The sequence below is a fragment of the Solanum verrucosum genome, unplaced genomic scaffold (genome assembly GCF_900185275.1).
Source record: "Solanum verrucosum unplaced genomic scaffold, falcon-dt-bn FXZP01000112.1, whole genome shotgun sequence".
Lineage (NCBI taxonomy): Eukaryota > Viridiplantae > Streptophyta > Magnoliopsida > Solanales > Solanaceae > Solanum > Solanum verrucosum.
In genome coordinates, this window is record NW_026020441.1 from 2,828,621 (window position 1) to 2,900,709 (window position 72,089).

The window sequence follows — 72,089 nt, forward strand, 5'->3', positions numbered from 1 at the left end:
AGTTCATTAAAAAATACATGATAAGAAATTGATTTTCATTCAAATATTGAGAAACTTCTGGATTTTTCCATTTGAAAATACCAGTATTTTCTTTTCTAATTGGTACTTTAATCAAAATATCTATGAATAACAAATAAACATGAAAGAGAAAATAATAACTATTTAGTAGTGATCAAAAGCAAACAATATGTACCGTGAATTTATATTGTGACATATTTCTTTTTCTTTTTTAATTTTTAAAAAAAAACAGGGAGTAGGGAAGGAAAAATGGGGGAGGAGATTACAAAATATGAATTTCTTCATCGACGAGTTGAAAGTTCAAATAATCAACCAACTAAGTTACTAAGATTAATCTCCAAATTTATATCGTGACAAATTGGTTGCTTTAAGTTCAATACTTATCCTGATCGAATAGGCCTTTTTCTTTTTCAGATAAAGCTTAGAAGTAAGGGAATTTATCTTAATATCATAGTTGACGTCCACATCATTTGAGCTCAAAAGATATTTTTGTCATTTCTATTGACGGTGAAATATGAAATATATCTCTTCGGTTTTGGAATTGCCAAATATTCCAACTTTTAAGCATTTTTGAGCTTGGAGATTACTCTAGCATTTTGGATGGAGGGAGTAAGTGATTTGGTTTTGGTAAGCGAGGATATAACTCTTCTTTTTAAGATAATGGTTCGAGTTATTACCCTTTAATTGACTTAATATTAATCTCACCCACCCAATTTATCCTCCATATCACACACATATATATGGAGAGACTAATGCATGCATAGAATCAAAATAACAAAGTGTTATGCGGAAGCTAATAAAGAAAATTTTAAAAGATAATAAAATAAAAATATATCAAAAAAGATATAATAATTTAATGTGGTTCTGTCAATAGATGACCTATCAACATCCACAAACGAAGATGGATAGTGAAAAAGCGTATAAATATTGAAAAAAATAACCTAACCATTTCACTCAATAAAAATGAGATTACACAAGTGATAAAGTAACACATGTATCTAACAAATTTAGAGATGACAATAGAATGGAATGAAATGGGACAGGGCGAGTGAAGCCTTGCCCTACCACTGATTCAACCTGCCTTGCCCTGCCCTGCTATGTCCCACCCTATTAAGCCCCGCTTTGCGCTGTTTAGCTCATTTCTTTTAAAAACTAATATACATATTTGTAGCTAAATCTGGTTTGGTAAGAAAAGAAGACAACCAAATATCCAAAGAAAACCTTGCTAAAGAAACATAAACATTTATCAAAACTATGTATTTGATAAAAGGTTTAGAGGAATGATTGATTTACCATTAATACCATAGTAAGTTGGAAGAGGAAAAACATAAGGAGCACAATTATTATGTATAGGACAAGAAAGAAAAAAAAATCAAATTCAAACATCATTCCAAAGATCATAGTGAGAGTAAAAGAAAAACATACAGTTGTAGCTAAAATTTACCCCGAATTATTTTTCTCTAAAAATATATTTTGACCCGCCCTATTCTATCCTACCCCGTTTAACTGTTGCTCTATCCTAGTCCGTTAAGAGTTCGCCCTACCCTATTCCACAAACATACACAACAAACAAGACTCCCAAAAATTTTACGGCTATGTTATGAAAACTACCAAGCGGGAGGAAGGAGTCTCAAAGTTATAGGAGCCCAAATCTTTTTATTCTGAGGAATATTTCAATTCCAATTTTGACAATTTCAAATAAAGTAATTTTTTTTTTAATCTTCATGTCCAACTTTAACTTGGCCAACTTTGCAAATTTCAAATAGGAAAAAATTGTACTCTCTTTTAGGAAAATGAAAGCTCAATCATGCTAAAACACCATACACAAACACCAACAATGCCTTTTCTTGACATAAATTTTCAAATAAAATAAATTTGTCTCACCTTCTTTATATAATCTTCAACAAGTCAATCTCCATCTCTTCCAGAGAAAATATTCAAATCTCCCAACTAAATTTTTGTCTTCACATTGAGTAACTCCAATAAAATTTCTCACACAGAGAACAGTTTTAACCATCAGATAAGCTATGGTTAGAACTTAACCCACCCTGAACATGTCAAAGAACATTTTTAACCATCAGATAAGCTATGGCTAGAACTAAACCCGCCCTGAACATGTCTTGAACCTTGCTCTATGTCACAATTTGAGTCTACATTTTGGATGTGGACGACATTCATTACCATTGTTGATTCCAAGTGAATCTTTGGTCTGACCTACTACTAACTAAATACTTCGAACTATGCAGAAGCTTTTAAAAGATGAGCATGCAATAACTTAGAAAAAACAAACTCAATAAACATACTAAAGAAAAGTTATCGGGAAAAGACCCTAAGCTAACTAAATATTATACTATAATATATATACAAACAATAAATACTCTCTAGATGAAACCAAAGCCTTCTAAAAGCAATAAGGTCTCACCAAAGATGAATGAAAGTGATTCTAATGATATGTTCACAGTTGTGAGTACCTAAGACTTCATCATAAATGCACTGGTGGGAGTGCTTCTCCCTTAACCAGAGGTTTCGGGTTCAAGTCCTGGGTATGGAGAAAATTTTGTTGGGAGCGCTACCCCGAATGGGCCCTGCAGTGCGTGATCCAAATTTAGTCGAGGCTCCAATGTGCACTCCGGACACCGAGTGGGAAACCAAAAAAAACAAATACTTTGTATCATAAAACGATGCAGCATCAAATGATGCCAATACATGAAATATACGATATGTAAAATATCTGAATGAATTAATTGATTAAAACTAAACATATTGAGCTGAATGAATAACTTTGAAGAAGGATTGAAATAAAGTCAACTGAGTAGTAATGCATGAATGTGTGCTTTAACAACAAAACTTTAAAATTGAATATATGGAATAATAGTAAATGATGAAAACAATGTGACTTTAATTTTCTTGGAGAGTTTCAGTAACCGACAACCATAACGCGAGCCTCATGATGATACAAGTCATCCAACACCTTGCCAGGTTAAAGGACAAAATGAGGTAATGGATCTGATCTCTGAGCCTTATTAGGGGCTTTTTGAGGAGTCGCCCGAATCAACAACACGATCATATCCTATGCTAGCGACGTAGTTCAAAATTTGGATTATTTGAACCTTTATCGAATTTGGTGCTCAATACTACTCCCAAAACATGCATTGTTTCCCAAGATGTCCCCCTTTGGGGGGGGGGGGGGGGACTAAAAATCTGACACTTTGAGTCTATGCCCCATAATGCTTCTTTAGAACTGAACTGAACTTTACTTTGAAAAAGCTTGACTATGCTTTTCTAAAATCAGATAATGCTTTCTTTTAAACTGGACATGCCTTATTTTAAAAATTGTCCATACTTTCTTTTTGAAAATATGCATTTTGATGTAAAATATACATTCTTGAAACTCTTCTAAAGTAATGTACTTGAAGCAAAATATACTTTCTTCAAATCCTTTTAAATTAGTGCACTTAAAACAAAATATACTTTCATAAAATACTTCTTAAAAACCTTGAAACTTACTTTTCTCATGAAAACAATATATTTGAAATACTACGACAAGGTTAATTTTCAAATAGCTTTAGCTAGAAAGGAATTCATGTGGTATAATTAATAAGCATGAACCACAAAACAAATATCATTAATGATATGAAATATCATAATTTTGATAATAGAATCAAGAATCAACGATTAGAGGTAGAGGGAATTCAAAACCATACACTTTGGAGTAAAAATCCTTTATATACAAATGATATACATGATATATGAGACATATACGTGACGTACATTGATACCACGAGTCGAGGTCTGACTCGTGGTTTCCTAGGTTGAATTTTGGGACTCTCTGAAGTTTTCTATGAGTCAAATCACAGACCATACTCTCAAAGTACGAGTCGTATTGATGACCCGTAGTACCTGAACTGAAATTTTAGATTGGAGCGTCTCTTATAAAACGGTCATAATTTTTTACTCTTTTTTCCAGATTCACAAATGGTCGGTGATGTTGAAAAAAAGATTCAGAGATTTTTAATTTCGTGTGTAATGAGACGCATAACTATTTATATTCTAGGAGATATGTTCGTTTAATTTGTAGTTGATCCTTGAGTTAAATTCTTGCTTATGCATGTTGTCTACAACTTGCCCCAAAATGTGATTCAAGGCATAAGTCTAGATCTGGCTTTGCTTTGAAAATGAACCTAGACCCTCTTTGAAAATGAATTTATGCATTTTGTTGAGAAATTTGAGTCTTTCAAAAGTCCCCCGGAATTTTATCCCTCTATATTCCAATTAATGATTGTATTAATCATGAATAACATTTTTTGTTGAGGCATTGCTTAAGGATACATTTATTTTTTCCCTTGTGAGAAGTTTAGAGAAATACTTTTGTTGTATGACTGCTCATATCAGGTTATGTATATAACCATGAAGTACTGGAAGCAAAAGTCTTTTTTATATGTAGAATTGTAGGAAATATAGAAGGAGAATACTTTCTTTAAGGCCACTTGAGATGATTACAATCATCAACTACATCACTATTTATACTATTCAAAATAGAAAATAAAAAGTCTTGCACAATTAACTAGATAAAGTATCACAATTTATTAGATACATGTATTACAAACTCCTAAAAGACTTCTTGAAAAACTAAAAGAGAATATTGGAAGACTAAACATCAAGGTGTGAATGCATTAATTCCAGCACTCTCCCTTAATGCATTTGCTTGACAACTCCAATGCCTTCTCGAAGATGGCAAAACTTTTCACTTGAAAGTGTTGTGGTGAAGATGTCAGCAAGTTATTCTCCTGTCTGACAATAATTGCAACTGAATTTCGTCTTTCTCTTGTGCTTTTGAATATCTCCTTCTTGATTGACTTTGGTTTTGTAAATCCACTTTAGACTTACAACTTCTCTTTCTTTGGGTATACTCACACACTCCCAAGTATTATTTTTCTCAATCTTCCAAATTTTTTCTGTCAAGACTTTTTTCCAAACATCATGCTTTATTGCCTCCTCATAATTTTCTTTCTCAACACTGGCAAAGTTGCATCTTTGATAAATGTCACTCAACATTTTTGTTCCTCTTGGAGGTGGTTCTTCATCATGTGAATCTACGATTTCTCCCCCTTGAGGGATATCTTCCTCTTTCTCATCCTCTTCTTGATTTGACACATCTAAAGATATGATAGAAGTATTCTCTACCTTAATCTCAGTATATATCAGGAGTTGCACCATGTCTTTTTGCTTGAGAAGCTTCAAATCATGAAAATTCAAGTGACAAAATCGTTTGTGCCAAAGACATGAATCATCTATAACTTCATTTTGAATGCATTGTACTGAACTTGTAAAGGAAATTTTCTTTTTGTCATCACTACTTCAACGATGACTTGATTTGGCTCAATTTTATCATAAATCTTGCAATAATTATCTCTAAACACAAGAGAATAACCATTTTCCATGAATTGACCAATACTAAGCAAAAGAATTTCCAAGTTAGGAACATAAAGCACATCATGAATTTGCTTACCACTCCCTTTTATGTTGATCGAAATTGTACCTTTACCTTTTGCATCAACTAAGGCTCCATTCCCCATTCTTTCTTTAGTAGTGATGCTACTATTAATTGAAAGAAAACCTTTTTCATCTCTAGTCATGTGATTGCTACAACCACCATCAATATACCATTCATTTCTTTTTGCTGAAACATCACATTGAGAAGCAAAGAAAAGATTTTCTTCCATTTCTTCCTCTTGTTCTTCACAAAAATTTGTTTGCTCCTGTTGCTTGTGCCAACAATCATTCTCAATGTGGCAATTTTTTTTACAAAAGTTACATTGGGGCTTGCCTTTGTGCCAACATTTTTCTGCATTGTGATTAGTTCTTTTGCAAATTTTACAAAAAAGACTAGTACTTTTCTCACATTTTTCTTCAACCTTCATAGAAGAATCATCATGATCCTGCTGTTTTTTTTTTGGATTGTAATTCTTTTTTTGTTGATTTTTTGAGAAAATTTTGAGAATTCTCATTTGTTTTGGACTGGAAAGACATCTCTTTGGGTTGATCTTCACGAAAAAATCTTCATTTCTCGTGTGCACAAAATGATGCAACTAGCTCTTTGATAGAAAGCTTAGAAAGATCTTTCGTCTCCTCAGTAATACCAACAATGTACTCATACTTTTCTGTGACACTAATTAAAATCTTTTCCACAACTTGTTGGTCAGAAATTGCATCACCGTGATTTCTCTTTTCATTAACAATATTCATGAATCTTATGCAATATTCATCTATTTTTTTAGATTTTATCATCTTCTAGTTTTGAAACTCTCTTCTAAGAGTTTGAAGATTTATAGTGCATACCTTTTCGTCACCATACACCTCTGTTTCTAGAGACTCCCAAGCTTCCTTTGCAGTCGCACAAGTAGCAATTTTTGCAAAATATGCTCTTGAGACTCCCATTTAAAATTTGCTCAAGGCTTTTGCATCTTGACGATACTTAGCCTTAAGATTTTTCATCTCTGCTACTGAAAGTTCACTATCGTTTTTTGGCTCTTCATAGCCATTTACAACAATAGTCCACAAACCTTCAGCTTTTAAATGTGTTCTCATTCTATCTTTCAGTATTCAAAATCAGTTCCATCAAAAAATGGAGTAAGAACAATTGAAGAATCGGCACCTTCATTTGTTTTGGATGTCATATTTTTTGTAAGAAATATAGAAGGAAAATACTTTCTTTAGAGAATGCTAAAGTTTTATATAGGCTACTTAAGGCCACTTGAGATGGTTACAATCATCAACTACATCACTATTTATACTACTCAAAATAGAAAACAAAAAGTCTTGCACAATTAACTAGATACATGTATCACAATTTATTAGATACATGTATTATAAACTCCTAAAAGACTTCTTGAAAAACTAAAAGAGAATATTGGAAGACTAAACATCAAGGTGTGAATACATTAATTCCAACAAGAATTACATTCCTCATACTCATCATCTTTATCTTCTTCTTCTTTAATATTGTTTCCATCGTTACTACTTTCTCCCACAATATCATTGAGATTTTCTTGTTTGAATTTGTGAAGATTGTAAGTGAAATATATCTTCAGATGTTAATGCAGGAGTATTAGATCTATGGTTAGCATAGCTACATATGTAGTCGAACGGCTAAACTAATGGCCTGTTGTTTCGTTGCCTTCTCCATAATTCAGAGTCAGAGACTTCTTCAAAGTAACATTGTCTTCAACAGCCACATTTAGAAGCATTGAATTATTTGAAAGAGAATTTTGATTGACAGAGATTTATGAGACATTTGCACAATACTAGCTGAACGTACGAGAGAAATTATTTGTCCTGAGCTGAGACACTGAAGTATCTTGATGACCACATGCATCGAGAGATTGGAGGGAGTTGGGATAAGCAGGAGCATTTGAAATAGAATATTCTTATATTTTGTTAGCGTGCTAAAATTCAATATGATTGTGTGGAGGCTAGCTTGGATAGAAGTAGCATGTGACACTATATATATAAACCTTGCATTAAAATGTTCTATCACATTTCTTTCTCCTTCATCATGAGAGTTTTTTCTGAGAATCAATATTGACAACAGTGTTTGAGTTTACAAGTTGTTTGAGTTGTTCCTGTTTCTCTATTGTGGGTTGGGAGTTTTAGCTCTTCATTGTATAACCTTCTGTTTAACGAGCTTGGATTTAACACTATTTTGTATATTGTTAATTCCTTTTCTTATCAGGAGCACGTCTTGAGAGACCAACATTAATGTTTGGTGACGGGCCAACATAATTGACAACTCTGAAACAACTGTGGCCTGAGATCGTTCTGATCTTTTCGTATCATAGCATTATATATATACCCCAGATTTTGGTATTTGTGCACTATGAGCATTCGTTTGTGGTCTAACAGAGTTCTTGTTGATGTTAAGTATATTGATACCATCAATATGATTCTGGGTAAGGTCCCTAGTTTGTACATGATCCAATTTAATCATTTTAATTTGAGGGCATGTTTGTCGCCTTTAAAAGATGTCATACAATTATATTCAGAATGTCCATGATATTAACATTTGAAGCAATAATTAGTAAAATATCATATTCAATAGGCTAATAAAACCCCCACATTTGTCCCCTTCTTCATTTCTAATACCAACCCTCATAGAATCTCTCTTCTGTTTAGTGTGGTCAATTTCAACAAGAACTTTAGTAAAATTTGATCTGATTTGAACTCGGTTGCTTTATCAATCTTCAAAAGAGTTGCTAAAAAAGAGGTAATAAAAGCCAGAGCGTCTCAATTGTAATTAGGCATAATACATAAATGTGTCCTTTAACTTTGCCTCATTCTACGTTTATGTCCTCCAATTTTGGATATGCACAAGTAGACACTTAAACTTGTAAAGTAGAACAAGTAAACACACGAGTCCTATATGACACAATACACGTAGTACACCACGTAGGACAAAAAATGACATGTAGGACAAGTGCGTCTGTTCAATTTTATACATGTTTAAGTGACTACTTGTGCACACCCAAAATTGAAGGGCATAAATGTAATTTAAAGTCAATTAGCCTTGTAATAATGTCCGGGAGGTGAATCCAAACATGAGTTAAAGGGAGTTTCTTCTTCTAGATTAAAATCAATAGTCCAAGTCTTCTTCTTTGGGCCCGAATGAACTTTTATTCCTTTTTATTCAATAAATTAGCCTTCTTCCAGCTCTTTAAATAAATAATTGTATAATAAAAAAAGAGAAAACAAACCGTCTTTAACTATTTAATATTTACATATTAATGTAATATTTTAATATTTAAAAATATATTTAGATTCGACCATGAAATGTTAGTCGCTTGTCCCAATTTACGTAACGCATTTCGTATTTCAAGAGTCAAATAATTTAAATTTGACTGAAAATTTGATCACAGAATCTTCACATCTTTTTAAAATGAAATTTATATATTTGTAAACTACGTAAAAAAATATGTTCTATAAGTAATAATAATTGGCAATTCAAAATATCTAAAAGATATATGAAAAACAATAAAAAATAGACTTGTTTGAATCTCAAAATTCAAAATGTGTTAGATAAATTGAGAAGAGAGCAGTATTTTAAAAGGAGGGGGAGTGAGGCGGGGCGTTTTACTTAGTATAAAGCGTGGTGTAAGCCCCCTATAGATCTTTAAATTTTTAATTTATAATATAGTGTAATAATATAGTAACACAAAATTATAAAAACACATTAATAGTTTGAAATAATTACAAACATGATTAAAGAAATAGTAACGTTCATATATAGCAAACATAAAAATTATAATTGTATGTTATAGCTATAGTTTGCATAATTGTGCTCCATAGCAAACATAAATATGTATATTTCACTATACATATACAAAAGAAAGCAATTGTATAATTTGTTTCTGTATACATATACAAAAGATCAATTATATAATCTGTGTTTGTATAAAGCAAGAAAGAGAGAAAGACAAAAGAAAACTGGGCAGGGGAAGATCGTATTTGTATAATCATAAGTGTATAGGACGAAAATATATGCATCTGTATTTGTATATACAATTTTCTCTCGCTTTATACAAACACAAATGCAATGTATACATTTGTATTTGTATAAAGTGAGAAAGGCGAGTGAGAGTGGCGAGCGAGATCTGGAAGAGGGGAGAGAGGGGAACGAAAATATATGTATATATACAATTTGCTCTCACTTTATACAAATACAAACACACTTTATACATTTGTGTTTGTATAAAAACGAGAGAGGCGAGGGAGACTGTCTAGCGAGAACGAGAGTGACGAGCGAGATTCACTAGGAGAGAGGCGAAATAGCAACAGTTTGCTATGTGGTACAATTAAATCAAACTATGATTATATCATTTAATTGAATTAATGATTTGCTATTATATACAATTTTCCCTTAAAGAAACTCATAGAAAATAAAACTTCTAACATGATTATTCAAGTATAAATTACCTAATATCTTAACTTTATAATAATAAATGAATCATTATTTCTAAAAAAAGTTATTTTTATCATATTATACAATTTACTCCCTAAAAGAAAATAATCAATAAAACTTACTAGAATTATAATAAAAACATCACTCCATCAAGAATATAAATAAAATTACTTTCAAATAGCTAAATAAAATATGATAATTTTGAGACATATGACAAAACCATAAAAACCAATCACAAGTGAAAAAATAAAATTTCACTACGTATTTTTAAAAGAAATGTGACGTAACGCATAATCACCTTCACAGTGTTATGAAATAGTAAATATGTGATACTACAACTTGTTATTTGAGTTACTCTCAATCTTCTTATCTCTATAGATTAAAAAATTATTAAGTTCCATTCATTTATTCAAAAATGATGAGGGTCAACAATGATACTTAAGGAATTTATTATACATAATTCGTGCAAGATCTGTTAGGCGGGCCCCGAGCGTTGGGCGTGGCGTGCAGTCGAGCACCTGGAACGTAAGTTTAATTGAACTAAGTCCCACACTTAAGTCTCTGGGAGTTTTGCTAGAGTTCCATCCCAGAGCGAGTCCCAACGGAGTCTTTTAAAACACCGGAAGAGAGAGTAATACACAGATATTCAAATGTGATTGAGACATCTACTAGAATTGTTGATTTCTATTGAACAAAACATATCAAGAAATTGAAATGTGAAAATAAAAGCAAAATTCATGAACTGGAAATGGATATATATATATATACAAATATTTCACCAATAAAATTTTCTTATTTCATTCACCAAATCAAATAGTACACTAAGCTACATACTAAAAATGAAAGCTCTATTATATTTAGCAACAACTATGGAAGGTCCAACAATAACTAAGTTTAGAGAAGTCGGAAAAGCCATAAATAAAGCTTATTAATAAGTGAAAGAGGAGAAAGAGAAAAAAAATGCATCACATAATTAAATTTAAACCTGATGAAAGCAGTATACAAATGAGGTTCCTTTTGATGTTTCGGTCATATCTTCAACTAATTCCAAAGCAGTAGAAAATCCTTCAGAAACATTTAAAATTAAATGCCAAGAAGTGCATATTTGACCTAAAGAGCAGATTTCAGAAATCAAACACTAGATACTAATTGCATGCTAATTCTCTTGATTCAAAAATCAAACAAGAATGGATCATTATTTCCATAATCCCAAATATTAGCTGGGTGGTAATTATCATTATCATCAATAATAGGAGGCCACAACACCGGAGATGCCACTGCCGCCACTGGATCGGAAACAACCGGTGCAGCATCCACAAAAGTGTTTACGTTATCATACAAACAATTATGTTGATGTTGCAGCTGATTATATTGTTGATTTTGATCTTCTTCTCTAGGATTAGGATTAGGGTTAGGGTTTGAGTTTGAATCAGACCATATCATTCCAGATGCTTTAGTGGTCTCACCGTCGAGATATCCATAATTATCATCAAAAGTTTGTTTCTGAATTGAGTGTTGAGGATTTTGTGAGATGTCGTCAGCATATTGCACGGCAGGATAAAATCCATAGGGTACGTAGTAATTATTAGCAGGAGCCAATACGTTTGGAGGTAATAGTGTAGAAGAAGAAGAAGAGAAAGACAAATCAAATCCAGAAGGAGGTCTAGGAAGTAAAGGACGAAGAGTTTGTGTAGTAGAAGATGAAGTGGCAGAGCCGCGTTTAGAAGAATTTGATGATGAACTAGTAGCGTTTGCACCAGAAGGTTGAAGATTGAGCTGAGCCTTTGAACCGTATAGTATAATAGCGGCACGGTCATAAGCTCGAGCAGCATCTTCAGCAGTAGCGAAGGTACCGAGCCAACGGCGCGTCCGTTTACGGGGCTCACGGATCTCAGCGACCCACTTGCCCCAGCTGCGTTGTCTAACTCCTCGATACCTGAATTTGTTGTTATCAGGTCCTCCTTTGCCTTTACCTTTCTTGTTGCTTTTCTCCAACTCACTGGTGGATTTTTCTTGGTGGTTAATGTCTTGGGTAGGGTGGGGATTATTACTACCTGCACTGGTGCTATTCATAGTTCCAAAGAGATGAAAATTTAGAGAGAGATGATGCCTCGTTGTTTGTTTACCCAATGAGTCGAAAGAGAGGACAGTGGAAGGCTGGTGTCAAAGAGACAATATGGTATTTGTAAATGGTGGATGAGGGCGGTGCTCTTATATGACTCAAAGCATGCCTATTCTTATACACTTTCAACCCAACTTACTTCCTTTCGTCAATACCAAGTTTCATCTTCCACCACAAGTTTTTTCTTTTTTTTTTACGTTCGGTAGTAGGAATAAATTTTAACTTTTAATTAATTGAAGTGGTGCACATTAAATCTTTTTTTCAAGAATCATCCCATGTACCGTTAAAATTATATTATAACAATACTTGTACTTAATATTTAAAGATAAATATATTAAAATAGTTTATATGTAGCAGAATTTATGCATGAAAAAAAAATTAAAAACTCATGATTTCATTTATCGAAGATTATTCGGTATTTATATTGGAGTTCAATTAAATTTGAATTTATGCCAAAAGTTTCACATTAAGAATAAAACACTCTCTAACAAAAGTGACTCCATACTCAAGAAAGTATACGTACATAGTCACATATCACAAGAAACAAAACTAAAGTTTATAAATAATCAGGGAACCAAAATATTACTATCCGTTCTATAATTAGAAAATATACAAATTAAGTTCAAATGAAAATTATCAATGAAAAAGCAAAAGACAATGTGGTATCAATATGACATTTTCATACTATTCGTCTTGGCTTGCATATAAAGTTTTTGAGTATTCATAAGATGTAGATACTCCGATTGTTCTTGTCACAAATTTTATTCAGATAAAATGTATGAATACAATCCAGTTTAAAATACTACAAGACGTATAATAATAATAATAATAACAAAAAAAAAAAAACATTATATAAGTGTGATCATAATAATTATAGTCATTTTCTCAATACATTTATCAAAAATTGAATTTATTATATTTAAAAAGACATATAGTAAAATTACTTTTTTTATTTATTGCTTCTTAAATATTGTGTCAAGTCAAACATGAGCTAGTAAAGATGAGGGGAAGTACCATAATACTTATTAATTGATGTCTAGTCTTAGCTAGTCTTGAAAAATAGATAATTACTCTTGCTAAATGTGACAAGTCAAAATGAAAATGTATTTAATGTTGTAGACAGTGGAGTTTTTATTGGTAAATACATATTTAATTTGAATGAAATCTTAAATTCATGATATATTGACCAAGTTAAATTATTGATTAATAAAGTCTAATTAACATTTAAGTTAAAATTATATAACTTAAATAGAATTCAAATTATATAGGCTAGTTTGTTAAGTTGACAAAACGACTCCAACTCATGCTCTTCAAACTCAAGGTTCTCTAAATTACTTGGAGACTAAATACACCTAAAATCCTAACTCACATCTAGGGGTGTGCAAAAATCGAACCAACCAATAAATCGAACATAAAAAAATGTTATTAGATCATTGCTATTAAGTTATTGGGCTAACGGATTTTTAATGGTTTTATAAAAAAAATTATTGGGTTATCGATTTGGTATTTGTTTTTAGTATTGGTTTTATTGGATAAATCGATAACCCATTAAGAAGATAGTAAGTTACTACTATACCCTTCATAAATATTAGTAAATATTAATAATTTAACATAACTAGACACTAGATCAATACTCTAAACTACGGTCTACACACTTTACACGTCATAGTACTTCTACTTCACATAATAAAATCCATATTATGTTTTGGTTGTAACATGTTATTGTACCCTTCGTATTACATCTACTCTTATTGATGTAATTTCTCATTATATTCTTGTTTCACTATATCAAAGCATTTACAGTTGATTTGGTTGTCTCATCGTATCGTGTCAAATTATTAGAGAAGTGAGAAATCATATATTTATTTTATGAGCATTTTCTTATTGGGAAAACTGAACCGTTAATGACCAAAAATCGATAAATCGAAAACTGATAAAGAATATCTTATTGATTTGTTATTGATTTAACATATTTAAAACCGATAAATTGAATCGATAATACATAGAATTGAATTGACCGATGCACGCCCCTACTCACATCTATATGAAGGGTCTTCATAAAATCTGAAAAACACATGAAGAATCCTTGCTCTTCCGTTATGGTATGCAAGTCCTCAACAAACAAAGAAGTTTTCGTCTCCAAGGGTTAAAGATGCACCACATTAATTTAAAAACTTTAAGACTTGATCAAAGTCAATATTTAAACTAAACAAACTTGAAATTGAGATTTGAAAGCTCTTAAAGGTTTCAGATGGTAAGTTGCGAACTTAAATATATACTTTTAACTGCACATGGGATGATTCTTGAAAAAATTTGAGTATTACAGATGCACCACTTTAATCAAATAATATACGGATTAAAATCAAAATTTATTCCAACTATAGAAGGTTAGAAAAAATAAAAATCTTCAAGTCTAAGTTGAAACAAAAGAAACTTGGTAATGACAAAAGGAAGTTGCCTTCATAGTAGTGCATAAGAATACACATGCTCTGTGTATATAAGAGCACCGCCCTCATCCACCATTTACAAATACCATATTGTTTCTTTCACACCAGCCTTCCACTGTCCTCTCTCTCGACTCATTGGGTAAACAAACAACGAGGCATCTCTCTCTAAATTTTCATCTCTTTGGAACTATGAATAGCACCAGTGCAGGTAGTAATAATCATCAATATCCCCACCCTACCCAAGACTTAGACCTCACCAACCAAGAAGATAAAACAACTACTGCTTCTCTCACCACACAAACCAGCAGTGAAGAGAATAGTTCAAGTAACAACAAGAAAGGTAAAGGCAAAGGAGGACCTGATAACAACAAATTCAGGTATCGAGGAGTTAGACAACGCAGCTGGGGCAAGTGGGTCGCTGAGATCCGTGAGCCCCGTAAACGGACTCGCCGTTGGCTCGGTACTTTCGCCACTGCTGAAGATGCTGCTCGAGCATATGACCGTGCCGCTATTATACTCTACGGTTCAAAGGCTCAGCTCAATCTTCAACCTTCTGGTGCAAACGCTACTAGTTCATCATCAAATTCTTCTAAACGCGGCTATGCCACTTCATCTTCTACTACACAAACTCTTCGTCCTTTACTTCCTAGACCTCCTTCTGGATTTGATTTGTCTTTCTCTTCTTCTTCTACGCTGCTACCTCCAAACGTATTGGCTCCAGCTAATAATTACGTACCCTATGGATTTTATCCTGCCGTGCAATATGCTGACGACATCTCACAAAATCCTCAACACTCAATTCAGAAACAAACTTTTGATGATAATTATGGATATCTCGACGGTGAGACCACTAAAGCATCTGGAATGATATGGTCTGATTCAAACTCAAACCCTAATCCTAGAGAAGAAGATCAAAATCAACAATATAATCAGCTGCAACATCAACATAATTGTTTGTATGATAACGTAAACACGTTTGCGGATGCTGCACCAGTTGTTTCCGATCCACTGGCGGCAGTGGTATCTCCGGTTTTCTGGCCACCTATTGCTGATGATAATTATAATTACCACCCAGCTGATATTTGGGATTATGGAAATGATCCATTCTTGTTTGATTTTTGAAAGATCTTAAAGACAAGATTTTCTGTTACATGAAACAACAAACAAGTAGTAGTTGCTAGTGTTTCATATTCCAAATTCGCAGGTCAAATATGCACTCTTTGTCATTGATTCAGCGGAAAATGCTGCTGCGGGATTTTCTTCTGCTTTTAAATTAGTTGAGATGTGACAGAAACATCATCTGTATACTGCTTTCTTTGATCAGGTTTATTATGTCATGCATTTTTTCTCTCCTCTTTCACTTATAATGTAATTTTTCACCTTATCTAAAATTGTTGGACGTCTTGCAGTTATTGCTATATATAATTAGTTTTCATTTTTTAGTATCTTGCTTAATATATACTTTCTTCCTCTCAATTTGTATAAGTTAGTTTGGTTTGACATATGAATTTGTATTCTGAACTCTCTTATTCTATATTTTGTCAACTAGACCCTTAAAATTATTAAAACATAATATTTGAACCCCTCTAACCATCGACCAAACTTATGTGGTATAAATATTGTTGAGTTGGAAAAATGTGTAAATATACTCGCTTCCAAACGTGTCAATACGCTATATTCTATTTAAAAACTTTTAGAAAACAATAGTTTTTTAATTAAAAAAAATTATTTCTTCATTAACCCTCTCCCAATATTTCTTCATTAAAACAATCAAACGGTTAAATATTTGATTTTTTTTTATTTTTCTTAATATTTAATTTCTTACGTGTCACTGGAAAATGACATAGAATTACACATGTAAGAGGTTGGATTACACGCACACTGATGTGATGTGAAAATGGTTTAAAATATTGTATTTTAATGAATTTAAGATTTATTTGACAAAGTGTTCAGAATACAAACGTATACCATTATAAGGGTCCATCAGACCATTTCGCCTTGACATAGAGTTAGAAAGAAAAACTTTTAAAATTTATGATCTAATTAAAATATGTGATAGATATTTGTATGACTATAAATAATTTTATTAAAGGTAAAATTATATTTTAAAGTTAAATATTATTAAATATTATAAAATTATGTAATTCTTTTTAGGTCTCACAAAAATAAAATAAAAAGTCATAAGACAGAGGGATTAGTATTTGATTTGGTGATTTATTGGTGAAATATTAATTTATTGGGTTTTTAAAAGGTGAGAATAGGAAATTGAATTATTAATTTATTGGGTTTTTAAAAGGTGAGAATAGGAAATGGAAATATTAATTTATTGGGTTTTTAAAAGGTGAGAATAGGAAATTGAAGAGTTGTGACATTTCTGAATAATTGCTTTTCAGAATGATTGTGACTTTTTTGAAGGGTTGTGTGACTTTTTCAAAGAATTGGGACATTTCGATAAGACACAATAAACATTTGTTCATATTACCTTATGTTATCTATGAACATAGGAATTTCCTCTCATTTTTCAACAACGAATTTTCTGAACTATTTCTTACTTTGCACAAACAAATTTTAATGTATTTTACGATCTTTGAGTGGTTCATTGACACTGTGATTTTAGGTACCAATACACCAATAAGTAAGATCGTTCTATCCTATAGGATATATTTTATTAACTTCGGGTACGTGAGGGAAATAATTTCCTTAAGATTGTTGGGTTTAAGTAAAGTGTAAATTGGAAAATGAGAACTGAGAAATGTGGGGGAATTAAGTGAAGGAAAAATGAAAAGTTATTTCTCTCTCATCGGTAGAAGAAAGAAAAAAATTATCCTATATTAGGAAACACTCCTTTGGAGAGTAGCCCTAGCACCTCGCGCTGTCGCTATGGTCGAAACCGAGGTCAAGCCTCTATCTTGAGAGGATATATATCAATATTTTCGTGAACTTGATGATAATAATTTCATTAAGATTGTTGCATTTAAGTAATGTATCAATTGAAAAATGAGAATTAAGAAATGTGGAGGAACCAAGTGAAAGGAAAATGAAAAGTCATTTCTCCACCCAGTGGTGGAGCCACAAAAAAATATTGTGCTTTTTGGGCTTCAAATTCAAAACTCCTTCATTCAAATGGACACCCATTATCACTGTGCCAAAGTCATAACTTTTATCAAGGATGTCCAACTTTAAATACAGAATGTGACATATATATTACATATATATATATATATATATATAAAACGTAATTTTCCTATTAAGAGTGTCCAGGACACCTTGGGGTGGTTGTAGCTATGCCAACTTTCTCCCCCTCATTGGTAGAAGAAAGGAAATTTTTTGTTCTTATATTGAAAAACACTTCATACAAAGTCCGTTTATTAAAAAAGTTTTTCTTAGAAAAATCGATCTCGTCCCTTAAATTTTTATTTTTATTTTTGTGTGAAAAATAATTATATATCAATGAAATATATTTTCAAATGTATTACGCTCAAAATAGTGCCAAAAAAATTGAAGGACGTCCATTGGTTTCATATAAAGTATTTTATTTATTATTAAAAAAGATAGTAGAGAAAAATTAATGGACTAAAGCCTCATTTGTTTGTACTAAACTTAAGACATCTGAATCTAAATGATTAATGATAAGCATTATAAATATATAATTTAAATAAAAAGTTGATTAAAATTTTCAATAGAATATATATATATATATATATATATATATATATATATATATATAATAAAATAATTATTTTACCAAAAACCCATTTATGATCCCATAGTGGAGATGATTTGTAGTATTTGTTATGGTATGGTAGGTGCTAGTTGTTTGTATTAGTGGTGGTGATAGTTATGATAGTGGAGTTGATTTGTGTAGTAGATGACCAATAGTGGCTTGTGATGGTTGAGATAGTAGAGTTGGTTGATGTTAGTAACTGGTGATGTTGGTGACCGAAAAATGTGAGAAGGTTGGCAATGGCATGGGTGGCAATGATTGTGGCGACAGTTGATATAATTATAATGATTAGGATGGTAAGTGTAACAGTAGTGTCTAATAATAGTGATTGACAATGATAATGGATAGTGGTGATTGTGATGACATGATAGTGATTGAAAGTGATGGTTATGATTATAATGGAAGATGTGGCTAGTGATGGTAAAAATTACATACACAAAAAAACCTCTTAATGATATTAAGATATTTTTTCAAGATACTAATGATTAAAATCTATTTAGATCAAATACATGGATGCTTAAATTTTAGTGTAAGCAAATGCACTTAGTGGCCTAAAGTATGGATCATTCAAATTCATCTCCCTTAGGCACAAACATATTCTGTCTAAGTTGATTCTTGTCACACCAAGACTCAGTTTCTTCACTCTGTACTCAGAGGCGTATCTAGACGGGGTTCTGTGGGTTCACCTGAACCCATGCTCCCCTCTCTAGATCATATATAGTAGTGTTTTATTTTTTAAAAAAAACTTAAATATAGATGTGTGAACCCACTTTCAAACTACTATATAAAATTACAATGATGATTGTGTGCACCGTGAGAATAGAAATTTAAATCTTATATCTATATTATTTTTTTGAGTAACACTTCTCCAAGTTATTATCGGTAACACTTTTTATGTTTCAACTAATTTTTCTTTTATTTTTTTGCTTTAATATTTCAAAGTTCAAGAGTGACGTTAGTGTTACATTGAAAATTCCTAAATAAATTATATAATCAATTAAATGTGTATATTAAAATTTAAAACTAGTAATATCATGTATTTTGGACCTATAATTTTTAAAATTTGACGGTTCATATTAAGAACCTAAAGGTCAAACCGATCAAATTTATATTTTAGATGCATTTTATCATAATAATGCACCCATCCTTCTGAAATTATGGATACGCCTCTGTCAGAACTCCCTCAAATTCAGAAACTATCGTAAGCAAGGCAGAAGCTAGGGTCTCAACGCACCAATGCAAGTTCTTCCTCCTTAGTTTCATTCTCTCGGGTATGTAAGGCATCAATGAGAGTATTCCTTCACTCTCATGCCTAAAATATTTTGATTTTCAAGAATTTCACAAGATTGATAAACGTAAAGCTAAGATTTTTATGAAATTATATATGATCTTTCTTTATTAGTTTACGTTTTCATTGTTTCATTTTGGTTTTAAAATCTTACTGTACTAATTTAACATGAATTTTATGATAATTCAAACACTTATGACTTTTAAGCGTGAAAACTAACATGATATGAATTTCAACCTAAACTAGAGTTATCTTAGATATGACTTTCGAACTTAGTCAAATAATTCAAATAGATAGATGATTTTCATACCTATGAACATTATATGAATATATGTTATTTTGTGTGAGGGAGGACTATTTAGTATCGAGAGGATATGAATTTAGAAAATCCAGGTCTCATAACTACGTGCCACCATGAGATTATGTTTCACTACTTTCACGGCTGACCATTTAGCCCTGAGAGGCTACACTGATATGATAAGGTTCTACACTCTGTCAAGGTATAGGGAAGCTCTCTCAACCGGGTTAGCTGTTGGATACCATGAGCTCACATGATGTATGTCAGTTATAACAAAAACTTTTTGTTTATGCACTTTTTCTCTTAATAATTCCCAAGTTGAATAAACCTTAAACTTTTTAGTGTTATTCAGGAGCCATCAAGGTCTGTCAAACAAAGCACTAGGCATATCATTGCTTAATTGTTGTTGTATATGATTAACAATTCTCTCCGATAGTACTTGGTCGATTTATCTAGGTCTCATCCCTCTTCATTCATTAGATCCTTTATAGATTTCATTTGTGGTCAAAGAATACAATCTGGTTCATGAAATAAAGGCCCAATTTGGTTCAATTTTCATACCAAATGTTTGTGGTGCCTTCTCTTGGTTCCCGCCACATTTTCTTCTCTAAAACATCATTGTTTTTAAGCATCATTTTCCACACCTGAGATTTGCCTTTTCATTGGACTAGTGTAGATATTTATTTTTTGTAATATTTATTACACATGAAATTTGTCCATAAAAAGTTACTTGTTTTGAATTTTCACCATAACTTTGAGAACATTGCTTTGAAGACATCAAATAAAGATTTGAAACCTAGTCCACCTTCAGGTCTAGGTAGACATATATTTTGTCAAGTAGCTCAATGTTTACTTCTTCTTTTCTGTTTTCTTATTATTTCAAAAATGACTTTCCAGAAATCCTGTGCAATTCAGTGATTAAACATTTAGGAGGGACAATTGCATAGAGAATGAAGATAGAAATACTCCATAATACACTATTAATTAAAGTGGCTTTACCACGAAAAGAATAACATCTTCCCTTTTCATGTTTGGAGCCTGTTCTCCACCTTTTTAAAGAGATCATTGTAGCCTTTTAGCATGGGTGATAGGACACCCTAGATAAGTGATTTGAAATTGACCTCTTAATATACATGTATAGCTATCAACTAAAACTCCTAGTTGTGCACTGATATCTGATGCATGTATTAAGAATTCTTTTCTTTATTGATTAATTGCCTTGATTGAGATTTATATGTGCCAAACACCTTCATTATTCTTCGAAGAGACTTTTTATGTGCAACTGTAAATATAATTGTGTCATATGCATGTGTAAAATGGTTAAGATTTCCAGTCAATTCAGACATGCCATAACTCATAAATTGGTTATCATCAAATAAAAAGTTCAAAGTCCTAGACAGAACTTTAGCACTGAGAATAAATAAAGCAGGATATAAAGGGTCCACTTGTTTTACCCCCCCCCCCCCCCTATAGAGTAAAAGAACCCTTGAGCCTACCCATTAGCCAATACTGAACACCAATTATTAACTATAGTTCTCTAAGTGTTATCAACAAAAACCTTTGAAAAATCTATTTTTCTTAAGACTTTTATCAAAATATCCTGTCATAAGCCTTTGTCATTTCAAGCTTAATTATGATGTTGGCTAGTTTTCCTTTTTACTAATATCTAATGCAATCTTCTGAGTAAGAAATTTTTTATTGATAAAGTTCCTTTTATTAACAAAGTCTGATTGGTTGGCATAAATCAACCTTGAAAGTATCATCTTCAATCTATCATGCACTATCCTAGAAATAACTTTACTAATGAAATTACTCAAGCTTATAGGCTATAGATCAGATAAATAGAGAGCGAAATTCTTCTTAAGCAGCAACACAAAACACAAGGTATGAGTAATATATTTTGATAGTCTATTTACATCAAAGAAAGCCGAGACCAATTCCATACATCATTGCCAACTATAACTCAACAGTGATGATAAAATATGTCTTGTAAAATCATTTGATCCACTCGCATTATCCTCACTAAGATTAAATACAATAGTATTCACTTCTTCCTTTGTAGGCATAGTGCCAAGAGTTGAATTATCATCTTCGGTTAGAATCCTTGGGATGTGTCTCATAAGAGAAAATTCAGTAGCATCCCTTTGTTGAGTAAATTACCTATTATAATACTTCACAGCTTTATCACAAATTTGTCCTTTATCTTCCAGAAGCTTACCTTAATCATTCTAAACTTTTGTCTACATTAGTCTTTTTCTTATTTCTTTTACTAAACTATGAAAGAATCTAGTATTTATTTCTCCTTTCTCAAACCAAGAAAATTATGCTTTTTGTTTCTAGTACTCCTCTCCATAGTGCTGATGTTTCTTAAATTCTGCTTGTGCCTTTTGCATAATCGTTCTATTCACACCAGATGTGTTATCTTCAAACAAACTCTCCTTGATTTTAATAATGTCCTCTCTAATAATTAATTACTAATTTCTTAAAAATATCACCAAACACATTCTCTACTCAAAGATTTGAGAACAACTTTCAACTTTTTAAACTTTATCTTGAAAGCAAAGAATGGGTTTTCTTCTACTGTGTTTACTTTTACCTTTAATTATAATTTTTCTCATAGTTAATTGATATATTACTAATATCTATTTGTAACTCTAACCAGCTATCGAACAACTCTAATAGTTTTAGCACAGTCGACACCTATGGAATAAATGTTTAATGACACTTCGGGCATCTTCAACCCTATTCTTTATTTTACGCTTCAAATATAGACTTTTTTTATTTTTCGAGACAACCAACTTGTCACGATCCGGGACTACATCCTGAATGTAACTGGCACTCAAGAACTATTTCTGATTCTCAATCGAACCCTTGGCCTGACTACATGACTTACATGACACTAAATAATACGCTGAAGCTTAAAATAGGTGACCACTTAGACATTTAAGAAATTCTGAAAATATTGTCTTGCAAAAATACTTAACATGAGTCATAAGTTAAATAAAACATCCTGAGAAAATATGGAAACATCTGATTCATTCTTTCTATGAAGTCTCTAACAATGTAAGATAGATGTCAGGACAAGACTCACGACATCTCCAATACTACTAAGCTGAATGAAAAATGGAGTCTCCCGGAACCAAAGAGGCCTCAACAAATACTATGTACGAGTGAATAGTGATCTCAACGAAATGCATGTTAATGATCATGAGTACCTATAAATGCATCATAAAATGATGCAGGTCGAATGACGTCAGTACATTGAATGTACTGGTAAGTGATAAGGTGAGAGTAAACAACTTACTCGCTTGAATAACTGAAAGCAACATAACTGGATCAATACATAAATATAAAGTGAAAACCATTTAAACTTTACAATATAATACACCATGAATGTAACATGAAAATAATATACTTTACTTGTGGGGTGTTTCTTTAACGGACAACTATTACCATGAGCCTAGCAATGATACACCGTTTCACCCACGTTGCCAGTGCCATCCTATTCTTTGTCGGGGTATAGGACGATATCATAACTATGGATCCATCTAATTGTCCTTCTCAAAGGCAATGAGGAGTTGCATAAAGAATCAATGCTATCATATCATACGATGGCTACGTAGTATTATGGGACTTCTGAATCATATATAACTCTAATCCAATTCGGTGCTCGATACTACTCCCAAAGTAATTGATATAACTTTATGCTCAATTCACCCATTACAAGGAATGGACTTCTTACTTGATTGAAAACTTTTAAAAATATTAGACGTGTTTACATTTTTGAAAACAATGCACATATGAACTTATCTTTCAAGTACAATAATCAACATAGGGACACACACACAACACACACACACACACACACACATATATATATGAATAAATAACATTAGAAATTCTTAATTCTTTATGAATAGAACCGTTAAACTTTTTTCTCAAAACTCAGTATGAAACATAATGATTGACTTTGAAAGCCACTCAAGACTTATAACTCAATTCATAAGGTTCATGTGGAATTATGGACATGAATGACTCAACTCGAGGACCTCAATAAAAATATGGGCTTATGAATACTACTCTTCTCATTCTCATACTCATTTACTCAAGACTTAGTTCAAGTCTATAGTTAATTGCAAAAGAATTCTCAAAATGGCTTAAAAGGACCTCTTGAACTTTCCTCTTAACTTTACTTTTGTTCGAAGGGTAAATTAAGAGATATGATTAGGATATGTAGGATCTCTCAAGGATTAATGGGGACTTTAAGAGTTAATATCAAGGAAATAAAGAAGACACGATTCAAAGGAATACATAAGGGATGAAGAAAGAAGAAGAAAAAGGTCAGACAACTCTAACGTAGTGGTGGCGTGGCGCTCCAGCCCCAAAAGTAGTGGAGTACTGCTGGCACATTGCCCCAGCCCTCCTTGCGCTATGGGGGTGCATTGCCCCAGCCAGACCCAGAAATTTGACGAATTTTTGTGTTTAATTTCGGTTCCTAACTCATCTAGTTACGATTGGTTTCTTCCAAAATCCTTTTGATTCACAAACCCAACAAGAAACTTTAAGATTTCAAAAACTATCAAGAAACATCACTCATTTGCAAGACCCTCACCTCAAGAACTCAAAATTTCCATTGATAAATAATGTGGCTAAAACTGAAGAACTACTCATGAATCTTTACATAAATGATTTCATGGATGGAAGAAGTACATCATTGTCATGAGGATGAACAAGTATATCACTATGGGAAACCTCACATACCTGGAAATAACCATGTTCTTGGTGAAAATGAACGAATCTTGAAGAACGCTTGAAAACCTCATTTTTCTCCTTTTGAAACCTCGCTCTAAAAACCCTAAGTGATTAGAAGGTGAATGGGTATTTAAAATCTGATTATACCCTTAATTGGGTCAGAAAAACGTGTTAAGACAAGTGGAAAAAAGTAAAAAAGGAAAAGACCAAAATACCCTTTCGTAAAACGGATGGAAAGCCTTAAATGGAGAGGCTTCACTCAAATGGGAATAACTTTTTACTCGAAGTTCAGAATTTAGCAAACTTGGTGGTGTTGGAAAGAGGACTTGAAGAACTTTGATTTTGATAGCTTATGGGATACCTAATTCTTTATGTGCTAAAATATATGGTCGATGGAAGTTGACCCAAGAAAAATCTCTTAGTAAAAACCAATCGTTTTGAAAGTTTTCAACTAGACTTTATTCTAGGGAATTCTAGTGACCTTAACATCTAAGAAAAAATAGAATCACTTAGTACAAATCTTATTCACTATAAAGAATAACTCGAGTCTTAACTTAAAATTTTTTGGGATGTTACAATATCCCCCCTTGGGATCATTCGTCCTCAAATGATGTCTAGACTGAGAATGGAAATGGGTTACTCTTACTATATTCAAGCCTAACTCAAAATCATAAAGTACTTAACATAGGGTGATTATTCTGATCTAAATCACAGGATTCAGGTTCTATACCTCTGCAGCAAATCTCACCCCAAGAACACTACTTCTTACCCCTACATCCAACCAACCTCGAGTTTTAATCAAGAGCCACCTAATGCATCATGCCTTCATCCATACGCTACCAACATCACATTCGATCCTAGTCCTATAAACACTCCATGGACTTCTACTAACCACTCCTTATAAGAATTCCTCATTCTCTCGTCACTTCTATCAACATAACTTTCATGCATTATGACTTATTACTCATCGTAAAACCTTATCTCTTTTTTTCCTCCACTTTCATAACCTTAGATGGAGTAAAAACACCAGCACTATCACAATAAGAAAATAGCAATCCTCTTCTCTATCATCACACCACTAATATCAACTACACCACTCTCAACTAAAATGGATCACTGAGAAAGCTTTAGGGCAAAAGATCATAAGCACGATTCATTCAAGATATTTGATATAATAATATTCATGGCATAACATTATATTGCTAGCCATTGAGAGTAAATCATTAATTTGCGAGACTGAACATACTATGAGACATGAATGCTTATATGAATGGGTTTATATCATGAGGCTGATATCCATAACTTTATGGAGTAAGATTGAGATCAATGGGCTAAAGTTTTTGCCCCTAATTCTGGAAATTGAGCATAGATGTAAATCTCTCTTAATTGTATGAGCATAGGTCATGAACAAAATTTTGATATAACAAACATCATCATGATGTTGTAATGACTGAACTTTGAGGAATACGCGAGAGTATGAATGGATTGATGTACCTCCTTAACTCTTTCTGAAGACATAACTATCTCATTCTCAACAATTGACTTGATTTCTCATCTTATCATCTCCCCCTTAGGATGGAGTTGACACTCTAAAGCTATAGATTTATTCTCATCATGTCTAAACTGGTCTACATTTGCTTTACTCTAATACGAGATAACGACTTATCTCATGGCTATTGAACTCTCCATATGCAAGTACTAAGAATCCTTCTAAGACCTCTTTCTAAAATACTTCTCTTAACCTCCACTCATTGGCTTATAAGGCCACTTAATCTGATTGTTTAACAATCTGACTTCTTCCCCTCAGACTACCAATAACATCCTTCTAGGTTCATATCAACCTAACTGGAGGAAACTTTGAACTATATTTAAGAGGCTCGTCATTGACAATATAAAATCCTTTCTACCAAACTATTATGGGTAATAATTAATGCTTACTTTAGCCTACTCCATATTGACAACTCCAATAAACTATCTAGGCATACATGAAAATAATAAACTTAACTGGAACCTCGTCTAAATACATACAATCTAGGGTACACCTCTTAATGCTCTTCTTACTCTTATGACTTAGCCACACTTCACTGCCCTTATCTAAAAGTTAGGATCTCTCACTTGCACCACTCATATTAATTGTAGTTAACATCTCAACTTCTCACCTACTTTATGTCAATTCTACCAGATCAGATCTTAAGACTAACATCATCACCCACATGCTGTCATTCTTTTGATCACGATGTTCATCTCAAATTCAAGCTTAAAGTTTTTTACTCAACCCGGATATCAATATGATTGTTCGCTTACTATACTAACGTACAACTACTATATAAACATTAAGAAACACTTGCCCACTAAACCTCATGACAAGTAGTCAATCTTTATTTATAGTCTTCATACTTACAGTTTTACCATCACACTTCCTTTCACAATTTAAGTACTATTTACCCATTCGATATACATCATTGCCTAATTAGTTCTGTAATCCTCTAAATATTATGGGCTCCCCTTCAAAGATCATAAGCCTAGCTTATATCGATCACCTCATGAGTACTCCTGCTCTTCTATTCAACACCTACACTTAGTCGTTACTAACATAATGACACATCATCATAACCTCATTTCTAGTTAAATTATACTCTAACTCATCCTAACTAGTAACTCTTACTCTACCTCATATCATGAAATCTACACAAACTCATCACTTCTTAGTCTACCCATAAGGGAAAACTCCTCATTAATAACATACTGGGTGCATGGCTATAATAACATAGTTTGCCTCATCACAATTTCTCTTTCGTAGATTACTGAACCTCTGCATGTATTCTTCCAACTTAAGTGCACTTTTACTACTACTGCTCATAATCTCATAACTCATACTATCTTTCTGGTGAAAATTACGACCCAACCTCTAAAACACACTTCTTCATAAGGGTCTCAACTAAAACAAGGTTCCGAGAAAGAGTCTGGGCATATATTTTGCTTTTAGCTCGAACGCACAATTCATATGAATAAATGTGCATTATTTCAAATTTCAACACCTAATCTTACTCACGGGCTTCTCTCAAGCCCTTGTACAGTCTCATGACTTTCTCTAGACCCTTGTTGAGAGTAACTCATTGTTGACACCTAATTTTGGCTCTCCACATTTAACTATAGTTATAATAATAATAATAATAATAATAATAATAATAATAATAATAATAATAATAAAATATATATGTTATGAAATTTTTCATAGGAATACAAAAAAAATATTATTTGACGATAAATTTATGTTATTTCTTATAAAAATTAAAGATATTATATTACTACTTACTTTCTCATTTTTTTTAAATAAATGTTGTTCTTCTTAAGAATTGAATCTATTTTTTTTCAAATATAATTCCTTTTGTCGCAATAGATATTTTTCATACATTTATTAAAATTAGAAAGCTTAGTTAATTGATGATTTACTAATTTATATTAATTTAATTTTAAGAGTGACTAATTTTATCAAATAAGCTAATCTTGCAAAATAATTATCACTTATGGCTATTTAATAAAGAAAGTAGTTACGATTTAAATGAATTTAATTTGAGCAAATTTGACAATCCAAGTCTTATTAAACCGGCCAATCTGTGTATGCCACGTAGGCGAGCACATTGATTGTGCTTCTTTAGATTCGATCTCAGCCTTACAATCTAATCTAATGGCCTTAATTAATTCATCCTTTTACTATTATATATATATATATATATATATATATATATATATATATATATATATATATATATTATTTATTTTTAAACTCTTTATTTTTACCAACCGTCCGATCAAATGATCGGACGGACCAAATTAGATACTAAAGCTTTCATCTTTTCCCAAAAATTGTACAACCCCTACCGCCCCCTATTCTTTCAATTTCCTTAGGCGTCTTTTCTTCTTTTTCCCAAAACTTTCCTTCCCCAAAACGTTTTCCTTCTTCCCCAGGAACTTTTCACGCCCCTCTCCCATCAATCTCTGCCAAAGAATGGTTTGAACTGCCGGAAAATGGCAATTTCCGGTGGTTTTTGGCCAGGTCCATCCGTCGTTCGTCAATCACACTCCCTTTTCTATCAACTTTACATTTTTTCGATTTATTTTTTGACCCAAAGCAGGCCTAGAAGTCTCGACCATCATCATTGCTCCGCCTAAAAGTGGGGGATGCGAAGAACCATTAGATTTTAGTTTGTCTCACCCTCAATCTAATAGGTTTGAGAGTGGAATCCTCTCCCAAAATCGCCTATAAAAGGCAGGTGCCCTCCAATTCGATGGGGGGAAGATCAAAAAAAAAAAAAAAAACTGAGAGAAAAGGTTTTGAAGTCATTGCGAAATCAGCGAACAGTGATCCGAAATCACCTAGGAAACAGATTGTAAGATCATTTTTTTCCTGTGTTTTATTTGAGTTTGAAGTTGGATATCTTGACGTCAAAACCCCTGTTTTGCTGCCCGACAGAAGGTACTACTTTCGCCAGTCTCTTCGTTTTCGTTTTTGTCTAAATGTAATCTGTTGGGATGTTGTCGTGAAAGTGTGTGATTGGGCTGTCACTAACATATTTTATTGATTATTGATAATAAGTTGTCGATGTAATTTGGAAATATTGAATGTAAAGAAAGTTTAAATCTTAAAACTGAATCATGTTTGTGTTACTGCTTCAATTCGACTTCTCATATTTGAACCCATAACAATAGGAGAAGAATGTTGTTAGTTTCGACGTAATATGAACTGATATCAAATAACTAAATTAGTAACTAGCATTTGTTTGATAGAGATTGTTTGGATACCTGAGTGTATTGTATATTGATTAGATTCTAATTGATATTAGCAGTAAGTTAAAAGATGGGCAGCTTTGTTATTGTTAAATTCAATACTTACTGTACCTCTACTCTAATGCTTCAAAGTAGTCACTACTTTGTTTAATTGCGTATGGTTGTCATTAAATGAGATCTTCTTTGAGTTAGTTTTAAATTTTTTGATGCACCAATTAAAAATGGGAATAGTTGTCTTCATTGTTGACATTAATTGGTTCTCGATATTCTGAGATGAAAGAACATGGTTTGTGATCGTTAGATTGTGTTAAGATTTAACAATGATCCGAGCTTTACAAAATTGTCGGAATGTGAATCTATAGGTTGTAGTTGATGCTTAAGTTTGTTAAGTAAAAGTTCTCTAGTAACCTTTAGTTGTTGGAAATTTAATTTACAAGAAACTATAAGCTGATCCTTTTTGTCCGTTGGCTCATCCCACTTGTGGGAAATAAAAGTTATATATATAGTTAAGGGGATTGGCTTATATATTTTATCATGGCTGGTTTGGGTTTGTCTCACATGGTGTAAATACTATGCAAGTTAAGAAGCAACTTTGGCAATCCATGAAAGGGTCACCACAAACTACGCAAACATTTTGCCTTCTAGCAATTAATATCACTGTTTGATGTGTGTCCACGCTTGTGTGCATATTTACATTGTTACATCATTTGATTAGTTACTAATCTTTATTTCTTTTCCTCTTCTTATGTTTCATGTACCACCGGAGAGCTAGAGTTACTTTGGAACTTGTTTTGACCTAAAATATTAGGCCAACAACAATTAGGATCACCGCAATGCTTGGAGTCTCATAAATAGGAGTCTAATGTTCCTCAGCCTTTATTTTGTTGCCTTATGTTTTTTTATGTTGGCTAACTTTTACTTTTAAGTTTCATCGTCCTATTCATATTGTTTTTGATATGTTAGCTAACATTTACTCTTAAGTTTTGATACATTGCTTGTCTTCTTTTTATTTTTGAAGATTATTCATGTGAGCCAATATTTGTTTGCTTGTGAATTTAGTTGAAACATTTTTTAGGAAATGGGTTAGCATTTTTACCTATAATACTCTTTTTATGTTTTTTTTTAAGTTGAGGAAAGGGGCTTATAGTTTAAGAATTTTCCAAACAAAGTTTCAAAGGTTAAAATAATACTAGTGTTTCAAAATTGGGAAAAAGAAGTATATATCGGCTTAGGCACTTAAGGAATAGGAAAACTTTTTGTCTAAAACCCTCTTTGAAATTTTAAAAGGGTGAAATAATTGTCATTTAGGTATCTAAGTAGGAAAAAATAAAATTCATGAGTTGGGACTTCCAAAAGAATTTAGAGATACATAAAGGTTAAAATAATATTCATTTAGGCATGCTCATCGCTTAGGACCTTCAAATATTTTGCAACTAGTTTAAAGGCTAAGAAAAAATTACATTTAGAAATTAACTTAAGGCAAATATATTAATCTTTAGATATACATTTTTTGAAGAAAATAAGTAGGGAATTAGGCTTATATATTAAAAAAAATATTAACTATAGAATAAGGCTCAATAGTTTAGGCTATTTTTATACCCTTTACATCACCCCTTTATAAAATGTATTGACTATACTTACTTTTTTTTAATCAAACATTGCTAATAACATTTTAATCTTTTTAACATGCTATTTCAAATTTTAGATATGCAAACAGGTTCAAATACAAGGTACACATATATATGTCATACACAAAAAGGTATATATTCTATATTTTCTCTACATAATCAATTATATTTTATCTACTATTCCGAATGTTATTTATTTATTTTTATAAATTTATTCCTACACTTTACACATTATTTTACCAAATACAATTTATCGTCAACTTATCCCTACATGTAAAAAGAATGATAAACATTCATATATATTTTACACAACTTACATGTATATACCACACTTTATAATAAACATATTTAAGATTACAAACCTTCATATAATATTTTAACATCTAGTATTTTTTATTCTATTTTATTTTAGAAAACTCCATTTTACGTATTTTCATTCAAATTACACATCCCATGTTACTACGTATTCACACCCAACTACTATCTTATTTTCATTTGATGTCTTAAATAAGACGTCAGGTTCTCGCAAAATTCAACATCTATATATTTTTAGGATAATTCTACAACTATATATATTTTTACATACAAATTTATCATACATTTAAGTACATTTATTTATTTATTTCTACAATATGATAAAATACCACTATTAAAGCTATTTTATAAGACTAATATATGTCGTACCTCGTATTGTACTCTTTTCTTAAATATAATAAAATTTACTTATCATTGATTTTAAAACAAATAAATAAACACGTTTTCCTAATCATATTTTCCTAAATTAAGTTTAAGGACTATCTTCGGATAGGCTCTGAGGGGTGCTTAACACCTTCCCCTCGAGTAATCAAAACCCTTACTTAGAATCTCACTGGTTTCGCAAATCTAAACAGAGTTTACACTTACATAAAAATGGTTTTCCTAATATTTTCCTTAAAATTTAGGTGGCGACTCTAAAACAAACAAAAGCAATTTTTCCAAAATCAGAGTGTCAGCCATATTATGTTGTGAACTGTTTCGGCCGGTTCGAAATATGGTGCGACACTCATTGATAATGATTTGGGCTTTGCTTTTCAATTACCTTGAGTTTGAGGATAAGTCGAATGAATATGAGAAATGCATGAGTTAGAATAAATTCCTTATGATACATCTCTATTGAGAGATTTAGAGTATGAAAAAAGGGAATTTTTTTCCTAAATATCTGCAATCCCTTATTTATAGAAGTGGTGCCCTCACAACCGTAAACAAGATCCTACCGACGCAATTTCATAGACACCGTAGAACACTTGAATCTTGTGCTTTGACACCAAGTTTGTCATGACCCGGGCCTACACCCTGGACGTAACTAGCACTTAAGAACCATTTTTTATTCCCTAGCGAACCCTTAGCCTGGCTAGATGACTTACATGACACTAAACAATACGCAAAATCTTAAAGTAGGTGAACACTTAGACATTTAAGAAAGTCTTAACATACTGTCTTGCAAAAATACTTAACATAAGTCATAAGTTAAATAAAGCATCCTGAGAAAACAATGAAAACATCTAATTCAGTCTGTCTATGAAGCCTCTAACAATGTAAGATAGATGTCGAGACAAGACCCACGAAACCTCTAATACTACTAAGCTGAATGAAAAATGGAGTCTCCCGAAAGCAAGAAGGCTCTACCAAATACTGTCTGCGAGTGAATAGTGATCTCAACGAAACTCCTGTGATGATCCTGAATACATGTATATCTGCATCAAAAAATAATGCAGGTCGAATGACGTCAGTACATTGAATGTACTGGTAAGTGGTAATGTTAGAGTAAACAACTTACTGGCTTGAATAACTGAAAGCAACATAACTGAATCAATATATGAATATAAAGTGAAAACCATTTAAACTTTACAGTTTAATAAACCATTGAAGCAACATGAAAGTAATATACTTTACTTGTGGAGAGTTTCTCTAACTGACAATCATTACCATGAGCCTAGCAATGATACAACGTTTCACCCATGTTGTTAGGGCCATCCTATACTTTGCCAGGTTATAAGATGATATCATGACTATGGATCCATCTAATTGGCCTTCTCAGAGGCAGTGATGAGTCACATAAATAATCAAATATATCATATCCTACGCTAGCTACATAGTTTTATAGGACTTTCGAATTATAAAAGACTCTAACCCAATTCGGTGCTCGATCTACTCAGAAAATAATTGATATAACTTTATGCTCAATTCACCCATTACAAGGAATGAACTTCTTACTTAATTGAAATACTTTTCCAAACATTAGACGTGGTTCATGCGAAATTATGGACATGAACGACACAACTCGAGGACCTCAATAATAATATAGACTTATGAATACAACTCTTCTAATTCTGATACTCATTTACTCAAGACTTAGTTCAAGTCTATAGTTAATTTCAGAAGACTTCTAAAAAAGACTTAAAAGGGACCTCTTGAACTTTCCTCATAACTTTACTTTTGAAGTGTAAATTAAGAGATATGATTAGGATATGTAGGATCTATCAAGTATTAATAGGGATTTTAAGAGTTAATATCAAGGAAAGAACGAGGATGTGAGTCGAAGGAACATATACGGGATGAAGAACAAAGAAGAAAAAGGTTGGACAACTCAGGCGTAGTGGTGGCGCGTCGCGCCAGCCCCAAAAGTGCTGGATTACTTTGGGGCACAGTGCTGGCGCATTGACCCAACCCTTCTGATGCTATGGGGGCGCATTGCCCCAACCCTCTTGATGTTATGGGGGCGCATTGCCCTAACCCTCCTGATGCTATGGGGGTGCATTGCCCCAACCTTTCTAATGCTATGGGGGCGCATTGCCCCAGCCCGGACCTAGAACTTTGATGAATTTTAGTGTTTAATTTTGGTTCCTAACTCATCTAGAATCGATTGGTTTCTTCCAAAATCCTTTTGATTCACAAACGCAACACGAAACTATCAAGATCTCACTCAAAATCTATCAAGAAACATCACTCATTCGCAAGACCCTCAACTCAAGAACTCAAAACCTCCATTGATAAAGAATGGGGCTAAAACTCAAGAAGTACTCATGAATCTTTACATAAACGATGTCATGGGTGAATTATTGGAAGAACTACATGATTGGCGTGAGGACGAACAGGTCCATCACTATGGGAAACGTCACATACCTAGAAATAATCATGTTTTTGGCGAAAATCAGCGAATCTTGAAGAACGCTTGAAATCCTCACTTTTCTCCTTTTGAAACCTTGCTCTAAAAATCCTAAGTGATTAGAATGTGAATGGTATTTAGAATCTGATTATACCCTTAACTGGGTCAGTAAAAATGTGTTAAGACAAATGGGAAAAAGGAAAAGACCAAAATATCCTTTCTGTAATGAACTGAACCGCCATTAGTTAGGAAAGGAAAAATGTCGGGAGAACTGAGCTTATCATCCCGTCAGAGCGGGACAGATGCCTCTAGGGCGGCGGCGCTCCAGCGGGACAGGGAGAGCCAAAGCGAGATGGTCGGGGAAGAACTTAAATGACGCGAAACCTTATTTTCTCTTTTTACCCAAAACACCAAAAAGAGGCGAGAATCACCCCAGAAACCTCAAAAGGCTGCTCTAGTCTTGGAAAGGAAGGCGAAAAAGATTTCTAGCGTAAGGATATCGATAACTTGTAGATTTTTGGTCAAAATCCATCGTCTCGTCGTCCGAAAACCAGGATTGGATCCATAATCATTTGCAGCAGCTAGACGCCAAGTAGGCTAGGTTTATTCAATTGAGTAGTATTAAATTCGTGTTCAATGTGTTGTATGTTGTTAATTGACGGTAGAATTCATGCGTAGACCTTCGTGCACCAAAAAAGGGACAATCGTATATGTATTCCTAGTTGTTACCTTAGACGTATACCGTATAAGGGAGCCTCATCCTGTGAACTAGGGTTAGGTGATGGTTTGATTTCCTGGTTGTGTGATATAAACCTATTAATGGCCTCATGCATACATGTATGGGATTAGAGATTTATAAATCGAACCTAAGGAAAAGGCTAAATATGTACTATTGCATGCCATGAACCTAATACCTAATTGTATGATTATGAGTATGTTCATTATATGTGTAATTGTGTTGAGTGGATTCGGTGTCACGTACCGATACATATACATATATTGTATCAGGTGTCATGTATCGATACATATACATATATTGGATCGGGTGTCACGTACCGACACATATACCTATATTGGATTGGGTGTCACTTACTGACACGTATACATGTATTAGATCAGGTGTCACGTTCTGACACACTAACAGTTTGGGTGTGGGTTCCATGAGAGAACCATTGGTGACTACTATGTTCATATCTACCTGTAATGGATGTTGGGAATTAGTATGGTGCTCTAAAATGATTACTGAATTATGCATTTTGTATATGTGTGTTTATTATGTCGTGTTTACTTGTTATATATCTCGTTACTGAAGGAACTGTGAATGGTCAGGCCCAATCGGGATGTGGTATGGTAAGTGGGGCCCGAGGTTCCAAGTGTTAATGTGTACTACTTTAGAGAGGTTGTATGTGCTCTTAAAAGTCGAGAAGTGGGGAGGTGTTTGTGTCGTAAATGTTAGGCAGGTGAGTGATACCTGGGAAGGGAATTCGTATTGAAACGGTTAGCGAGCCTTGATAGCATGTACTATGGGAAGGGTTGAGTGGTGATGTGGAACAAATAAGGGTATGTCGTGAGTGGTTGGGACGGATTGTTAGTGATTACATCCAAAACTCCTCTAAAGCTATAGAATGGTTAAGTTATGATCAAGATCGGAGCGAGTAAGGGGTTAGAGTCAAGTGTACTAGTATATTTTAAAGCATTCAGAAATGGTAAGGGCATAAGGATATAAAGGTGGAGAACTGAATAGTCTTATTGCATGTTTCCTACTAGTCGATTTCTTATATTATGCGGTGGGCATCAGGTTGACTAATGATGCCTACTAGTACGTGTGGTTTGTACTGATACTACTCTTGTTATGCCTTTTTGGCATAGTCTGGCTGCAAGGTCAGTGATGTTTCATAGATGAAGACAAAGACAACCTCCAAAAGCTTCTATTTTTCCTTTCATGTAATGGGAGCTGCGTCATTTATTATCATGTTTATACCTTGTAATCTTAGAAGCTCTTGTACTTGTTTAGACTAAATCTCTAGGGTGTTAATTACTTTAAAAGTCTTAACTCTGAATCGTTGAAAGACTCTTTATTTTATAAAAATCCCATGAACTATCTTTTATCTCCAGTTTTCTTAATCTTCTACATGTTGTTAACTGTTAGGGAAATCAAGGGTTCTCCTACTTAGGTGTTAGAGTCGGTCCCCGCACGGCCCGGTGGGTTGGATCGTGACACTTTCCTAAAACGGATGGAAAGCCTCAAATGGAGAGCCTTCACTCAAATGGGCATAACTTCTTACTAGTTGTTCTGAATTTAGAAAATTTGGTGGCATTGGAAAGAGGATTCGAAGACCTTCGATTTGATAGCTTATGGGACACATAATTCTTTATGTGCTAAAATATATGGTCGGTGGAAGTTGACCCAAGAAAAATCTCTTAGTGAAACTCAATCGTTTAGAAAGTTTTCAACTCGACTTTGTGCTAGGGAATTCTAGTGACCTTAACATCTAAGAAAATTTAGAATCACTCAGTACAAATTTTATTCACTATAAAGAATGACTTGAGTCTTAACTTAGAAATTTTCAGGATGTTACACAACTCCAATCTGAATCTCTATTTTACTTTCAAAAAAAGAATATGTTTCTCTCTCCTCAATATTATATTCTTATTTTTATTTCAATTTTATTTTCTTACTTTATAATATAAATAATATCTTCTTTTTGCAAATAATCACCCTATAATCTTCATGTAATATAATTTTATTCTTTTCAAATTCTTCATTTAATATAAAACTATATTTTATTTATTCCAAATTTCTAAATAACAGAAATTGCAACAAATATTATAATATAATACATATTAATAAACAATTTAAATCAAAGTGAAATCATTGATGAAATACATTTACATAACAAATATTGTGTAATTGTAAAATTTATTTTAAATTTTACATAAATATTTAACTTTCAATGCTATTATGTTGGTCTCATAAATGCTCTATTACTGCATTACTAAGTTTAAAATGAGCAATTTTTTGTCCTTAATTTTTTTATGTGTAGCTTAAAATTGTTTAAATTAATAATTTCATCTTATATCCCATTATTTCGTATATTAATTTACTTCCCCTATTCCATATTGAACTATTGCATCAAGTATTTTCATGCTCATTAAGAATTGTAGTTTAATAATTTATCACTATAACAAAAAATTGGATTGTTTGAATTATCATGTAAATTTTGTGCATTCTTCATAGTGAAAAATATCTATAATTTTAAATTACATATTTAAAGTGACAAAAAAAAAATTAAAAATCAAATGAAAAAATTGCTAATTTGGTATGAAAGTAGTATACTTATTAATAATATGTGTTTAAATGTTATATTAGTTAAAAAGTTATAAATATTAGAGACTTAATTGATATTCTTATATAATATAAATAATGTTAAAATAATTTTTCACTTACATATTTAAAGTGATAAATTTTAAAAATATAGAAAAATTATTAATTCAGGTGGACGTAGTAACTTGTCAATAATATATTTTTAAATGTTATATTATATTTAGAAATAATTACAATAATAAAATTTTATTAATTATCATAGAAATAATATTAAAGTAATCAAAAAGTGAAATACAACAGAGAGTAATATGGAGAGGGATTGAAGAAGGCATTTTATATTTTACACTCTAAATCTGTCACGACCCAGACCATCGTGATTGACACCCACACTAACCCTCCGGTGGAAAAACCACTACTACAACCCAAACCAAGAACCTAAGCCAAAACTAAACATTTAAGTTACGGAAGCAAGTTAAATAACTAAAAACTGAAGTTCCCATAAACTTTAAAAGATCTAACAACTAAACAACATTGCGGAAGTAATGCCTAGAACTGAAAGTCAATGTACCAAAACATCTAAAGTTCAACATATCTAAACAAGAAGGGATACAACCCCAAACTAATGAACTAATAACTAACTAAAAAGTCTAAGTCCAAAATGTGGACGTAGACAGAAAGAGAACTCATGGCAGCCCGGAAGAACTGGCTCACCCTTGAATTCGAACGGCGATCACTGATCTTCTAAGTGTGGTCTGTCAATAGCCGCTTGAAAATGCCCTGTACTCAACAAAGAAAGAGCAAGTGCAGTATCAGTACACAACCAAAGTGTACTAGTAGGATCACGCGGCTATCCAACTAAGTGCAACATACATAAGTCAATACAACAATCTAATCACATGCATATATCAAACATATACAATATTATCAACATTTACGAACAACAAACAACTTCACATTTCTCAAGATACACAATTATGACAAGTCATTGGTCCTCTCATGGAACCCAAACCCAAACAGTTAGCATACCGAAACGTGGTACCCGATCCAATATTTATGTCGGAACGTGGCAAACGATCCAAGTTAGTGTGTTGGAACGCAACACCCGATCCATTCAACAAGCCACAATCACAATCACAAAGTACATTATCATAATCATACAATCAAGTCATGATTCATGGCATTCATGATTCATATATCCTCATTTACAACAAGTGTGATTAATAATTCAACATTCACATACATATATGTATCATAATGAAGCAAGAACAAACATACATCACACAATCATAGAATCACAACCATGACCTACCTCGAAACAAACTTGAAACCCTAAGAAACCTGATTCTTCCCTTTTCGGATTCGTTCCACTTGTTCTTGGTCTACAAACAATTAATATAATACGAGAATCAATAAATAATCACTACTTACCCGGATTACGAACAATTCTAACAACCCTAGATCATACCCATGATCCCAAGTACTTAAATTAGGGATGTTTCAACCTTAATTTCCAGACCAAAACCCTTCTCCATCGATAATTACCCATTAGATTACGTTCTACGGATCAAAAAATGGATTCGGGGAGTTAAAATCTTACCTTTAGCCTCAAGAATGGTGAAAAACTGTCAAGAAAAGCTCTGGGTTCGTTCCTTATCTCTCAAGTTTGAAAATTACATAATAAAATATTTTGAGGGGTTTATTTACGACTTTAAGTCGCGTCGGGTCCGCCCCAGCAGTCCTCACCCCGCTATAGCGGCCTCGCCCTGGCGACAGAAACCACCACCAAAGTGACTTGCACAAAACAGTGAACAAATTAAAAAATTCCAAAACCCCAATTTCAAAACACGCCTTCAACTAACGACACAAAAAAACTACTCGTTCACGCTAAAATCAATTTCGGGAGTTCTACTCACCCGAATTCAATTTTGTGAAGTCGTACAAATTCCTTAACCACTTATCTAACTACTCATGTAATCAAAATCATAATTAGATCACCCAATTGCTACCAGATTTCCATAGACTTCAATGACTCTAATTTTGTCCAAATCTGGACTAAATTGGGAAAATTCAAATACTACGAAAAAGTTTTTTGGCTTAAAAAATTTTCCCGTTGGCTTTTCTATAACGACGAGAACAGTTCGTTACAATAGATACCAATTTACCATCACTCGTCCCCGAGTGACAAACTTAGTGAAAAATAGGCTAAACAAAGAATGGAGTGTACCTGAATCGACAAACAATTGGGATACTTGTCTCGCATGTCCCTCTCGATTTCCCACGTAGCTTTCTCAATTAGATGATGCTTCCATTGAAATTTCACGGACTTAATCTCCTTGGTACTCAACTTACACACATCACGATCAAGAAATGCAATCGGTTCCTCCTCATATTAGAGGTCTTTATCTAACACAATTGAGTCTCAATTAATGATATAATCCCCATCACCATGATATCTCTTCAACATGGACTTATGAAATACCGGATGAACTCCCGATAGTTTAGGAGGTAACGCCAATCTATATGCCACTGGCCCTACACATTCAAGAACCTCAAAGGGACCAATGTATCGCAGACTTAGCTTACCTTTTCTTGCCGAATCTCATCACCCCTTTCACGGGTAAGCTTAAGAAGAACATTCTCACTAGTTTGAAATGTCATATCCCTTACCTTATGGTCTGCATACTTTTTATGTCTACTCTGGGCTGCTAAAAGCTTAGCTTGAATACTCCTCACCTTATCTTCAATATCCTTCACTAAATCAACCCCCAAAGGTTTCACATCTCCAGCCTCAAACCAACCTATGAGTGATCTACATCCCCTCCCATAGAGTGCTTCAAATTGTGTCATATCTATGCTAGAGTGATAACTATTATTATAAGAGAACTCACACAAAAGTAAGAACTTATCACAATGTCCTCCAAAATCAATCACACATCCCTCAACATGTCTTCTAACACTTGAATAGTCCTCTCCAACTGCCCGTCCGTCTGTGGATGAAAAACCGTACTAAAAGTGAGTTGTGTGTCCAATTCATCATGTAATTTCCTCCAGGACTTAGAAGTAAACTGAGTACCACGATCTAAGATGATAGAAAGGGGCACCCCATGCAACCTCGCTATCTCTTTCACATAAACTTTAGCCAATTGTTCAGAATTGTAATCTATTCTTACCAGAATAAAAAGGGCTGACTTAATCAATATGTCAACCACTACCCAAATTGAATAAAACTTCCCAAAGTCTTGGGAAGACCAACCACAAAATCCATGGCTATCATTTCCCACTTCCATTCCGGAATTGGCATTCTTTGAAGCAAACCTGTAGGCCTTTGCTATTTATACTTCACTTGTTGACAATTTTGACACTTCGCCATAAAGTCTGCTATATTATTCTTCATGCCCGACCACCAATAAATTCGCTTCAAATCTCGATACATCTTGGTCAAACCCAGATGAATAGAATATCGCGAACTATGAGACTCTGCCAATAATTTCTGAAGCAAGTCATCTACTCTAAGAACACAGATTCTTCCTTTAAAATTGATCACACCTTCCGCATCAAGAGTGGTCTCTTGTGCCTTACTAATGGAGTCTTCTTTCTAAGCTCCTTCAAATTCTGATCCTTAAATTGTTTGGCCTTGATCTCCTCAATGAACGTGGCCCTTACTTCAATGCTAGCTAACACCCCACCTCTTTCTAAGATGCCCAACTGTATGAACTTAAACTCTAAGGTCTGAATTTCCTTAGCTAAAGGTCGCTTGGTTACACTCAAGCAAGCTAAACTACCCATACTCACCGCTTTTTTACTCAAAGCGTCTGCCACTACATTAGCCTTACCCGGATTGTATTGAATGGTGATATCATAATCTTTAAGTAACTCCATCCACTTCCTTTGTCTCAAATTCAAATCTTTTTGAGTAAACATATGCTGCAATCTACGATGATCAGTAAATACCTCACACTTAACACCATACAGATAATGTCGCCAGATCATAAGAGCAAACACTACCGCTGCCAACTCCAAATTATATGTTCGGTAATTCCTCTCATGCACCTTCAATTAATGTGATGCATAAGCTATAACATTCTTATCTTGCATCAACACAGCACCCAAACTTGAATGTGAAGCATCACAATGAATAATAAATTTTTTACCTTTAACCAGTAATACTGGAATAGGCGCGATGGTCAAGAGAGTCTTGAGCTTTTGGAAGCTCTCCTCACATTTTTTATTCTATTCAAATGGTAACTCCTTTTTGGTCAAATTAGTCGAGTGACAATATAAGCAAACTTCTTCACAAATCGACGATAGTTGCTAGTGAGCCCCACAAAACTCCTAAATTTCGTCACAGAGCTAGGCCGAACCTAATTCTTAACCGTTTCAATCTTTTGGGGATCTACCATTACCCCTTCTTTTGAAACTACATGTCTAAAAAATGCAACAGAAGTCAACCAAAATTCACACTTAGAAAATTTAGCATACAACCTTTGTTTTCCAAGAACACCCAGAACAATACAAAGATGGTCGGCATGCTCTTCCTCACTTTTCGAATACACCAAAATGTCATCAATAAAGACTATAACAAACTAGTTGATAAATGGCTTGAACACCCCATTCATCAAACTTATGAAAGCTGCAGGCGCATTAGTCAAACCAAAAGACATAACCAGAAATTCATAGTGCCCATAGCGGGTTCTAAACGTCATCTTGGGCACATCCTCAGGCCTAATTTTGATGGTATCCAGACTTAGGATCAATCTTATAGAAAACTGATGCACCTTGCAATTGGTCAAAAAGATCATCTATCCTAGGCAATGGGTACTTGTTTCGAATAGTGACCCTGTTTAATTGTCGGTAATCTATACACATCCTTATACTACCATTTTTTTTCTTAACAAACAAAATTGGAGCTCCCCATGGGGAAGCACTAGGGTGAATGAATCCTTTATCAAGAAGTTCTTGGATTTGAGCCTTAAGCTCTCTTAATTCTGCTGGAGCTATGCGATATAGATGAGTAGAAATGGGACGAGTGTCAGGTTCTAAATCAATGTAGAAGTCTATATCCCTATCCGAAGGCATACGAGGCAAGTCATTAGGAAACACTTCTCTAAATTCTAACACCACAGGAATAGACTCAATAGATGGAGACTCAACCTCAACATCCCGAATATGAGCCAAATAAGCCAAACAACCCTGCTCTACCAGTTTACTAGCCCGAATGAAGGATATGATCTTAGCTTGCTTAGACTTGTACACCCCTTCCCACTCTAACTTTTCCTTTCCCGAAATTTCAAGAGTTACAGACTTAGTATTACAATTAAGCACAACATAATAGGGCGACAACCAAGTCATGCCTAAGATTATATTAAAGTCAGTCATATCCAAAATCTCCAAGCCCAAGTCTGAAAACTCTTAAACAAAATAGGACAAGCACGATAAACATGGGTGACTATGACAGACTTTCCAATTATGGTAGAAACATGGATGGAGGCATCAAGTATATCACAAATCATAGCAAATTCTGAGGCAAATCACACGGACACATATGAATAAGTAGAACCCGAATCAAATAACACATTAGCCATCCGGTCACAGACAAGAATAGTAAATGTGATCATTGCGTCAGACGCCTCTGCCTCATTCTTTCCCGAAAAGGCATAACACTGAGCCCTATCATCTTGACGATCTACTTCCCTGACTGGTTGCGTTGTACCCTTGACCTGCATGTTTTACTATTTCCTTTACCACCACGTCCTCGCTGATTACCTTCTCACCCACCTTGTGGACGCCCTCGACCATTATTACCATTTCTCATGGGTAGGACTGCTCCAGTCTGCTGCTGCACGAAATCCAACACTAGTGGGTGGGGATAATCTCTACTCATATGCCCAGGTTCTCCATTATTACCTGTAGAAGCGTGCATAGCAGACTGAATTGGCTTGGCTGCAAGCGTTGGCCTCCCTGACCCTTTGGATTAAGAACTTTGAAAGTTACCCGAGTTCTTGGCCCTTTTAGCCAATGTCTTTGTCTGACTGTCTCGCCTCACCCCCTCCACTTTCTTAACAAAGTCAGTTACCTCATTAAAGCTCCTCCCTACAGAGGTTATATGAACAAATAATCCCTGCAACTCAGAGTTCAGTCCCCTAATAAATAAATGGATCCTCTCCTCTTCAGTAATCACCAATTGAGTAGCATATCTAGACAATGCATAGAACTTGACCTCAAAAGCAGCCACATACAGACTACCTTGCTCCAAAGCATGAAATCATCCTTCTTGCGATCCCTTAAAGTTCTAGGCACATACTTCTTTAGAATCAGAGCATGAAATTGAGTCCAAGTAAGTGGAGGTAAAGTTGAAGATCTACATTCCATATAAGCTCTCCACCACTGTTTAGCCTCACCTTGAAGCTAAAAAGTCACAAACTCAACCCCATGTTGATGGACAATTCCAATTTATAATGCCTTCCATAGCAGTCTAAGATAAATTCATAAGCATCCTCATTCTCAGAACTAAAAAATACTGGAGGTTTAGCTTCAAAAACTTAGTCAACATCTCATGCTCGTTACCAGTCATAACAGAACCCAACAAAGGACGGAAGAAAACATCATTACCTCCAGTCCCACCCACCTTGGGCGCAGTGCTAGCAACAAGGGGATTAGTAGGAGCTTGAGTTGCTTGAACAGATGGAAGCATTCCAAGACCAACCAACCCTTTCAAGATTGACATGATCTCGTGAGCTAACACTAGGTCCAAATGAGAAATACAAGTAGTCTCAGCCTGCATCTCTTCTTCTTGTCCAACCACCTCAACATTTTCAACCTCAAACATTCTCCTCTATCTCTTTATAATGCACATGAGGGGCCTTATTTTTGGAAGCATCTTCAATCAATGCTCCATTCCCCGCAGGCACCACCCTTTCTCGGCCTATACCCCTAGCTCTTCCTCTACCCCTGCCTCGACCGCAACCTCTTGATGTGCATTCCCCAGCTGGAGCATTGACGGGAGCTACGAGCCTGACGTCGTTGAATCTATTATTAACCATTTGCGGACAGAAGAGTGAAGGAGGTTAAATACCAATTTGAATCGCTAGGTACCAATTGGAATCAAGTTATAGCACGAAAGGAGACAAGAGAAACTAGAGAGATTTCCTAAAATCCTATAGCCTCTCGAATAAAAGTACAGACGTCTCCGTACCATTCCGCAAGACTCTACTGGACTCATTTTGGTACATCGAGATCAACGAACCTAGGCTCTAATACCAACTTTTTCACGACCCAGACGATCGTGATTGGCAGCCACACTAACCCTCCGATGAAAGAACCACTACTACAACCCAAACCAAGCAACTAAATCAAAACTAAAGCATTTAAGTTACGAAAACAAGTTAAATAGCTAAAGACTGAAGTTCTCATAAACTTTCGAAAGATCTGACAACTAAACAACATTGCGGAAGTAACGCCTAGAACCTGAAAATCGATGTACCAATACATACAAAGTTCAACAAGTATAAACAAGGAGGGATACAACCCCAAACTAATGAACTAATAACTAACTAAAAAGTCTAAGTCCAAAATGTGGACGTAGACAGAAAGAGAACTCATGGCAGCCCGGAAGAACTGGCTCACCCTTGAATTCGAACGACGATCACTGATCTTCTAAGTGTGGTCTGTCAATAGCCACTTGAAAATGCCCTGTACTCAACAAAGAAAGAGCAAGTGCAGTATCAGTACACAACCAAAGTGTACTAGTAGGATCACGCGGCTATCCAACTAAGTGCAACATACATAAGTCAATACAACAATCTAATCACATGCATATATCGAACATATACAATATTATCAACATTTACGAACAACAAACAACTTCACATTTCTCAAGATACACAATTATGCCAACTCATTGGTTCTCTCATGGAACCCAAACCCAAATAGTTAGCATAGCAAAACGTGTCACCCTATCCAAAGTTTATACCGAAACGTGGCAGCCGATCCCATAATTATATCAGAACATGGCAGCTAAACCAAGTTAGTGTGTCGGAACGCAACACTTGATTCATTTAACATGCCACAATCACAATCACAAAGTACATTCTCAGAATCATACAATCAAGTCATGATACATGGCATTCATCATTCATATATCCTCATTTACAACAAGTGTGATCAATAATGCAACATTCACATACATACATGTATCATAATGAAGCAAGAACAAACATACATCACACAATCATAGAATCACAACCATCACATACCTCGAAATAAGCTTGAAACCAAAAGAAACTTGATCCTTCACTTTCCGAATTCTTTTCGCTTGTTCTTGGTCTACAAACAATCAATATAATACGAGAATCAATAAACAATCACTAATTACCTGGATTACTAACAATTCTACCAACCCCTGATCATACCCATGATCCCAAGTATTCAAATTAGGGTTGTTTCCACCATAATTTCCACACCAAAACCCTTCCCCATGGATAATTACCCATTAGGTTACGTTCTACGGATCGAAAAACGGATTCGAGGAGTTAAAATCCTACCTTTAGCCTCAAGAATGGTGGAAAACTGTCAAGAAAAGCCCTGGGTTCATTCCTTAGATCTCAGGCTCAAAAATTACAAAATAAAACGTTTTTGGGGTTTATTTACGACTTTAAGTCGCGTCGGGCCTGCCACATCGGTCATCACCCCGCTACAGCGGCTCCGCCCTAGCGACAGAAACCACAGCCAAAGTGGATTGCAGGAAACAGTGAGCAAATTAAAGAATTCCAAAACCCTTATTTCACAACACACATTCAACCAATGACACTCAAAAACTACCCGTTCACGCTAAGATCACTTTCGAATGTTCTACTCACCCGAATTCAATTTTGTAAAGTCGTACGAATTTCTTAACGACTTATCTAATTTCTCTTGTAATCAAAATCATAATTAGATCACCCAGTTGCTACAAGATTTCCCTAAACTTCAATGACTCTGATTTCGTCTAAATCTGGACTAGGTTGGAAAAATTCAAACACTAGGAAAAAGTTTCGGCCCAAATTTTCCCCGTTGACTTTTCTATAACAACGGGAACAGGTCACTATAAAATTAATATTTTAAAAGACGAGGGCATGAGGTGAGACGTTTTGCTTATCCGTCCTCGAGCATGAGGCGCAAGCCTTATGAATCTTTACATTTTTAATTTACAATATATTATTAATATTATAATAATACACAAAATTATAAAAATACATCAATAGTTTGAAATAATTACAAACATGATTAAGAAAACTCATAGAAAATAAAACTTCTAACATGATTATACAAGTATAAATAATCTAATATCTTAACTTTTCTAAGAATCATTATTTATAAAAACATTTTTTTATCATACTATACAATTTACCCCCCTAAAAGAAAATAATCAATAAAACTTACTAGTATTATAATAAAAGCACCACGTCATCATGAATAAAAATAAAATTACTTTCAAATAGCTAAATAAAATATGATAATTTTGAGACATATGATAAAACTATGAAGACCAACAATAAATTTTTTTTTAAAAACAAAATTTCGCTACATAATTTTAAAAGAAATGTTACGTAATATATAATCACTTTCACAACATTACCAAATAATAAAGTGTGATACTACAACTAGTTATTTGAATTGTCTCAATTTACTTATCTCTATAGATTAAAAAATTATTAAGTATTATTTATTTATTCAAGAATTATGAGGGTTAACAATGTTACCTAAAGATTTTAACACATAATTTGTGTAAGATCTGTTAGGCAACCCCGAACATTGGGCATTGAGCTTTCTTAGGGCGTATATTTGGACACTTAGACCATAAGTCTTACAAAATTAAGTCCCGTACTTGAATCTCAAAACATTTGCTATATAACTCCACCCTAGAACGAGCCTTAACAAAGTCTTTTAAAATACTATTCTAAATATTAAAAAATAGAGGATAAAATAGAGGTGAATTAAAAATGCTCTTTTAACCGTTAGGATAGAATGTTAGGGCCCGTTTGGCCATGCTATGGAATCGTGATATGATATCATTAAATGAAATCATGAGATGAAATTGAAGTTTTGTTTGGATATGCGATATGGTATTTTGTATTGTATATTTTGTCGTAGACATAAGAATCTCATAAGTTGTAAAACTATTAAAATAGCCCCAATTGTTTATTCAATCGTACCAAATAAACAAAAAATGTATAAAATCGCATAATAAATTATTACACAGCTATTTCTTCTCCACTTAAGTAATTGTTTCATCTAACTTTAATGATCAAACTTTAATTCAATAAAATAAATTGAACATAAATTGTAGTGTACTGGTCTTTAATATAATTCTCCACATAGTACGGACAATCTTCTCACGTTGAACTTGCATTTCTTGATCTTATGACCGAGAAGACGAGCCAACTGTTACTTTGAATCATTTGTTGGTCAATATCATTCGCAAATTCATGCTCATAGACCATAAATATTTCATCACTCATTTGGTATTCTCGCAAATAATTATGTAACAATGTACAAACTATAACAATTTTCACTTGTGTGTCAATATCATAATGATTCATTTCTTGTTTCACTTGTATGCAATTACACATTTTCATTGCATTAATTTCATGCTAGAATAAAACATATTGGAAATAGTGATTATCAAACATACATCACCAATTTTGTCATTTTTCATATTATGCGTTAAACATTTTCATATGTAGCCGAAAGAAAAGTTTTTCTTATTATGAAAAACCAAAAAAGTATCACTCCCTCCGTTCTTATTTATTGTAACACCCCGCTATTAGAAAGAATCATTTTTGGAAAGAATGAGAAATCTGAAATTTGACAAAAGTTAAGTTAAATATGAGTTTTGGGTCAACTTCAAACGACCATAACTCTCAACACATGATGATTTAGGTGTGCTACAAGATACCGTAGGAAAGATCTTTGAATTAATTTTCTAACGCCGCCAAGTTTTCTCAGTTTCGAGTTTGTATGAGGGAGATATGCCCATTTGAAGTTGGGCTGTCTAGATAAGGAAAGTTAAAACAAGATTTTAGAAGGGTATTATGGTCTTTTCCATACCCAATTGATTTAATTCGTTTTTAGTGAATTAATTAGGGTCAAAACTGAATTGGTTCAGTTTGCACAATTGAAAAATCACGCTAGGGTCTTAGAGAGAAGAACTCAAGAGAGAAGAGAAGAGGAAAGTCAAGATTCGTCGTCTTCGTGAGGAGTTAATTGCGGATTTCATCAAGGATTTGATCCTACGAGGTATGTGAGACTCTCATAACTTTGAATTCGTTCACTCATGTGCCAAATATGTTTATTTCAGTGTGAATTCTTTCTAAAAAGGTTGAAAGTTTGATGTTCTTGATATGTGTTCTTGAATTTGCTTTCGTTCTTAAATTGGGCTGAAATTGAGGAATTCTTGAGGTAATTGCATCGATTATAGAGTTGTTTTGAGTTAGGTTCTTGTGTAGATATACTGGGTATCTAAATCTAAAGAAAATTTGTGAAAAAAGGAATCGAATTTAGGTGAATTGGAATTAAAAAACAAGAAGGAAAAAGTCGAGTGAAACTGGTGTCGCAGTCTGCGTCCCGGACTTGCCCCACCTTTTCACAGAAACTTTCTCCGCGTCGCAGAGCAATCACAGACCCTTCTACCTCATAAAGTTATTTCGCGACCAAATATTTAAATGCATCTCCGCATCGCGGACTTATTTCCAGACAATGATTTCTTGATCGTTTCTCAAGTTTAACTATCTAAAAACACTCTTAAACATCATGAGATTTTTCCTATCACAAATCACAATCCTTGAATCCATAAATTCAAATTCAAGGAAAGTTAAGAGTCATATCAAGAAAAGTTCATAGAGTCTTCCAAGAGTCTTTTACAAATGTTTTAACTTTGTTTTAAGACCTGAGTTTTGAGTTGAGTAATGAGTAAAGGTTGAAGTTCATTTCTTCAAAATGTATATGGGGATTATGTATTCCCAAAGAGTTTAAAATGTTTTCATATTTAAACAAGACAGGAAACTAAGATTTCCAAAGGAGCCTTTGAGCTAGATTTCAGTAAAGAGTAAATGCTTTCACACTTAAGCAAGAGAGGGAACTTTGATTTCCAAGATAGCCTTTGAGCTAAGTTTTGAGCAATTATCTCAAACCACATAAATAAGCTATGTTTTTAAACATAAGAGCTAGTATTATATTTTGGGAGTAGTATTGAGCACCGAAATGGAGGAGAGTTCAGACAACTCCCAGCCCCAATAAATTATGTAGCCATCATGGGTAGAAAAGGGTTATACTTTTTAGATGATTCCTTAGTGCTTTTTAGCATAAACTAGTGGATCCACTTAGTAGTCAGGTTCTATACCCTCGGCAAGGTATAGGACCACCCTGGCAATGTGAGACAACGATGTATCATCACAATAGCTCATAAGTGATGGTTGTCGGTTAGAGAAACTCCCACAGAAGTATTTTGTATTTTTATATACATTCCAGAGTTTATATTGTATCTTTGCATACATACAGAGTTACTATTGTATTTCTAAGTACATAGAGTTTCTATAGATGTTTTAAAGTTTTTCTTTAGACTGCACTTATTTATACTGCTTTATATTGAAATAAGTTCAGTTCAGTTCAGTTGAGGCCAGGTTTGTTCTTTCAGTTCCCTTTTCAAGCTTATGTCTTGTTTTAATAATCCCTTCACATGCTCGTGCATTCAATGTACTAACGCCTTTGGCCTGCATCGTTGTTGTTATGATGTAGATACAGGTAACCAAGATCAGCATCCAGCGCTTCGTTGATCCAGTTGAGCATTCAGAAACTTGTGATGAGCCTCATTGCTTTTCGGAGGATCCCTATTACATTGCTTTAGTAGTTTTCAGTTGTTAGGATGATCGGGGTCTTGTCCCGACATCCCTCCCAGTTTTAGAGGCTTCACAGATAGACAGTTAGTTAGATCATTTGTCACTATTTTGTTATTGGCGTATGTTTTGAAACTTGAGTTCTAAGTTTATTTCATGAGTTCATCATTTGAGACTATTTTCTTGTGTTTAAGTCTTCCGCTGAGTAGTAAGTCAGGCCAAGGGTTCGCATGGGGTCATCAATGGTTCTCAAGTGTCAATCTCGCCCAACGTGTAGGCTCGGGGCGTGATATTTATATTCACCAAATCAATTCCTACTTTATTAGTTATATTCACCAAATTTAAAGTAATAATAAATTTTATGTTTGTGAGAATAATAAATTTTAAAAAGTAATGATGTGATTATTAATTTTATTTACATATGAAATAAATGTTTAGTAGATATAATGTGGGGTTGTTTTAACAAAATATAAATTTGTGCATCAACTTTTATATTAAAAAAATTACAAATCATGATATAAAATTTCCATATCATAATTTTTGAAGAATATGATATTCCATCTCATGATATGAAATCATGAGATGGAATCAATATAGAACCGCATATGCAAACGCTAATTCCATCTCACAATTTTATATCGTGACATGGTATCGCATGGACAAACGTCTACTTAATATAGACAAAAGTGCAGGATGATGGATTAAATCATTGAAAATGCAAATTATTTTCTATTTTGTTTAACAATTCTTTTTTTATTGTTGTGACAGGAGCATCTAGAGGCTGTTTATAGACTGTGTAAGTGTACACCTGTCATTATGTCAAGCTTTGGACTACGTTACTTCGCCAGCTGTTCTTTAGCTCTTCACAGAAATAAAGAAGCGCATGTTGTAAGACGGCTAAAAAATTACTTTCTCGTCTCATATTAAATATGTACTTTATATTTTATTGGGTGATTAAAAAAATATTAATAAATTAATTAACTTTACAATTTTGTCATTTATTCATATTAGTCTTTGAAGAAAAGAAATTTTGAATTTTTAAAAATTTGTTTAAACTTTCAAATGTCATAGTATCAATAGATATAAAATAGAAAAAAAATTAGTTAATTATATTCTAATTTAATAAATAATCAAATAATGTGGGATAAAATAAATATTTTAAATAAAATATCCATCTAATATAGGACGGTGAGAGAATAATAATGGTTTTCTATGATAACTATTTATACTAATTTTATTTTATTTTTAAAAAGAAAAACTATATAATTACACATATTTCACTATCATATATACATATTTTACTTTAGTTTAAAAAATTATACATAATACCTTTTTTAATAATTATACCATATATTTTAAAAAATTATATCATATACACAAATTCCTTAAATATGATATTGAATAATTATCTTAAAATCTAATCTTCTTAATTAATACGAAATTAGCAATTCAAAAGTTACTTTCTCACACATCACACCAGTCCTTTCCCTCTTCAATCCCATTATATGCTTATGTATCTTACCCAACCCAACTCCCAACCCCACCCCCATCCCCACCCCACCCCACAATAATTCACACACATTCACCTTCTCCACTTATTCCTTAGCCATCTCAATCGATGTTTATATGTACTAGATTCATAACTTTTTTTTGATAATCAGCATTATATAAAGAGGTAAACTAAGATCTTGTTCAATTTTTTGCTAACATCGTAATGTATCTCAAACTTAAACACTTATATTTATTTGAGTCAGAGTTCTAATTTATTTAAAATCGATTTTAAAACCATAATCATATGGTGTTAATATTTTCTAAAAGAAATTTGAAATTTATAATGATAGAATCATTTTCTATTAAATGCATTGTATTCTAAATTTATGGAATTATAACCTAACTTTAATGGGACCTAGTATAACAAATGTCAATCAATTTGTTAGTTTATCACGTCAGTAACATAGGTCAATGAATTTTTATTTTGTTCAAGTTGCTTCAGTGAATAAAAATGCTTAATAAAGCAATAGTCGTGATATTCGAATTATTAATTTGAGTTGAAGGTAAGATACATGTATTCAACTGTTTTAACTTCTTCATCAGTTTTTTTTATAGTAAAGGCGAGATTCATGTATTCTTAAATGTGAGATATGTGTATTCAATAATTTTAAAAACGAAATATATGAATTATTAATTTGAATTAAAGGAGAGATATGTATATCCAATCATTTCAAGATAATCTTCTTTCTGTTGCATTTGAGCAGACACTTGTTGAGGTGCTGTTCCTATTGTCTTTTTTACTTTATTCCTCTGTCATGCTTGGAGTATACAGGTTGATGTCTCCTCTTCATCTCCAATTTGAACAATTAATGTATCTGATTCAAAAGAGAATTTATTATTACTGTTGCATCCAAAACTTTGCTCTTTAGTTGTTATGTACAATGGATACAACCCATAATTAGATTGACGTTTTTTCAATTTCATAAAAAAATCTTATTCATGTCCACCTCGTTTCAATTTATCATTGGAACTAAATTGTCTTTTCATCGTGTATTTGATTTTCATGCTTTTGCGTGCACAATTGTTTTCTAATTGTGTTAAAATTCATCGACTAGATCGTTATAGGTTGTATTATCTCTCAAAAGTATTTCATCAATTCTATAATTTTTGTATTTGATTTCAGAGATTCATGAATCTGATTTCCTGAATAATACTGTGATACTGGCAATTTGAAAAAAAAAACATCAAAAACTGAAGATTCAAAGGAAGGAATACACAAGATGAAGTTTACAATTTCAGAATTATTAAGGTTTATGATTTTGATTTTTTAGTAAAACTGATAATAGTTGATATGGAAGGATCCTCTAAATCCGTTTTATTTGTTAATTTCTCATCATTTACTCCTTTAATTAAAGCAATAAGTTATAGCATTTAATTCAAAAGTATTAAATCATGTATCTCTACCTTTTAAATCCGATAGATATACGTATCTGATGAATAGTGATACATATATCGCATAACTGAAGATGATATAGAACGTAATATCAAAAACTATCGAAATAAACTAGTGGATTTATGTAAAACTCTTTTAAAAGAGTTAAAGTTGCCTATTACGGCACAAATAATTTATCAATTCATCTACAACAAAATTTATATAGAAACTCATTGTTATTAAAGTAATAATAAGCATAATATTATGTTCAAACTAGGGGTGTTCACGGTTGGATAAAAACTGATTTAAATCGAAAAACCAAACAAAATCAATATAATAAAATCAAATTTATTTGAGTTTGGTTTGATTTGATTTTAGATTTTTGAAAACCGATAGTATTTGGTTTGGTTATGGTTTTATTCGAAAAACCGAAGAAATAACCGAACCGATGAATTATATACATATATTTTATTGTTTTTAATATATTATTTTTATAAACAATTTTAAAGATCTTATATATGTTTTCATTAAAATTTCTTTATAATTTACTTATTGAAAGCAAGAATGCACAAAGTGAAACATTTATCTTATTGATTTCATGTATATGAGTGTCTATGACAATCTTTGTGGGACTGAAAATGTTATTGTATCTTCCTTCTAGGCCAATATAATGAATTTTAAAGCTTTATTGATAGTAAATTCAATGATTGAAAGTTTGGTAATTTAAGTCATTCTAACTATTTTTTGTTTTGAAAGAATTGTTGTCACTTTTTTCACATTTTGAGTGAATTGTTACTTTTATTTTTATGTATGGTTAATAACCGAACCAAACCAAACCGAAATCGATAACCACCAAACCGATAAATGTATATTATATTTGGATTGGTTTGGTTTTGATAATTTTAAAACCGATTAAGTTGGTTTGGTTTGGTTTGGTTTGGTTTTGACCAATAACCGATCCAAACCTACCCGTGAACACCCCTAGTTCAAACTATCATAATAGTCAATCAAAATTCATTCAATAAAATAATTATTTAAGAAAAGGATTAGATTGCAAAAATATTTAAAATATGGAAACTCATAAAAATCATAATAACAATATAAAATGTCATTAAATTTATTATGAGAATAAATCTTTTTCTAAACAAAAACTCTTTACATTGTGAGTGTTAGTTTACATTGTGAATGTTATTTTATATATTATCTATAAGAAAAAATTATATTCAAGAAAACCTTGTCTAACAAGAAAGTTGGAAATAATTGAATGACCTAAGTCTAATTTATTCGTACAAAAAGTCTCCTAATCTCGAACAAAATTAGTATCCTAATGATATTACTAATTTTATACCAAAAAACTTCTAAATATGAAAATAATTAATGACTTAAAGATAGCAATGAGTGGCCTCTATAGAGACAAAATGAGAGAACCAAAACTAAAATGATTGGAGCATGCGAAGAAGACCAGCATGAAGTCCATATTTCTCTTTTAACTTACGAGGATAGGTTGGTACTATAACTTAAGAAAAAGTAGATGTAAAGTGAAAAAGTATGGGGAGAGGTGATCAGACATAATATGATGTATCTTCAACTTACAAGGATATTTATTTAGATAGAATGATATGTAGATTGCGGATTATAATAGAAGGTTAGTAAAAAGTGAAGCTCATTTTTGCTTTTTAACGGAATAAGAATTGGTGATTTGATGGTCAGTACATATTTCTCTTTTAATACCAGTAGTAGTAGCAGTACTCGTGTAGTCTCTTGCTGTCATGACGCTGAATCGTCGTGAGTGAAATCCACATTGAATCACCTAGTGGGCGAACCAAAGTCTAACCCGACAACAACCCAAAACCAATTAATAGCAACCAAATTCATTATAAATAAAGAAATAGTTTGAATTATCTAAGGAATTGAGTCCCCATATATAAACTTAACCCAATCGTCTGAAAATCATAACGCGGAAATACCCATAAGAACTTAAAGTCACCATACCAAAACTCTAATATAAATTCAAATAAGGATGCGACTCCGAAAACTAAACATACTAGATCAAAAGTATGTGTCCGAACAAATGGATAAGAAAATATAGATGAATCTCTTGAAGCTTGAAATACGAAGCTCACCTTTGGATTCAAATCACATATCTCTCAACTGAGGTCTCGGATCAACCGCTGGAAGATTTGCTCAACTCAATAAAAAAAGAAGCAAGTGCACTATCAGTACACAAACCACCATGTACAGGTAGGACCACACGATCAGTCCAACATACGCATATAAAAAGTTCATAACTAAATAGATTCACAAGGCAATATACAATCTAGCAACAAACATCAGTCACACTTAGACTCTCATTCACATGACATGAAAATAATAATAGGAACTAACCAATGCATGACATGTATCACACAATCATAATGCAAGTACCGGTATTCTCATGAAACCTCAAACTAAACTATAGTATTATGTCAAATGTGGTATCCGAGCTAAACAATAATATCATGAATCGATCCAACCAACAAGCACAACAAGCATGCATAAACACATTACACCAAAACATGCATTAACTCACAGTACAATGAACAAGACTACTTGAACTCACAAGTTCATTTCACATACTCCTATCACACATTTGTAGCAACCCTCTCGGAAGGATGCTACTACTAAAAAATAAAGTTGATATAATACTTGTGACATTTAAAAGAGATTAACGTAGGGCATATTAATTGTAGAGAAATTAGCCCACAAAAAATAGTTAAAGATGTAAAGCCTTGCCACTTAGACATTTATCTAATGTCAAATTTTAATAAGGCAAAGTTTCAATTTATGATAGAAGAACCTTTACAAATAATTTAAATAAATACATTAAGAGATTTTCATGTATTATCTATACTACTACCCGACACGTTATAAATTATTATCAACATTGGAATACCAAAATTAATCGGTTCATGCTTCCTACAAACATTCAAAAAAAAGTATTTAGTACATTACAAGACTTGGGTTTACACAACCTGAAACAACAAAATATGTCGTCATACTTATATTACAACCCAGGGTGTCATGATCAAATCAGCCTTCAAAATTACATATAAATGACAACAAATGGATCATAATATACAAGTTCCGAGATTACTACAAAATATAGAGGCCTATATGCTAATGTGATCTTCCTTAAAACTCTCAAAAACTCCATCTTTAATGGCCAACTTCAAGTATTCTCTCGAAGATTCCCTATGATAAAAATAACTATCGCTGAGCATAAAGCTTAGCGGTGTAAAAATATTATAGGTTTTGAGCTATCAGATTCTCCAATTTACCTTCCTCAAGTTGTGGGCATCAAAATTAAATGTATATATATAAACCAGGTAACCAAGTATATCAAGTGTATCAAATTCAATATTTAAAGATTTAAGTCTCAAAAGGCTCATAGAACCATCTTTACAAGAAATTAAACAACAAGTTTCACCTAAGATGTACATCATATTATCACACAAAGAATAATCAAATGTCAAGAAGGACCGAAACCCTGTATCAAGAGGGGTCAAAGTCCAATAATCAAGAGAACCAAGAACCATATTAAAAATGGCTTTCTAATTCGTACATAAAATGAACAACTTTCATACTTAAGACGAACCAAAAATTCAGAACCAAGAAGGAAAATTAACTGAATTAAGAGGCATGCCAATAGTGACAAAGTCACATCCACAAAAAGGGCAAAGTCTCAACAATAATGCCAAGTGATTAAGCAATCCATACAAGTGGGCGAGTTACACAAGTGTCTTGAAAGTCTCAATAGATACCATACAAAGTGACAAAGAGTAACCAAGGTACAAGATAATCTTTCAAATATACGAAAAGGTAACAAGAGTACAAGTACAAGTTTATACACAAACCTCAGTCTTTTAGCATAGAAATCGTTTGACACAACTTCAAGATTTCGAACCGTAGACCAACCAACATATCAAGTTCCTCAACTTGTACACGAATATATACAACCTTTAAAATACAATTAAATAACTTCTATAAAATCTAATAGATGTTGACATAAAATAAGATTATCACCACAAGTAAGCCTAGCCTATGTAAATATGCCTATTCTCCCAAAATAGTAAATCTGGCAAGTCCGGTATCTCATGTCGTTAGTGGCGTAGCCATGAATTTTATGAAGGGGGTCCAAATTTGAATAGTAAATTTTTTTAGAAAACGATGATTTATAGAGATTCTATTTTTAATAATATTATGATATAATTTGGATAAATAAGTATCCTCTTTATAGAGAAAGAAAACATTATTCCAAAAGGAAAATGTATTAAAATTTAAGAAAATTTTATTCCACAAAGGAAAAAGGTATTAAAATATAAGGAAATCTTATTCCACAAGGAAAAGATATTAAAATTTAAGGATTTTTTTCAATTAAAACCTTATTCCAAAAGGAAAATGTATTAAAATTTAAGAAAAAAGTATTAAAATATAAGGAAATCTTATTCCACATAGGAAAATGTATTAAAATTTAAAGAAGTAATTCAATTTTAATTGAAAAAAATCCTTATTGGATGTGAGATTCGAACTTGGGTCAATCAAGACAAGCATGACACTATTTACCACCAAGGTACTAAGCATTTCTATTAAACTTACGCATGTTTATTTACTTACAAACTTCAAGAAGGTAAAATAATTATAGAAAAATAAAAAGGGTCATGCGGAGAATAGAACTGGGGCAGCGAGTGGGATTGTGACAAATCTAGCCATCTCTACTGCGGGTTACTTTGTTAAATTAGGGTGTCCAAAATACCTTATATACTAATATAAGTCAAAACTTTATGTGTATATATCATATAATTTTTTGAGGAAGGGTGTCCAATTGAACACCCTGGGGGTAAGGTGGCTCCGCCCCTGCATGTCGTAACTTAGTTTTGAAAAGGCAAATGATAAAACTGGACTTTATTTCCTCGTGAAAGATGTAGGTATATGTCTTAAGATTGCAAATAATCAAGAATAACCACAAAATATATTTTGTATAAAAATACATTATCAAAACACTAACAGTTGAACATAGGGATTTCTAAATCAGAAACCTAGACAGAATATGACCTATATTGCATTCCATATTTTGAATCCATAAGAGCAAAACTAGATTCCCACATACACATATGAGTTGTAGGAATATTTATTAGCTTTCAAAATTGCATTTATTCACTGAAAACCGATATCTACACTCCAACATATGCTAACAATACTAAACACTGCACAATTCAAAAACAAATTTGATCACTTACCAACACGAAGAGTGTGTATTGAGTTTCAGCCAAAAGGAACAAGGTTTTTCCTGACCTTTTATGGATTAATATGGTCTTGAGAGAGTTTTCAAGGTTCTGTGGCCTTTATGGAAATGAATTCTCCAGAGGAGGTGTGAAAACATCTCTTACAAAAGTGATGGGGGGGAAGGTGGCTGCCCAAAGAGTGAAAAATTGACTGCCCAAAACACACACACAACTGTCCTTCATCAAATTATAGGCATTTATGATTAGTATATTATATAATAACCCCAATATTGTAACGACCTGATTCCATCGTTATAGAAAAGTCAACAGAGAAAAATTGTGGGCTGGAAAACTTTTTCGTAGTAACTTGGAATTTTCCAACCTCGTCCAGATTTGAACGAAATCGGAGTCAGTAAGGTCTAGGGAAATCTGGTAACAATTAGGAAATCTAATTATGAATTTGATCACATGAATAGATAGCTAAGACATTAAGAAACTTGTACGAATTTACGGAATTGAATTCGGGTGAGTAGAACTCCCGAAACTGATCTTAGCTTGGACAGATATTTTCTACGTGACATGGGATGGAGGGGTGTTGTGAAATAGGGGTTTGAAATTCTTAAATTTGCTCATTGTTTCCGTGCAAGCTGCTAAGGCGGGATTTTCCCGCCAAGGCAGGGTCGCTGTAGCGAGGTGAGGACCGATGTGGCAGGACAGATGCGACTAAGTCGGAAATGAACCCCAAATACATTTTATTCTACACTTTTCGACTTTGAGAGCTAAGGAATGACCCTAGGTGTTTTCTTGATAGTTTTCCACTATTTTTTAGGATAAAGATAAGGTTTTCACTCCCCAAATCCATTTTTCGATACATAGAACTTGGTTTCTTAGGTGATTATTATTGGGGAAGGATTTTTGGAACTGTTTGGATGGTGGGAAAAGCCCTAATTTGGATATTGAGATCATAGGTTTGATCTAGGGTTGATAGTGTTGATTATATTTCGGGTAATTAAGTGTTGTTTATTGATCCTAGCATTATATTGATTGTTTGTAGACCAAGAATAAGCGGAAAGAATTCGGAAAGGGAAGAATCAAGTTTCTTAGGAGATCCAAGCTTTGTTTGAAATAGGTGATTGTTGTGATTTCATGTTGGTGTGATATTTATTTGTAATTACATCTTTATAATGCATATATGTATGTGAATGTTTCATTATTGATCACACTATTTGTAAATGGGGATAATTGAATAATTGTATACCATGAATCATAACTTAATTGTATGATTATGAGAATGTACGTTGTGATTGTGATTGTGGCATGTTGAATGGATCGGGTGTTGCGTTCCGACACACTAACTTGGATCGGGTACCACGTATCGGTACACTAATAGTTTGGGTATTGGTTCCATGAGAGGACCAATGACTTGGCATATCTGTATATCTTGAGAATGTGAAATTGTACGTTGTTCATAAGTGATAATTGATATTGTATATGTTCGGTGTATGCATGTTTATTATTGTTATAATGACTTATATATGTTTCGCTTATTGGTATAGTCGTGTGATCCTACCAGTACACTGTGGTTGTGTACTGATATTGCACTTGATCTTCCATTGTTGATTACATGGCATCTTTAGGCGGCTATTGACAGACCTCGCTTAGAAGATCAGTGATCAATCAAATTCAAGGGTGAGTCAGTTCTTTCGGGCTACTATGAGTTTTCTTTATGTCCACAGTTTCAGACTTAGACTAGTACTTTAGATTTTCTTATGTTTAATTAGGTTGTACCCATTTCCTTAGACTTATTATCCTTGTTAGAGTCAGGTACATTGACTTTCAGGTTCTAGGCATTATTTCCGCATTTGGTTGTTAGCCTTTTATTGGAGTTTATGGGGACTCTGTATTGTTCCTTTAGCATTTAAACCTACTTCCGTACCTTTCAATGCATTAGTTTGATTAAGTTGTGTAGTTCTTGGTTTGCTAATTAGTATTAATGGTTCTCCCACCAGAGGGTTAGTCTGGGTGTCAATTACGATGGTCTAAGTTTTGACAAAATTGGTATTAGAGCCTATTGATCTCGATGTATCAAAATGAGTCTAGTAAAGTCTTGTGGAACGGTACGGAGATGTTTGTACTTTTCTTCGAGAGGCTATAGTACTTTAGGAAATCTTTCTTCTTTCTCTTGTCTCTTTTCATGCTATAACTTGATTCCAATTAGTATTTGGCGATCCGAATTGGTATCTAATCTCCTTCACTCTTCTGTCCGTAGATGATTAATACTAGGTTCAACGGCCTCAGGTCCGTAGCTCCCGTCAATGCGCTAGCTGAGAAATCTGCAGTGAGAGGTCACGGTCGAGGCAGGGGTAGAGGACGAGCAAGGGGCAGAGGCCGAGAAAGGGTAGTACCTTCTAGGAATGGAGTTTCGGTTGAGAATGCTCCCAGAAATAAAAATCCTCATGTGCATCATGAAAAGATAGAGGAGAATGTTGAGGTTGAGGATGTGGAGAATGTTAGACAAGAGGGAGAACTGCAGGCTGAGACTACAAGTATTCCCCTCTTAGCTCTAGTGTTACCTCAACAGATTATGTCGTTCTTGAAAGGATTGGTTGGTCCTGGAGTGCTTCCCTCTGTTCAAGCAACTCAAGCTCCCGCCAATCGCCCTATCGTTATCACTGCTCCCAAGATAAGTGGAACTGTGGGTACTGATGCCTTTTTCGTCCTTTGTTAGGCCCTATTATGACTGGTAATAAGCATGAAATGTTGACAAGTTCTTGAAATTGAAACCGCTTATGTTCCATGGCTCTGAGAGTGAGGACGCCTATGAGTTCATCCTAGATTATTATGAGAGGCTTCGTAAGTTGGGAATTGTCCATCAGCATGGAGTAGATTTTGTGACTTTTCAACTTCAAGATGAGGCTAAGCAGTGGTGGAGAGCTTATGTGGAATGCAGATCTTCAGCTTTACTCCCACTCACTTGGGCCCAGTTTCATGCTTTATTTTTGGAGAAATATGTACCTCAAACCTTGAGGGATCGTAAGAAGGATGAGTTCATGGCTTTGGAGCAAGGTGGTATGTTTGTGGCTGCTTATGAGGCTAAGTTCCATGCTTTGTCTAGATATACGACGCAATTGGTGACTACTTAGAAAGAGAGGATCCGCCTATTTGTGAAGGGATTAAATTTTGAGTTGCAGGTATTGTCTGTTCATATGACCTCTGCAGGAAAAAGCTTCAATGAGGTAACATATTTTGTGAAGAAAGTGGATGGGGTGAGGCGAGACGGTTAGGCTAAGGCATTAGCTAAGAAAGCCAAGAATTCAGGTAACTTTCGAGGTTCTTACTCCAGAGGTTCGGGGAGGTCGACGCTTGCAGCCCGACCAAATTAGTCGACTATGCTCGCTTCTACAGGTAATTACTCGAGAACTCCACCTCAAAATTTGATTAAGGATAGCCAGGGAGCCGCACCTTCGATGGGCAGCAGGCCATCTTTTAATCATACTTGTTATAACTGTGGAGAACCTGGGCATATGAGGAGATATTTTCCCCACCCGTCCATGTTGGATTCTGCGCAGCAGCAGTCTAGAGCAGTGGTACCCACAGGAAATGATAATAATGGTCAAGGGCATCCACAAGGTGGGCGAAGAGGAAATCAGCGAGGTCGTGAAGGTTGGAGAAATGGTAACACAATCAGAGGTACAGTGCATCCAAACAAAGAAGTCGCCCGTCAAGATGGCAGGGCTCAGTGTTATGCCTTTTCGGGCAAGACCGAGGCAGAGGTGTAGGCGTCTGACGTAGTGATCACAGGTACTATTCTTGTCTGTGACCGAATGACTAATGTGTTATTTGATCTGGATTCTACTTATTCTTATGTGTTCGTGCGATTTGCCTAAGAATTTGCTATGATTTGTGATATACTTGATGCCCCCATCCATATTTCTACCCCAGTTGGAGAGTCTGTCATAGTCACCTATGTTGATTATGTTTGTCCTATTTTGTTTATGGGTTTTCAGACTTAGGCTGATTTGGTGATTTTGGACATGACTAACTTTGACATAATCTTAGGCATGACTTGGTTGTCCCCTATTATGCTGTGCTTAATTGTAATACTAAGGCTGTGACTCTAAAAATTTCGGGAAGGGAAAAGTTAGAGTGGAAAGGGGTGTACAAGCCTAATCAAGCTAAGATCATATCCTTCATTCGGGCTAGGAAACTGGTAGGGCAAGGTTGTTTGACTTATTTGGCTCATATTCAGAATGTTGAGATTGAGTCTCCCTCTATTGAGTCTATTCCTGTGGTGTCAGAATTTAGAGAAGTGTTTCCTACTGATTTGCCTAGTATGCCTCCTGATTGTGATATAGATTTCTGCATTAATTTATAACCTGGTACCCGCCCTATTTTCATCCCTCCGTATCGTAGGGCTCCGACAGAATTAAGAGAGCTTAAGGCTCAAATCCAAGAACTTTTTGATAAAGGATTCATCTATCCTAGTGCTTCACCCTGGGGTGCTTTGGTCTTGTTTGTTAAGAAAAAGAATGGTAGTATGAGGATGCGTATAGATTGTCGGCAATTGAATAGGGTCACCATTCAAAACAAGTATCCATTGCCTCGGATAGATGATCTGTTTGACCAATTGCAGGGTGCATCAGTTTTCTGTAAGATTGATTTAAGGTTTGACTACCATCAGTTAAAAATTAGGCCTGAAGATGTGCCCAAGATAGCATTTAGAACCCGTTATGGGCACTACGAGTTTTAAGTTATGTCGTTTGGGTTGACTAATGCGCTTGTAGCTTTTATGAGTTTGATGAATGGTGTGTTCAAACTATTTTTGGATTCATTTGCTATATTCTATATTGATGATATTTTGGTTTATTTGAAAAGTGAGGAAGAACATGCCGACCATCTTCGTATTGTTCTGGGTGTTCTTGGGAAACAAAAGTTGTATGCGAAATTTTCTAAGTGTGAATTTTAGTTGACATCGGTTGCCTTTTTGGGGCATGTAGTTTCAAAAGAAGGGGTAATGGTATATCCCTAAAAGATTGAAGATGTTAAGAATTGGGTTCGACCTAGCTCTGTGACTGAAGTTAGAAGTTTTGTGGGTAACTACTATCATCGTTTGTGAAAAATTTTGCTTCCATTGCCACACACTTGACAAATTTGAGCAAAAAGAAAATACTATTTGAATGGACTGAAAAAAGTAAGGAGGGCTTTCAAAAGCTCAAGACTCTCTTGACCACAACACCTATTCTAGCACTATCAGTGGAAGGTAAAGATTTTATTGTTTATTGTGATGCTTCACATTTGGGTTTGGGTGTTGTGTTAATTCAGGATAAGAATGTTATAGATTATGCATCGCGACAGTTGAAGGTGCATGAGAGGAATTATCCAACACATGATTTAGAGTTGGCAGCGGTAGTGTTTGTTGTTAAGATATGGCGGCATTATCTTTATGGTGTTAAGTGTGAAGTGTTTACTGATCATCATAACTTGCAACACGTTTTCACTCAAAAAGATCTAAATTTAAGATAGCGAAGGTGGATAGAGTTACTCAAGGACTATGATGTGACCATCCAATATCATTCGGGTAAGGCTAATGTAGTGGCAGATACACTAAGTCGAAAGGTAGTGAGTATGGGTAGTTTAGCTTACATGAGTGTATCCAAGCGACCCTTAGCTAAGGAAATTCAAACTTTGGAATCTAAGTTCATGTAGTTGGGCATCGTAGAGAAAGTTGGGGTGTTAGCTAGCATTGAAGTAAGGGCCACGTTCATTGAGGAGATCAAGGCCAAACAGTTTGAGGATGAAAATTTGAATGAGCTTAGAAAGAAGACTGTGATTGGTAAGGCACAAGGGACCACTCTTGATGCGGAAGGTGTGCTCAGTTTTAAAGGAAGGATTTGTGATCCTAGAGTGGGCGACTTGATTCAAAAACTATTGGCAAAATCCCATGGTTCGCAGTATTTTATTCGTCCGGGTGTGACCAAGATGTACTGATACTTGAAGCGTCTTTATTGGTGGTCTGACATGAAGAAGGATATAGCGGAGTTTGTGGCTAAGTGTTAAAATTGCCAACAAGTAAAGTATAAACATCAAAGGCCTGCAGGGTTGCTTCAGAGAATGCCAATTCCGGAATAGAAGTGGGAAATGATAGTTATGGATTTTGTGGTTGGTCTTCCCAAAACTTTGGGGAAGTTTGATTCTATTTGGGTAGTGGTAGATAGATTGACTAAGTCCGCCCATTTTATTCTCGTCAGAACAGATTATAATGCTCAAAAATTGGCTAAGGTTTATGTGAAAAAGATAGTGAGGTCGCACGGGGTGCCCCTTTTTTTCATCTCAGACTGTGGTACGCAGTTCACCTCCAAGTTTTGAAGGAAATTACATAATGAATTGAGCACGCAACTCACTTTTAGTACAACTTTCCATCCACAAATGGACGGGAAATCAGGGAGGACTATTCAAGTGCTAAAGGACATGCTGAGGGCATGTGTGATTAACTTTGGAGGACATTGAGATAAGTTTCTACCTTTGTGTGAGTTCTCCTATAATAATAGTTATCACTCCAGGATAGATATGGCACCGTTTGAGGCACTCTATAGGAGGGGATATAGATGTCCTATAAGGTGGTTTGAGGCTAGAGATGTGAAACCTTTGGGGGTTGATTTAGTGAAGGATGCTCAGGATAAGGTAAGAAGCATCCAAGCTAAGCTTTTAGCTGCCCAGACTAGAAAGAAAAAGTATGCAGACCATAGGGCAAGAGACATGGCATTTCAGACTGGTGAAAAAGTTCTTCTTAAGGTATCACCCATGAAAGGGGTGATGAGATTTGGCAAGAAGGGCAAGCTAAGTCCGCGATACATTGGTCCCTTTAAGGTTCTTGAATGTGTAGGGCCAGTGGGTTATAGATTGGCTTTACCTCCTAACCTATAGGGAGTTCCTCCGGTATTTCATGTGTTCATATTGAAAAGATATCATGGTGACGAGGATTACATAACAAAATGGGACTCAGTTATGTTAGACAAAGACCTTCAGTATGTGGAGGAACCGATTGCAATTCCTGATCATGATGTCCGAAAGCTGAAGACCAAGGAGATTAAGTCTGTGAAAGATCAATGGAAGCATCGTCCAGTTGAGGAAGTTACTTGGAAAATCGAGAAGGACATGTGAGACAAGTATCCCCAGTTGTTCGTCGAGTCAGGTACTACTACATTCTTACGTTAGCCTGTTTTTCCTAAGTTTGTCACTTAGGGACGAGTGATGGGTAAATTGGTATCTATTATAACGACCCTATTTCGTCATTATGGAAAAGCCAACGAGGAAAATTTTTGGACCGGAAACTTTTTCTTAGTAACTTGAAATTTCCCAACCTAGTCCTGATTTGGATGAAATCAGAGTCAGTAAGGTGTAGGTAAATCTGGTAATTAGGAGATCTAATTATGAATTTGATCATATGAGTAGATAGCTAAGTCGTTAAAGAAGCCGTACGACTTTATGGAATTGAATTCAGGTGAGTAGAACTCCCGAAACTGATCTTAGCATGAATGGAAATTTTCTTAGTGTCAGAGGATGGAGGTGTGTTGTGAAATGGGGGTTCGGAATTCTTAAATTTGCTCATTATTTTCGTGCAAGCCACTAAGGCGGTATTTTCCCGCCAGGGCGGGCCGCTGTAGCAAGGTGAGGACTATTGTGGCGGGACAGACACGATTTAAGTCGGAAATAAATCTCAAAAATATTTTATTCTGCACTTTTTGACTTTGAGAGCTAAGGAATGACCCCCAGGTGTTTTCTTGATAGTTTTCCACCATTCTAGAGGCTAAAGGTAAGGTTTTCACTCCCCGAATCCATTTTTCGATTCATAGAACTTAGTTTCTTAGGTGATTATTATTGGGGAAGGATTTTTGGAACTATTTGGATAGTGGGGAAAACCCTAATTTGGATATTGGGATCATGGGTTTGATCTAGGGTTGATAGTATTGATTATATTCCGGTTGATTAAGTCTTGTTTATTGATCCTAGCATTATATTGATTGTTTGTAGACCAAGAACAAGTGGAAAGAATCCGGAAAGGGAAGAATCAAGTTTCTTAGGGGATTCAAGCTTTGTTCGAGGTAGATGATGGTTGTGATTTCATGTTGGTGTGATATATATTTGTAATTACTTATTTATAATGTATGTATGTATGTGAATGTTGCATTATTGATCACACTATTTGTAAATGGGGATGATTGAATAATTGTACGTTATAAATTATGACTTGATTGTATGATTATGAGAATGTACATTGTGATTGTGATTGTGGCTTGTTGAATGGATCGGGTGTTGCGTTCCGACACAATAACTTGGATTAGATGCCACGTTCTGGCATATATATGGGATCAGGTGTCACGTCTGGCACACTAACTTGGATAGAGTACCACGTACCTATACACTAACAGTTTGGGTATGGGTTCCGTGAGAGGACCAATGCCTTGGCATATCTGTATATCTTGAGATTGTGAAATTGTACGTTGTTCGTAAGTGATAATTGATATTGTATATGTTCGGTGTATGCATGTTTATTATTGTTGTGATGACTTATATATGTTTCGCCTATTAGGATAGTTGTGTGATCCAACCAGTACATTGTGGTTGTGTACTGATATTGCACTTGCTCTTTCTTTGTTGAGTATAGGGCATGTTCAGGTGGCTATTTACAGATGTCGCTTAGAAGATCAGTGATCAATCGAATTTAAGGCTGAGCCAGTTCTTCCGGGATGCCATGAGTTCTCTTCCTGTTTATGTCCATAGTTTTGAACTTAGACTAGTACTTTAGATTTTCATATGTTTAATTGGGTTGTATGTACCCATTTCCTTAGACTTATTATCCTTCTTAGAGTTTTGGTACATTGACTTTCAGGTTCTAGGCATTATTTCTGCATTTGGTTGTTAGATTTTTGTTGGAGTTTATGGGAACTCCCTATTGTTCCTTTAGCATTTAAACCTGCTTCTGTATCTTTAAATGTCTTAGTTTTGATTAAGTTGTGTAGTTCTTGGTTATCTAATTAGTATTAATGGTTCTCCACCGGAAGGTTAGTGTGGGTGTCAATCACGATGGTCTGAGTTTTGACAAATACAATCCCTTAAATTACATCACAAACACACATATCACCTTCCTTCATCAAATTATAGGCAATTATAATTAGTATATGATGTAATTACCCCAATACAATCCTTTAAATTACTTCACAAATTCATGTTAATAAAATTTGCAAATATCGCAAAATTTCAAGTTCTAAAATGAGAATAAGACATATTGAAGTAATTAAGGAAAGGTGAATCAAAATGTGAATATTGACTTTAGTATTTAGGAGTGTTACAACATTGCACAACATGACTCTACAGGTATTAAACATGCAAATACACATATCTCAAAAGCATATAACCAACATCTAATTCAAATCAACCCCCTTGAAAACTCTAAATAGCCTGAGCTTTCCCCTAGCGAAGTGTCTTGATTTGTTCTTGGTCTGAAATAAACCCTCTAAAATTCAATCAATAATAAATGACCTAATAATTTACCCAAATTGCTAACAAATCCTGACCCAAGCCAAAATGAGATCCTCTTCCCCAACTTAGGGCTTCTTCCCACCATGAATTCATGCTCAAAACATTTCGCCAATGTTAACCACCTAGTTTCCAAGGTTTAAGAAATAATTAACAAGATCAGGGAATCAAATTCTTATCTAAACCAGTGATTTTCATGGGAAAACTTATACAGGCTTTCCAAAATGCTCCTCTGCTTCAAGAACTCAAATTGCAGAAAATAAGTGTTTTGGGTTGTTTTCTGCATAAAATCATGTTTTTCTCGCTATGGCAATGTCAGTCTCGCTATAGCGATAACTCACCTCACAATAGTGGTATGAGCGCCTTTATAACGAGAAGTTGTCCTCTATACAAGGTCGACGGAGTTTCTACGGCTCAACATCCAAAAATAGACCCTTTTTACAACACACACTCTTTCCTTGACGGACGACCCATACTTTTCACGTAAAGTTAATTTTTTAGAGTTCTACCTATCCCAATTTGATTCCAAAAGGCCTTATGAATTCTTTAATGTCTTGGCTACAAGTATACATCAGTCAAATCTAAATAAAAGGCTTCATCCTTTACCGGATGACCCTAGACCTCACCTAGCCAGATTCCATCTAAGGCTAGCCTAGCTAAAAAATTTCAAGTTACTACCTGAAAAGTTTTCAGGCACGAAGTCCTGAATTAGATCGTTACATTTATCTTGTGATTTCGATTACTACCAACTATTCTTATGCTTTGATTATCACTTCATTTTGCTAGTTGTTACCGTTCCTTTTTCCTACATGACTTTATACATCCTCTAATGAATACTCCCTCTGTCTAACACTTGTCGACTATTGATTTTGCTACTTTAAAAAAAAACTATAAATGAAAGGGTAATTTTACAATATCACCCTTTGAATATAATAAATACAATGTCTTGAAAAAATTAATAGGAAGATGTCTATAATTGATGATAAAGGAAATTAGGAACTAAGTTTAAAATTATCCATTAATTTCATAAAGTAAATAAGTATTGTTTGACATCCTAAAATAATATAGTGGACAACTATTGTTGGACGGAGGGAGTATTGATTTAATCTCCTTTTCTTTTTTATGGTTTTTATGTGTTACATGACCGAGAAATCTTTTTAAAATAAGTGCTCTACCTTCATGAGATAACAACAAGGTTTGTATATATTCTATCTACTAAATTTCACTTATGAGATTTCATTGAATATATTATTATTATTATTGTTACATGTAAATTTAATTATAAAGTAGCCTTCCAAACAAGCCCCTAATTTCAAATAACACTCTAAGAATTCCTTACTATTTGTAGTGCTTAATTGGTTCAAAATCACATTATCTTGGAAAGATAATTAGAATAATAATTTTGAGATAAATAATTTCATAATGATGCTATATAATTTAATATGATTGGTAGTTTAAATTTACTATTTAAAAAAATTTAAAATCTGAAAAATTGATTCATGCCTTATTTCGTAGTGAATTTATGAAAATTTAAATTAAGAGAAAAGACATAAAGTCACCTCTGAAGTTGTCTCGAATTTTTAAAAAGACACCTTAATTTTGCAAGCATTCTATTACCCCACAAAAGTTTTGAACATCTTTGTAAAAGGGTCATTTTGACCCATCCCTTCACCTGGTTAGACGCGCGTGATGATCACGAGTTACCATAGTCTAGATCCGACCCGATTCGTTTCAATTTGAGAAAACTTTTTTTCTTTTGTCTCAACTTTCCATGTCTAATCGTGTTCTTGGCCAAATGATAGTGTAGTGATTATTTGGTTCCTTTTGACGTTTATTGGTCACAATTTTTGGAGGCACAAGGAAATGAAGGTTTACATGTTAGGGTTTTCTTACATTAGTTGATAAAGATCAAATTGTTACTATTTTTGGGGTTATTATAGTGTAAAAAAATGTTAGAATTGACTTATTATAATTGCTATTGTTAGGATTTCAGTTTGTTTCGTTGTGTACTGTTAGGGTTTTGTTCTCTTCTTGAAAAACTTCAAATTAACCTTTTCGACTGTAAATTAAAAGAGAAAACGAATTCCTACCTTATTGCGCTTGGGAAGATGATGAATTTGTCAGAGAAAGTACCAATGTTGACCTTGTTTTGGGGAAGATAATGAAATCGTCAAGAGAGAGTACCAATGGCTCTTTTCAGCTTTATTTTAGGAAAGAAGATGTAAAAGAAGTAAATAATTAATTAGTAAAGAAAACAAGTGAAACATGACACTTTTTAATTGGTTATTCGCAGCAAAAACACTCATTCACGCACGTGTTGTGCGTGTTCATAAACCATGTGAGGGATTTGGTCAAAATGGCCCTTTCACAATGATATTCAAAACTTTTGTGGAATAATACGAGGCTTTCAAAGTTAATGTGTATTTTTAAAAATCTGAAACAATCTCGATGGTAACTTTACGTCGTTTGTCTTAATTTATACGCCCTCTGTTTCAAAAAGAGTGACTTGGTTTGACTTGGCACGGAGTTTAAGAAAATAAAGAAGACTTTTGAATCTTGTGATCCTAAATTAAAGTTATGTCAAATGTACAAAATTGCTCTTTAATCTTGTGGTCTTAAAAATGTCACGTGGAAAGCTGAAAGTAAAATATTACCAAAAAGGTAAAGAGTTTATTCTTTTTAAAAAAACTAAAAAGGAAAGGAGGTCATTCATTTTGAAACGGAGGGAGTAATAAATTTAATACGATTTTTCACCAAACATTTCATATGTATAAGATTCATATATAAGATTTTTCCTCATTGGCCATATTTTTGAGACATTTGATCGTTGGAAAGAAGCAAATACTACATCTCATTTACTCCTTGGAAGTTGGAAAGCCCTAGGAAGATAATTTTTTTCAAATCTTTGACTGACTTGGAAATTGGAATTAATAATTGTCGTTTAATATGTGGAAGACGAACATGTTAGAATTACTAAGACAGTTACTCCTTAAGACTTGGTAACTGAAGATATAGGTGTGTTTGGTACGAAGGAAGAAATATTTTTTAAAAATATTTTTCAATTTTTTCATTTTTGATTGGCTTAAATGTTCTAGAAAATATTTTCTAAATCTTCTTATTTTTCTCAAATTCAAGGAAAATAACTTTCTTTTAAATAGATGTTTACCCCTACCCCATAAAAAAATTAACAAACATATTTTGGAAAATAATTTAAATTTCATTTTTTTTTCATTTTTTACGTCACCCCCTTACCCAGGCAACCCCTGTTAAAAAAATGGAAAAAATTTCAAAATTTTCAAAAAAAAACATTTTTTACCCCCCCCCCCCCTCCTCGGGCAACTCTACCCAAGTCATTCCCGTCAATTTTTTAAAAAAAATAAAAAAGAATTTTTTGAAAAATATTTCAAATTAAAACAAAACATTTTTTACACCACCCCCGTATAATTCTTTTTTTAAAAAAATTGTTTTTGAAAAATATTTCAAATTTTAAAAAAAAATCATTTTTAAAGGTACTATAAATTATAATAATTAACAACTTAAAATATATATATATATATATATATATATATATATATATATATATAATTTGGCTGACCATCGAAATTACATCAGTGCCACATAAATTCAGACATCTAGAATAACATATATATTATCTAAAAATTACATTAAAAATAATAATTTAAATTGCAATAATTAAAAACTTAAAATATTTAAAAGCATAAAAGGGTAAAAGGAGTAACATATATTACATAAAAAATTAGATAAACAGTACTATGAATCGCAATAATTAATAACTTAAAATATCTAAAAATTAAACTATATAAAAAATATTGGCTGGCTCTCCAAATTTCATCCACGGCACATAATTAAAACATAGAGGTAACATACTAAAATATATTATCTGGAAATTGTGTAAAAAATAACGTATATTGGGCCGTGGTTTACACAGATTCTTGTATCCAGTATTTATATCTATATATATTCTCTTATTATATAAGAGGGAGTTTAT

At 33.6% G+C, this 72,089-nt stretch overlaps 2 protein-coding genes across 2 annotated transcripts; one reads left to right on the plus strand and one right to left on the minus strand.

Annotated features, from left to right (window-relative positions):
* Positions 1-11,143: 11,143 nt before the first annotated feature.
* On the minus strand, positions 11,144-12,046 carry LOC125808488 (ethylene-responsive transcription factor ABI4-like). The gene has a single exon (XM_049488190.1). The coding sequence runs from the start codon at positions 12,044-12,046 to the stop codon at positions 11,144-11,146; it is 903 nt and encodes a 300-aa protein (XP_049344147.1).
* A 2,685-nt stretch (positions 12,047-14,731) lies between these two features.
* Positions 14,732-15,664, plus strand: LOC125808490 (ethylene-responsive transcription factor ABI4-like). The gene has a single exon (XM_049488191.1). The coding sequence runs from the start codon at positions 14,732-14,734 to the stop codon at positions 15,662-15,664; it is 933 nt and encodes a 310-aa protein (XP_049344148.1).
* The last annotated feature ends 56,425 nt before the right edge of the window (positions 15,665-72,089 follow it).

Bases quoted from the DNA above. Each gene is read 5' to 3' on its own strand.
- LOC125808488 (XM_049488190.1), bottom strand. From the start codon at position 12,046: ATGAATAGCACCAGTGCAGGTAGTAATAATCCCCACCCTACCCAAGAC.
- LOC125808490 (XM_049488191.1), top strand. From the start codon at position 14,732: ATGAATAGCACCAGTGCAGGTAGTAATAATCATCAATATCCCCACCCT.